The sequence below is a fragment of the Pristis pectinata genome, chromosome 29 (assembly GCF_009764475.1).
Source record: "Pristis pectinata isolate sPriPec2 chromosome 29, sPriPec2.1.pri, whole genome shotgun sequence".
Lineage (NCBI taxonomy): Eukaryota > Metazoa > Chordata > Chondrichthyes > Rhinopristiformes > Pristidae > Pristis > Pristis pectinata.
Genome location: NC_067433.1, coordinates 11,539,495 through 11,600,442, shown reverse-complemented (window position 1 = coordinate 11,600,442; position 60,948 = coordinate 11,539,495). Strand labels below are relative to the sequence as shown.

Genomic DNA, 60,948 nt, shown 5'->3' with positions numbered 1-60,948 from the left:
TGGTTTGATGTTTCCAATGAGTGAAGATTCACATTGCACCACTGCAAATGGTGTTGTGCACATTTCAATTGTTGAAAAAACATCCCAGTTGATGCTGCTTCTTGCCCCTTCCACAATTTTCAACTATGGTGGTGCCATCTGGTGGTCAAGCAAGACAGTGTAGCCAGTGGAGATGAGCATGACTGAGTGAAATCATTTTTGGACCATCATTTCATGACCACACAGGAAACACACCAAAACCAAGGTTATTTGGCTTCAAGAACCAAATTAGCTTTGATCAGACAATGCATTAAAACAGGACACAAGTTAAAAAGACATGGCATAAAATATCCATTAGCCAACAAGTTTTATTGTGAAAACAATACGAATTAAAAGACCCATTTGTAAAGGATTGAGAAACAATGGATATCATAACAGCAGAAAAGGAGAGACAAGGCTATCAAGAATGAATACGTAGCAGGATTCTAAGTGACACACTCTTACTCCTCTGCAATGTCAAGTATGTATTTTGATCAGGAGGAGCTTCACATTTAACTTCCCATCTACTCTGCTGCATTTCATAAAAATGTACAGTTTAAATGAATCCTGCTTCTCTCCAAAGTTTCATCAATTCAAAGCAATTGAGCGTCAAAACTGGTTATCCAGTACATTTCGTGCCAGACGTTGTACTGCGAGATCCATTGCGCTTTTCATCTCTTCTGCAGATTAATACATTGAACCACAGAAACTTGTAATGAAAACACACACGATATTGAACAGACTGTCTGATGGATTGTTCTCAGTCTACATGGCAACACTTTAGCAGTGCTATCTACCTGCTCGATACCCAAAAAGGACTTCATGATTTATCATGTGGTTTGTGTCCATCACTTGAGCATTAAGACTATCGTACATTTATAATTTACAGACTAGACTGCAATCAGGACAGCTATCTTGGGGAAACATCCAAGCTTCAGACACTTTAAATTATCTAGATACAAGTTACCTGGCTTGGAATCAAACATCAAATACTAGTAGTGCTCATGGTTTTGTCATGGATCAGACCTAAACGAATTTCTGTATCAAACCATTGACATTTTATCCAAGATGTTTAACAATATCAATCTGACAGCAAAAATGTTAGAAAGTTATTAGGAGAGATTCAGATATTTAAAGAATCATGCACTGTTTTTAAGCAGCATTTAGATTGGAGCCAGATTATCTGCTTGAGCCTCTGATGTGGCATTTCTATCTAGTTTCATGGGATTTTCTTTGATTACAAATAGCATGAGTGCAAATGGAAATTGCTGACAAGCTGAATGACTTAAAGTATCGACATTCAAACAGACACTAACAATTACTGAAATAAACTGTAATGGATCACGAGGATTTCCTTTGGCAGGAGTCTGAAGCAAAAAAAATGGTCTCAGGGCACTTATGAACTGTATGAACTGTTAGCATAAAAGGACACTGCGTGTTCAGCTCTTTTCACAGATCATTGCTCCAACAAACCCCCACCTTTCATTTTCTTTTGAAGTAGACCAGTTTTTCCCCCTAGTACCGCACTCGAGACTCTGCTGACATCATTACACTTTTTAAACTCAAACACACATTACTTCCTCTTGTACAAACATGGAAACTGAAAAGCAGACCTTTCATTTTGATACTGTAATGTTTACATTTCCAATACATATGCGCCAGAAAAGTTTTACCTAAGGTAGCAAGTTTATCCCATAGGCACTGAGAGCCATCGAGATTACATCTGAGAAAATGTAACAGTTACTTGTGTTATAGTGTCAATTGGGGGATTCTCAGCTGCAGTTAATTTAAAAACACAAGTACTGTAAAATGCCGTGTTCAACATTGTTGATGGCATCAGCACAAGCCCATTCTAGTATCTTGCTTGCCTGCCGAATTAAGAGCAATCCACAAACAAAATTTATGTCATGAAGGTAACAAAATGAGAATTTCACCCACCTCAAATCATGCCCTAGCAAACGTTCCCTCATCTTGAGGGAGATACAGGAATTTCTTTAGATACACACATGTGCACAGTGCCTATTCATTCACTGTTATCAATTACAAACTAGTACTCCAACACTTCCTGGTTAATGACAATGTTGCATCTTTAATTTGCAGTCTAGCCTTTGCCACTGTCTTCAAAGCAGTTAACCCTTGAGGGGCAACTGTGACAATAAACAAATCACGCTATAAGATCAGGCTCTTTCAAAGTTGCCAGTGATTAAAAACAGCAGTGGTGATTTTTTACCCATGAAGTTTGTGCAGCTCAGTGCTCATCATGAATGTCACATTGCTCTTTCTGGTGCTCATAAAGTGTCAAAATTAGACTGCACCATCTTCTTCTTTGACCCAGGTTTTGCTAGTTTTATCGCACCCTAGAAAGAGAGAATTTGATATTACTAAAGCAATCACACCCCTCTGCTTCAAGCTGCTGGTAATTAGGAAGCTTGCAAGAGGAAGCCTCCCTACATAATGCACAGAGGGAAGAATATGAACAGGTAAATGAGCTTTTAGAATAAAGTTCTTAGATGGCTTAACATTTGTCAGAGGGAAAATGTTAGAAGCTATTATTAAAGACAATGTAGCAGGATGCTTAGAACAATTTTGGGTAATTGAGTAAACTTTGGGCACAGTCAGCATAGCTTGTTAAAGGGAAATTCCATTTGACCAACATATTGGCATGTGCTGTGGATAAAGGGAAACTGGCATTTGATAAGATATTACATCAACAGTTACTATGAAAGACAAAAGCTCCTGATCAGGAAAGAAGCACATTGATGCTGATGGATTGGCTGACCAACAGGAGATAAAGTCTCGATAATGGACCTTTCCTGGCTGGAAAGATGTAGTGAGCACTGCACTACAGGGATCTGAGTTGGTGCCTCAACCTTTTACAGTTTACATAAAGTAATCATATGCTTCATCAGCAAATTTCATCCATTGATAGGAAACCAAACCTGAAGAGTGCACGAGAAACTACAAATGGATATAGATTGGGTAAATGAGGGGCAAAAAGCTGGCAAACAATGCATAACACGGAGAAATGTGAAATTGTCTGTTTTGGCAGGAAAAATAAGGGTATTATCTAAATGGTGAGAGATTGGAGAGCACTAAGATGCAAGTGATTTGGGTGTCTAATGCACGATTTTCAAAAAGCTAGCATACAGGTGCAAGTAATTAACAATATTACCATTACAGGGGCAACTGAATATAATGTTTCAGTTATATAGGGCACTGCTGAGACCAGAACTGGAGATCAAAATTGGTCTTTGTACAAGGAAAGATATTAATGCACGTCAGAGGAGGTTTACTAGACTAATATCAGAAATGGACAGATTGTTCTGTCAGGAAAGGTTGGATAGGGGTTAGCCTTGCATCTCCCAGAATTCAAAAGTTACACCATACTGTTTGAAACACAAGACCCAGAAGGTCTTGACTTGATGGATGTAGAGAGGATGTTTGTGGGTCAATCTAGAATTAAAATATAATATTTAAAAACAAGGTGCTTCCTACAAAGACAGTGAGGTGTCTTTCCTCCCCCAAAAAGAATTATAACCTTCTGGAATTCTTTCTCAAAGGCAGTGGAAAGCAGACCACACAAGGGTACTTTACAAGGGGATGAAAGATTACCCATGGGTAAATGGGAATAGAAGTTAAGGTTGCAATCAGATTAGCTATGACCTTATCGAATGGCAGAGCCCACTTGAGGTGCTCACTGACTTCCTCCTGCTCCTGACATATTCCTGTGGCAGTTACAGATGACAATTGACTGATGACCCAGGTTCTGGATTCCACACTCCAGGGCAGAGATATTTTGCCCAGAGCTCATCGCATTGAAGACTTTTGTCAAGAACAGCCATAATTTTGTTGCTTTACAGCGTCTCCTTCTGGCAAGCAAATACGGAACATTGGACAAAGCTATTCTTAGTATTTATTAGGATTCTCCCTAGCAAGTCTTGATAGCCATTTCACCATTTGGTTCTTGAAAAGGATTGTTGACAGGGAAACAGAGTCCACACGAGTAAGGAAGGGGGGGGGGAGAAAAAAATTATTGGGCAAGAAATAATTTGAGAAGCAATTCTGTGTTGAATACATAGCCTCTCAAAGTAATCCCATCCTTTTTGCAATACTTTTGAAGTCATATGGCATGCAGGCCCATTTTCAGCCACTAGAGGCCCTCAAAGCATCATATAAAGCAACCTACTGGAACTGCAGCAGTGCAATTTCACCAGGTCCACACTTTTTGGATGTTTAGAAACTAACACTTCAATGAAATTAAGCAACAAGGTACAATAGCTTAATATTTGAAAACTATTGAGGAAAGCAGCATTGAATGACAACATAACTGAATCAGAACTAGTGATACCTGGTAATTCAAGGCATAGCTACAGTCACAACAGGGAAGTGTCTACAGATTGCAAATTTGAGAGCAATGTCAGTGAGACTTTATATTTAAATGAAATTAAGACAGGCATAGCTGGTGTATCACAGCTGCAGTAAGCAGAAGCCAACAGAAATCCTCCAAAACCTCAGCAATCACATTTGTAGCAAGCATCTACAGAGGAACTTTGGCTCAGTGTTGATGAGCTGGAGTCTGAAATTCAGGCACTGTGATGCATCTGGGATTGGGAAAAGTTACTTATGCACTTTGTTCCAAGGCGGTCACACCCCTTAGGTTAGTACTACAGACTTGTTTGGTCAAGAGGGACTAGAAGGGTATAAATGCAAATGAGGCACTGCAGAGATCCAGAAGTGTTGCTGGTCCAACCTGTGTGTTTACGAGCAGGGAATGCAGGGAGGATGTGCAAACTGATCACAACATTGTAAAACAGTGAGCCATTCAAGTTGCAGAGTCAAAGGTGATCCTTGCTAGGCACTGTCTAGCAAGCGTGATATATGCAATCTCTGATGTTGTGCAAACATTCCAAAAGCTGTGTTGTTAGGAGCATCTTCTCAGGGCTGGATAAGAACATGGAGAGGGAGGGGAAAGATCCAGTTTTTAAATGGTCCATATGGGAAACAACAACATTCATGAGACAAGGAGGTGGTTCTGCTGAAGCATGGGCAGCTTGGGCCCAGATTATAAAGCAGGATCACAGATAATTGCTCGATTACCATTGGAACCAAGTTATCCCTATGCCAGTTTGGATAAGATCAGAGAACTAAATGCTTTTGCACAAATATTGTTCTGGGAGGAATAGGTTTCAATTCATAGAACACTAGAACCAAGAGAAGGAATTATGCTGGGACTTTAAGCCTTGCCTCCAGCCTTAGTTATTCAAACTAAATAGTTGTCAGGGAGGTGGGTGCAAAGAAGTGTTGGTGAGGGCAAGTTTAAAGTGTTAAAAGGGCAGGATAGTAACAGTTGCAAAATGGGTAATGGTCGTCTGAGTATTTCAGGAAGGGACAGAGCACAAACATATGGACTTACCTTCAGAGCAGAAAAAGGTAAACAGAGGCAAAATGGAAAAGATACGAGTGATAATAAAAGATGGAAGAAGAGGCAGTAGAGACAACGGATCTTAGCTTAAAGACTCGAGTAGTAGAATTAGTTTGGGTGAAGCCAAGAAACCACAAGGAAAGAAAACACTGGTGGGCATTCCTTATAGTCCCTATGCAGTAATAATATAGAAATCAGGGGCACACATAGCAAAGATCATACAATAATCATGGGGAACTTCAATCTTAGAGCTCAGGCAAACTAAAATCAGCAGTAATGGTGTGGAAGGGCAAATTCACGTAGCGTATAAGAGATGGTTTCCTTGATGTGTCATGCATGCATCTATTGCTGTTTTAATTTAAAACTTTGGCTTCAGATTGAATTGAATCACTTTCCATCTTGGTACAAAATGTTTTCATCACAATAAGATCACTCTCACTAAAGGCCCCTTACCATCAGATTAATAATTTCCACTTGCAATACTATATCTAAAGTAGCCTGCTCCCTTGTTGATTCAATGGTTAACATTTAAGTTATTGCAATTTACAACAAATATACAATAAAGACCCAAAAGGAAGCAAGGTTCAGCTGTGGTTAACAAGAGAAATAAAAGATGTTATTATGTCTGAGAAAAGGCTTAATGTTGCAGTGAGCCAGAGAATGAGGAAATTTCAGACTTCAGTATAATAGGATTAAGAAATTGATAAAGGGAAATTAAATTGGGAGAGTAACCTAAGAAATAAAAACAGACTGAGATTTGACATATGTTAAAAAGGAAAATTAGCAAAAATTAGAGGGTCCCTTACAGATTGACACAGGAGAAATTTTGCTGGATGACAGGGAACTGGTAGAGAATTCAAACAAATATTTTGTGTCGGTCCTCAAAGCTTTAAGGAGTTGAAAAGTATTAGTATTACTAAAAACAAAAAAATGAATGGCACTGAAAGCCAATAAATCCCTGATATCTGATAACCTGTACAAGGTTTTCAAAGAGGTAGATATGGAAATAGTGGAACACAGTGGTTGTCATCTTCTGAAATTCCACATAACCACACAGATGGAAGAGTAGCTAAATATCACCCCACTATCTAAAGGAGGAGAGAAAACAGAATTATAGCCAGTTATCCAACATCAGCGGTGGAGAAAATGCTGGAATCTATTGTCAGGGTGATAATAGGATATTTTGAAAATAATAGGATTGAGCAGAGCAAATATCAATTTGTCCAAAGGAAATCATGCTAGTCAAACCTGTTCAGAGTTTGATCTTGTTACAAGGAGGAAAAGCAGTGGATGCAGTGTTTGAACTTGCAGAAAGCCTTCATTAAAGTGCCACACAAGAGGTTATCAAATAAAATTGGAGCACATGGCTTGAGAACAACATATATGTGTGAAGAGATTGGTAAAACAGTAGGAATAAATGCACCATTTTTAGGTTGGAAAGCTGTGACTAAGTGGTGGTCACAAGGAGCTGATGCCCCAGCTCTTTACAATCTACTTGGATAAAGACACCAAGTACATTATATCCTAGTTTGCTGATGATGCAAGGCTTGGGGGGGGGGGGGGGGCACTGTGGGCTATGCAGGTGGATTCAGAGACTTCAGCAAAATATAGACTGGAAGAATGGGAGAGGACATGACAAAAGAAATACAAATGTGGAAAAATAAAGTCAGCCCATTTGGTAGAAAAAAGTTAGAAAAGTTGAATTTCCCCCCTTCCTCCAATTGTGTTAGCAGAAGTTCAAAGAACCTGGCTGTCCTTGTACATGAAGTAACTCACAGTTAACATGTACAGCAGGCAATGAGAAACAATGGTATTTTGTTCTTTATTGCAAGCAGATTTGACTACAATAGTAAAGATCCTCCCTGTCACTACATAGAGCTTTGGTGAGTCTACTCCTGGAACAGTGCTCACAGGTGTCTGGTTTCGTGACCTAAGGATTGCACTCCTTTTATAATTGCAATAAAGGAAGTGCAACAAGGTACACCAGATTGATTCCCAGAAAGGATTAAGTAGACTGGAACATCAGACTTGGGCATCTTTGCATATCTGTCTTGTTAACCAAATAACATTGAAGTGCAAGATTGCAGCTGCCTAGTTCTCTGGAGAGATCAGGAGGTGATGTCATTGAAACATACAAAATTCTTACAGGGCTTTAGGTGCAGGAATGATGGTACCCTGGGATCAGAGGCTCAAACTGAAGGGCTGACCATTCAGGGCTGAAATGAAGAAAATGTCGTCACCTAGCAGCTAGTGAAACTTTAGAATTCTCTGTCCAAGGAAGCTCAGGAGGTTCACTTGGCTAGTAAATTCAAGACACAGACAATTGATTTTTGGACATTAATACAATAAGGGATATGGCATTAGTGCAGGAAAGTGGTATTGGGGTAAAAGATTAACTCGGATTTTAATGAATGGTACAACAGGTATAATGGGCCAGATGGTTCACTCTCGTTTCTATCATTTGACCCACCAGAACACACCCATCCAGAAAATTACAAGTCCTTGAATGTTCTGTTGCTTGAATGCTTGTGCCCAGAGTCTCTTACCCCTTTGCCCTGTCCTCTCTTTCTTGCTATTTGCCCTCGTCTGATTAATCTGGAACTCTGCGTTTCACGGCGTAATGAACTCCTTCGGCTTTCTGCCTCCCCGTCAGACTTGCACTCATCCTGAGAGTCACTTTCTGCATATTGATAGTTTAGTGCAGTGTCTGGAAGTCTTTGGGCTGTGGAGAAAGCAGCAATGTTTAAAATGGTAAGAGTACACTCTAAATAGAAGCACCGATTTCAACTTTAAAAGAATTCTTCTTTTAATTACTATTTCCTTTGTTCCTCTCATGTAGCCACTCTAGACATTACTGGAATACATATGCTGTCTATCCTTCAGTATCTCACCAGCCATTCCCCCGATGAGATTAGTGCAACTTAATCTAATAGGCTCCTCTCAGTACAAACATGAACAGTCAGGTGGGAACCACTGTATTAGATATCAGGTTTGTGCATCTCTGCCTTGTTAACTAAATAACACTAAAGTCTAAGACTGCAGCTGCCTCATTCAGCTAATTGACTGAAGATAGAATCAAATTTTCTAAATACGTATAGCACTTGTAACTCGTTCATAATTTTGCAATTGAAAATGCAGATTTGCAAAATCGTGGTTGAATTTTCCTTTGCATTCAGCTTCTTTCAATATGTTGGGTATGGATTGGACAATGAACTGGTTGTCTGTAATTGCAATGCAGCATCTGTGCTTTACTGAAGTGTTCAGCCATTACACTTCAAAATGTAGCACCTGGGTTCAGTACTTGTCTTGCTTGGTGAAAGGATCCAGGAGATATACCAAATCCAAAAATAGTCAAAAAACTCCAAGTCACCATTACTCAGAAAACATCTTTTTCTATCAACACAAATTCAGCCTCTTACTTCAATTCCCCAGAAAGTAGCAAAATAACCAGACTGAATATACAAGGACATTGAGAAGGCACTGAACATTCACCCAGATGTTATATGCAGAATACTAAATGCCACACTTCTTAGAAAAAAAGTTAAAATGTTTATCTTGACCCAAAAGTCACCTCTGCTAAACTGAAGAATCTCTCAACACTGCATTTATAGAGTACTGTACTGCAGTCTCTTCCATTATTAGATCACAAGATTCAATTCCTGTTTAACCTTCAGACTGGGAATAGAGCCAACTTCATCTTCAAACTGATCTTGCTGTATTGTTCATTTCCTCAACAATAATTCCACAAAATAAAAAGAAACTCACAATACTCTCCTCTTGCTGCAGAGATGGGATCTCTTGCTATTTGCTCTTCCTCAGGATAAAGAGGATCTCTGTAATGTGTCGGCTCATCGACCCGAATGTTTGTCAAATCCTGCATACTGAAACTGCTCAGGCGGCCAGCAAGAGCTCCCTGACTCTACAATACAGGGGAAGCAAGAAAGGCATTTTATACCTACAGTGAAATGTAGTAGAACTGTCACTCTGATATTACAGAAAAATTAAAACAGATACTGATGACAATGAACAATTGGCCAACATTTCAAAAAGACATATCTTATGAGTGACTCAACAGTAATTGAAAATTGTAAGCTGATAAATTAGCACAGTGACATGTTGTCAGGCCTGTTATGCATCCACGGTGCTGTTTATCTTCTTTCCTCCTTCACTTCGTTTAACAACGTAGTTTGAAACTTGGACAACAAAGCAACTTGCGAGCTGCCAAACCACAACATCACATGGACTTTAGTACACGAACACCAAAAATTCATCTGCCACACTATATTTATGCTTAATTTTCAAATGCAAATCCCATTTCATGGGAAAAGCAGCATTTCTTAGGAAATTAAAATCCAAATGCAAAGTAAAGCAAATGGTGGATATCCAAAGTAAAAATAGAAAGTGCTGGAAACAGGTCAGTTGCTCGGGCAGCATCTGTGGAGAGAGAAACAGGAGTTATTTCAGATCAATAACCTTTCATCAGAACTCGAAGATGGAAATGGAGGTTTCAAGTTGCAGAGAAGTAGGGAAGAGGAGAGAACAAAAACAGGATACCTGTAACAGGGTAGAGCCTGGGGGAAGAGCAAATGATACAAAGAGGGTGGCAGCAGCTAATGAACAACAAAACGAACATATGGAAGGTGTAAAGTGAGATGACAAATGGAATCCAAGTCAAAAAGGAGGAGCAGAGCTTCAAGTGGAAGTAAATTCAAAGGGCAGATTTCATTTGCCTCTTTTCCTACAACTGTAAGAAGTTGTTTTACTTCCAACTTTTCCTAGTTCTGATGAAAGGTCATTGATCTGAAACTTCAACTCCCTTTCTCTCCCCCATAGATGCTGCTGGGCCTGTTGAGTATTTCCAGCATTCCCTCCTTTTATCCCCATGAAAATCTATCAGCAAACATTGAATTTATAAGCCATAATTGAAATTGTATAAACATAACATACATGCTACTTGTAGAATTAAGCACTTTAAAAAAATGTGTACAAACATGGTGGTCATGGCACCAGTGATTACATAACTAAATTGCAACGGGGAAACCTCAAGGTACAGAATAATCATATATTACAATGAACAGTGATCCATTTTAAACTTGCCCTGCTGGGAAGGGAACCTGACCTACATGCAAACTCCTGTCACACAATAATTGAGCTTCTTTTAAACATCTTCCTAATGCCCCAAAAGGCAATTCAATTGTGCAAAGCTGCAACAAATAAATGTAGCTGTACCAATATCATATCAATCATGAGTGATACAATCTGCAACATCATAGTGTACAAGTAGAGAATGGGACAATGCAAACAAATGTTTAATGATCTGTAAATATCCTGGTGATTTCCCACAAATGCCCTAGATCCCATCTTGTAGATAAGCTACACAAAAAATTGCAGAGGGCTCAAATAGAGTTGGTAAACAATTTCTGCTTTCAATGAAGCCATCACATTGGGCAGAACACTACAAAAATCAGATTTGGGCAAAAATAGAATTTTGCTTAACATTGAGATGAGATCTTTCTCCTGTCACAGCTCTAGACTGCCCAAGTGGAAATCAGAAGCAGCTCAGTCCATGGGTACCCATTAGGCAAGTTAAACTCTCATCTTCAATGGCTTGTATTGAATTAACTATAGGCAACATTTAAAGAAAACATCCTTATATCAATTAAAGATTTAAAAACTCTTAGCTTGTTGAAGGCAGTAACATAAATAGAGCATCAATTTAATACAGCTGTTTGTGCCAGTAAAAGACAACAGCATGCATTTAAATAGTATCTTTAACATAATAAAATGTCCGAGTGTGCTTTAGGAATACTACTAGCAAATGTGCTTGGTTCTCAGAGAACTCAGATGGTTAATTAATCTTCCAAGATTGATAATGGGACCAAACAATCCTGCTGGTCCAATCTGACAACTCAAGGGATTTATTTCTAAACTTGACATGCTTTCTTTCTATATTAGGTTTAATGGTTTATTTTAATTTAAAACAGTAGAACTGTTCTAAAACTTACCTTTGCAGCAGCACTGACAGCAGCAGTTGCAGCCATGTTTAGCCCTTTCCTGCCAAAATTTACCACCGTTTCATAGCTACGCTCTTTGGCTTGAATGATGTAGCAATCTATTTCCTAAAGGGAGGGAAATGAAAATGAAAAGACACAGATATACTTTCAGGAATGCACCTTCAAATGAAAACTACTTAGTCTTTCTGTCTCCCCATGACAACAGACCTATTGTGCATCTCAGCATTGTGGATTTACAGCACCACACTTAACATAAAGCACTTATCCTGCACAGCAATTAGACAGGTTGCATGCAATGAAACCATTTAAGCCGCTCAGTGTCAGAAAAACTGAAGGCCAACACTTAAAGGACGATAAATTAAGTTGTTCATTGTACATGGAAGATGACTGCACGAGTTGATAAATTAAAAAGGGCACTAGTCACAGTCAGCAACGACACTTGGTCAGATGCATTGGAAGAGATGACAGGAACACAAAAGAACAGGCTTCATCACCCTTCAAAGTGGTTTTCAATTAATTTGTAAATGCCATGCACATTCCAAATGACAACTGGCCACTTCACTTTCCTTAAAATATCTTCTTCCACTTGTTTCAGACCCTTATCCAGTACGAATGAATCAGGTTCAAGCAAAGCAATTTAGCCGATGTTTCCAAGTTCAGCTGGTGTAACACTACCAGAGCCTGGACTAAAGATCCATATTGTGACTTGAAACATCAATTCAGGATGGTACTGAGGGAGGACTGCAGAATCAATTGACACTTTGCAGACCAGGCTTTGGTGAAGAGAGCCCACCAGTTTTCTCAGGTGGATTTAAGATATCAAGAGTCCATCCAAAGAATAAGCAGCACTTCCAGTACCCCATTCTTCCCCTATCAAAATTGTTCAATCATTTGCTATCAATGGCACTTGCTGTGCAGAGATTTGCTGCTGCGTTGGCCTACATAAAAATGATCGCTCTTCAAAAAGTCAACTGTTGCCTTGAGACTTCAAGCGTATAATAAAGTAGCCAAATATTTCCTGCTATGGCATTCCAAATGTGGAAAGCATTAGGGGTCAGATCGCAAAATCAGCTGTAGGGACTTCATGCTCTGGGGCAATTAATTACACACAAAATTTCACACTTTACCATTGTAATATTATTGATTTTAAAACAAGGGTCCAATTCCATTTTCTATCCTTTAGTCACATTGAGTTGATGTGCTTGGGTGCCTGCTGATAAACATTGCATGAACAGCAGGTAAGGTCAGGATTGTGCTTAGTTCAGTGCCTGCAGTTGAGGAGCTTGGGACACGCTGATGGGATTGTAACTGAGTGGAGCACATGCAGATGGAAAAATATTCCAACAAGGGAACAAAGAAAATGAAATTCAGCCAAAAATTGTCCAAGCTTAAATGTCCAACTAAAACTGAACATTTTAAATCAGTGAGATGTATTCCATGGTGAGAAAAAAAGCAATGACTTTTTAGGGAAGTATTTCAACACATCTTGTTAGTTATAGTTTCCACCTCATCATGCAAAAAGGTCAGTTTCAAAACTGGCCAGCTTGTTTTATGGCCATTCATAAAAAGTCACATTTGAGTGGCATTTTTAAAAAATATTTTACTTAAATAGCAAATAGAACTCATCAATATTGACGGTCATAATCTGCTTTCCTTATCAACGCAAAGACAATACATTCACAGATAGACAAGTTCAGCACCAAAATATACAATACTTTTATTAAAAGATATTCACACAAGCTCTTCCTCAAATTCAATAGCATTAAATAGCCAAAGAAAATAGGAGTTTCATCTGCTGTGATCACATGGCTGGGCTGATCAAATTGATGCAGTTTTGATCATCTAAACAAAGGAGTGATATTGCCTTGAGATTTCAAGCATCTATAGAATAGGCATTAATCACTTCAAAGGCCAAAAGCTTTCACACTTAATATTCTAACAGCATACTACTGTTTTACTTTTTGTTGAATGGATTTTAGAACAAGGGCTGCATCTTAAGACGAAATGATTAATGTGCAAAATGAATAGAAAGCAGTGAAAATAAAAAAAAATGGAAATCTGAAATAAAAACAAAATGCTGCTAACACTCAGCAGATCAGACAGCATCTGTGGAAAGAGAAAATCAATGTTCCAGTTCCGATGAAAGGTCTGGTGACCTCAAATGTTAACGTTTCTCTTTCCATGAATGCTGCCCGACCTGCTCAGTGTTTCCAGCATTTCTATTTTTATTAGTAGAGAAAGGAGTTTTGATTGCACCTAGCATGTGGTCATTGTTCTAGACAGATCAATCAGGTAATAGGTAAAGAGCTAATGAGTAGGGCTAAGAATCATCTTGGAATGGCTTAAAAAAATATTTCTGCTCGTAGATAGCTCTACGACGGGGAAGGATGGTAGTTTTGACATCTAAAATGGTCAAAGGAAATCCAATATGGAAACTGCAAATTGACTTCACAGCTGTGGCCAATCCAAATGAGATATGCCAACTGTTATGTTGAAAGTAACCATAGAACATGCAAGGGTACATTTCAACCAGCTCCAAATTAAATGCAAGGGAAATTTCTTACTTCATCAAGTGAAACTAAAGCACAAAGCTTTTAAAAAGAATCCAATTATAGTTCTGTCCAGTTATAACTGAACTAGCAAACATCTAAAATACATTGTTGCATAAACAAATCTAAAACTTTTCAGAAGGTTTAAAGAATCACTGTAGCTTATTGAATACCTCCACCAAATACAATCCAGAAGGTACAACTGAGTTTTTTTTACCTTCTCTTTTGAAGAAAGGGTGGGATGAACAAACTTCTTGTAAATCATACTGGCACCCTTTGTGTATGGGGACAATAGCCAGACCACAAATGCAACCTTTATTTCATAATAGAATGGAAACCTACAGGTAGAAAAGGAGTCATCAATCCGCAAACAAACAACTAATACTGAGTACATATGCTACATTTCTTACAAGTGGCATTAATTGAAAAGATCTGATCAGGAGTCATCCAGAAGTTCAAAAAAATGGATTTCTCTAGAATCTAATAACCAACTTTGGATCAACATGTACAATGTCAAATCCAAAGTTCATCCTATTTACTGATAGCCACATCACAAACCACCATCCAGAGAAAAGCTACAATAATCTGCTGTCCTATGTTTGGAAATCAATTGGTTTGGCATTTGCCTCACCTGTTTCCCCATGCTCCCTTTATACTAAGGAGTCCTGTTCCCACACTCCCTTTAAACATACCAGGGACCCTTTATCCCACATTCCCTTTAAATTCAACTAGTTCATTGGAAAAAATACTATTAGTGTACCATCTTAAAAGTGAATATATCCAATAGTCTGAAAAAGTCCAAAGGCCCTGAGAGATAAGAGTTTTACTAATAACAGATTTTGAACATGTGCAAGTGCTGAAACGTCAGAAGGGAAGAAAGAAAAAGTGAGAGTCTGCATAGGTCAGTTTATCAAAATGCACCAGCCATCCATCAGAAAGAGTATCAACACTGATCATTTTAGAAGCAACAGATCCATGCCCCTAAAAAGGTAGGAATCAATCTCACTTGAAGCAGGCAACATTAATTTGCACGGCACCTGTCCATTTAGTCTGGAATGAATCCACGTGCAGAATGACTGCAACTCCCAGATTGTTATTGTCACAAGCTTGATCTGTTACCCACAAGTACAAAATAAAAGTAAACAGAGCCAAGATTAGTTTTTTTCCTCTCCAAAGTTTGGACAGCTTTCTCTACTATCACAACATACAGATATACTTTCCCTCACTGTTGTCATCTTCTCACCAAATGGAACCCCCACTTATCCTGCCCATGCATTATTTTTTTTCTTCAGCAAATCACTATAAAAGGTATAGTCATCTCTTAAATCAGTCTTCAATATGCTGGGGATATTTTACAACTTACCAAGAAATAAATATGTCTGTGAAAGTTTCTACTGTTGTGAAGATTGCAAACACAATCCAATACATCATCCATCGGACCTAGGGAGAAATCAAATGGCTATCGATTTATCAGAGAACTCAATGAGACAAGAAGCGTACATACAATGTCCAATTTACTGAAACATGCTACTTCCCTGAAGGAGAAAAACAACTGAGGTGGAGGGGAAAAGGAAAAAAGAAAAATATTGTCCATCTCCAAGTGAAGTACAAATTCTAATTTGCTACAGCAAAATCAATGGTACCAACCTCAAATGCAGGTAAAATCTTTCTCCAAGTGGGCTTCAGCCAAATATCACACTTCCAGGGTTTGTTAAGTGGGACAGGGGGATGGGTGGTGTAGAATTGGTGGTGGAAAAGTGAGAGATAACCTTGAAAAATTGCCAATCGTGAGAAGCCATGACTGTACTTTTCATCGTCTTCCCCCATTTTTGAAATATCCCTGTATTCTTAAAGCATCACATATCATACATATCTACTGTTATACCATTTGTGTCAAAATTGATAACATCTTTAACTGACCAATTCCATTATCCAAAAGGATGCAAATTGATGATGCATTTGTAACAATGCACAATGAATAATAGTGCCCTAGGGGCATTAAGGAAAAGAGAATCTTGATGTACAAGTCTAAAAATCCAAAAAGGTGACAGCAAAGCAGGATAAGTTGGTTAGGAAGGCATACAAATTACCTGCATTCTATGCCGTGGCTAATGAAGATGAGAGCAGGGAGGTCATGGTACAACTTTGTAAGAGTTGGAATACTGTGTGTAGTTCTAGTCACCAGACTTCAGAAAGGATATGATTGCAATACAGGTGGTGTACAGGTCATTCACCAGCTTGTTGTCTGTGATGGAATATTTCAGTTATAAGGGGAGACTGGGTTTCCCTTGGAGTGCAGGAAACAGAGTTGGGGTTGTGGGCAGTGGGTGGGGGAGGAGAAGGAGGGATGAACCTGATTGAGATGTACAAGATTGAGAGACAGAGATAGGGTAGAATGCAAGACACCTTTTCCTACAGAATAGATGTATAATCTCAGAGGGATGAAAGGAAGGATATTTAGAGATCAGAGAAAGTGTTTCTTTACCTTGAGGGTGTCTGGAAACCACAACACACTGCCCAACTGGCTAAGGGGTTGTGGGGGCAAGTGATTCTTACAACACTTAACTATCTAGACAAGCACTTGAATTGCCAAGGCATAAAGGGCCAAGTGCTGGAAAAAGTGATTGATATAGATGAGTACACAATGGTTAACAAGAAAATGGTGGGCTGACGTGCCTGTTTCTGAACTGTATGACTGACTAAACTTTTATAAACACCTCAAATATTTAATAAAATAGGTCGTTGTAAAAGGAGAACATGGATATTCAGTGACAATTGCAGGGCAGCATTGTACAATATTAGACTATGTTGAGATGCCTTTAAATGAAGCAACTGACACCAACTATGTAATTTGGAAGGAAGTGTGGTGAGCACTGCTTAAACTCACTGATCATTGTTCACATTGCAAATGTAACAGGTTCCAAAGGTAACACAAATGACCATCTACAGGTCAGCAACACAAATGTTTTGTATAATGAGGCAGGCTACTTTGTTTTTAAACCCTGTACATAGTGCTAGGTCACACCTCCTTGACTGCTCAGAAGCAGGCCAAAAATGGTAATCACTAACATCCTACTCCAACTTTTGCTGCCAGGAAAGTACTATTGGAAGCAGCTTAGTCATCTAAGTTATCTGTAGCCACTTCAGTCCAGAGACTCCAGAAAGAAAGCAGGTTGTGAAAGAGTTTATTAATGACTGAGAAACAAGATTCTTAAGCCTATAGACCGAAAAACAAGTCCGATTATATTTTACAAAGCTTTTGTTTTCATGTGTTGTTAGTAAGGTTTGCCAAGCAGACAGAATAGCAATTCAATGACTCCTTTACATTTCCGATTCAGCTAGCTTGGGTGTTCAAGGTCATGTCGCCCACAGCCACATCTGGCTTGATGAAATGCTCCATTATGATAAAATGTTAACAAAAGTTATATGGTGCACTCAAGATGGAGGAGGTGTAGGAGAAATGTGAAAGGCTGTACACGGTGTCAACAGGGGAGCATGATTGGGTAATTCAGTCATCAATAAGCCTGGTGACCACACTGCTGTGTGACAATAATTGAAGTGGCACACATTGCTTGTGTGCAACTTATCCACTCACTGCATTTCTGGGAAAAACTATGCTAAGATAAGGAGACTGCTGCAGATTTAGTCCATAGATGGAGGAATTCAATAAGTAAAGATGCACAATACTGGAAGTTGGAATGCAGCCTACATTTTCTGGGAAGGCAACACATTTCAGATATTCAAACTACCTTGTTTGAATGAATAACATGCTGCAAACCTAGTTTCCACCCACCCCCCCCAGGTCAGATACTGGTGGATCAGCCAGAAATAAAAGCTCCCAAAGTCAGAGCCACTGGTGGACTTGGATTCTTTCCAAATCACTGAAGAGAGGAGATGCTGAATGCACGTAATCTCCACTCATTTTAGCTTATAACTTCAGGAAATATTTTAGTATATTATTCATACACAAATATACATTTCCTTCAAGCTACTTAAGTAATGATGCAGAAGATTCAGAAAAACATTCTTCAGCTATTAACAAAGGAGCAGCAAAGAAACAGGATTCCTGCTGCACCTTATGCTAAGCCTCATTGTAAACTGGGCAAACAGCACACAGAACATCACTGGCAATTATTATTTTTCGTTTCACTGTACTATTCCCTGCAGACATCATGACACCAACAAATGTCAGGTGAAGTACACAGTAAATAACGATGGGGTAAAAACAATACAGTTGGCAATACACACAACCATTTTAAATTGGACACTAAATATGATGAATTATAGTACAATGCGTTACAATTCAGGATTAAGTTGAAAGCTCAAACCTTCAGATATGAATCCATTACATACAGCTGTGTTCAAAGGTGTAACTTCTGCATGTAAATAATGATGCTCACTAATTTGACAGTAATTTTTTGGGCCAATGTTGGAAGCATTGATAACGCCAGAAGTTTTTTCACTGTTTCATGTGAATTTTGTGCTAATAGTCACAATCATTTATTTTAAGCATCACTGAAGTTACAAAGTTAGAGTCACATTGCTTTACTTTGGGTTGGATAGAGCAAATGGGTATGTTGTGGGGGGGGGGGGGGGAGAGGGGGTGGAAGGAGAGAAAAAGGAGGAAAAGGAATGGATTAGATGGCCAACTGATGCATTTTATGAAGGGGATGCATTTTTACCAAGGGGAATAGCTTCAACCTTCAGTTGATTATCGATTGAGAGTAGCACACATACAAATGGAATCACAAAAGGACTGAACAACTTGGGGGAAACTTGAGATTTATGGTAAAAAGGCACATGGGGGGGGGTGATAGAATTAAAAAGATTAATTAGGCTGAAAACATCAGGCCCCCTTTACATATTCTTCCAATATAAGCTATCCAAATCTTGGCTCAGTTTCACTGAACTAATTAATAGACACACCATATGCTCCAATGAATTCCATACCATGGCTTAAAATGGCTGCTTTAAATAGTGCATTTTAACCAGACTGGCAACAGCAATGATATCCTGTACTGGAGTTATGTGACTGATTGGAAGGATTTAAAAGATGAACCTTTATTTCTCATTATGGGCTCCCATGGAGCATGAACACTCACATGGAATCTGGTTATAGTCAACCTATGGGCATTGAGGCACATCAGTGTATCAAGTAACGTATGCTAAATAAGCCAAGATTGTTGCATAATTTTAGTCAAGGGACATTAAGCAAGAGTTTGAATGGCAGGGTAGCTTTTAGCAATTGGCAATGCTGTAGTATTTAGATTTACCAGGATGTTGCCTGGATTTGGGAGCCTGAGTTATAAGGAGAGGTCGCGTAGATTGTGATGTTAGTGTAACTTTATTCCCTGGACTTTTCCCAGGGACTTTATTCCCTGGAATGTATGAAGTTGACATGTGACTCGATAGAGGTGTACAAGATCATGAGGAGCATAGACAAGCTGAAAGCACATAGCCTTTCCCCCCCAGGGAGGTGGTGCTAAAAACAAGGGCATAAGTTTAAGAGGTGAGAGATTTAAAAAGGGACATCAGGGCAACTTCTTCACAAAGGGTGGTGCATATTTGTAACGAGCTGCCAGAAACAGTGGTTGAGGCAGGCACATGAGCAACATTTAAAAGCCATCTAGATAAGTACATGGATAGGAGAGGTTTAGAGGGCTATGGGCCAAATGCAGGCAGATGGGACTAGCTCACTGGGCAACATAGTCAGGATAGACAAGTTGGGCCAAAGGGCCTGTTTCTGTGCTAAGTCTCTCTGACGTCTGGCCATCTGCAACTATGAGGGCTTAAGCAGTAAGGTTAGAGAGCAATTACCACTGTACTTACATATTCCTTCACATTTTTTGTCTTGACAGCTTTATACGATGTGTATGCGGGATACAAAGTACCAAATGCAAGCCTGTTTCCAATAAAAAAAACAGTAAAGTTTAGATAGTGCTATTTAAGAAGTGAGTGAGAATAAAAAAAGGAAATTATCAACCCATTACACTAACAGAGGTAGGGAAAGTGTTGGAATCTATAACAATGTACTCACAGCACATGTTGAAAAGAATAGAATTGAGCATGGTCAATGTGAATTTAAGGGAAATTCATGTCTGACTAACAGGAGTTCTTTGGGAATGCAACTAGTTGAACAGATAAAGTGGGAACCACTGAATGCAAGTGCATTTGGGGTTCTAGAAGGTTTGGATGAGGTGCTGCACAGGAGGTTGGTTAACAAGGTTAGACCTATGGAATTGGGGGGGGGGGGGGGGTGCAAATATATTGACATGAATTGCAAAATGTGGAATAAGTGGACCCCACTCAGTTTGGCACGATGGATCTGTGGGGCATACTTAGGCCTCAGCCATTCATGCTCTATGGCAATCTTGCTGAGGGAATCAGATGTCATACGTCCAAGTTTGCAAATAAAACTAAATTAGATGGGATTGAGTGTACAAGTAGGCTTTAACTTGGGCAAGCTGATTGAGGTGAGAATATGGCAAATGGAATATGGAAAAATGTGAAGTCATCCATTTAGATGCATATAACAGGAAGGCAGACTATTTTGTTAAGCAGAGACACATTGTATAATTTCCAAAAGGGACTTAAATGTGTTTGTACCTGCAGATGCAGCAAGCAATTAGGAGGGCAAATGATATAGTATCCTTTATTAGGATGGTATCCAATTACAAAAGCAAGCCTTATAATCACATGGAGCCTTGGTGAGATCACACATGGAGCTGTGTGTACAATTTCAGTCTCCTTGTGCAAGAAAAAAAACAGTTGACATAACGAGTGCAGTGAAGGTTCACTTGGTTGGATTGTGAATGAGGAGAAATCGAGAACACTGGGGCTGCATTCTTTTGAAGAATATAGGGGATCTCATCAAAACTGAAAATTCCCAAGGGCTTGACAAGGTAGATGCAGGGAGGATTTCTCCTGATGGGAGGATTCCAGGACCAGGGCACAGTTTAAAAATAAAGGGCAGACCATTTAGGACTGAGACAAGGAGAGAGAGTGGTAAATCCTTGGAATTTTTCTCCAACCACGACTGCTATGGAAAACACTGTGTTCATTCGAAACAGATCAAGAGATTTCTGAGCAATAAAGGGAATCAATGGATATGACAGTACTGGAAATGGCAGAGGTAGAAAATCAGTTATGATTTTGATGAATAGAAAAGCAAGCACAAAAGGTTAGGTGGACTAATCCTCAGAGCAGAGCACCAATGTGGATGGTTCCTACCAAAATAAAGTGAAGCTTGGCAAGCTCCAATTGTTGAAGACACATTGATTGCATTTCAGATGGAAACAAATCACACATTTACCTGTAGAAAGTAAATACATGCAAACTGAACTCTGCTCCAGAAAAAAAAAGTATAATTTTGATACAATTACAATCTGGACATTTAAAAAAAAATCACTAACAAAAACCATTTTGACCACACCTGTTATAGCAAATCAGCAACATTCCACAAGATTAACTTTTAACTTATTAGAAAATAAACTCAAAAGGCTTTGTCAATAGGAGTGGTTACAGATGAGAAAATTTGGTGCAAGACATTTAAGTTTTCTGTTATTGAATAGGTTTGAGTATATTTAAAGGACACTCAGAATGCTGCACTTGTGACAGAATGCCAAACATAATGACAAATAGTTCACTGTAATGCAAGGATGCAAAAAATATTAGTATGCTCAAAACTGACAGCATTTGGAAACAAATATGGCCAAACAACTGCTTAGCTTGGCTTGTGTACTGGTTTGCTTTCTTTGTGGTTAGCTGGCAGAGATTTCATTTCCCTATTTTGGGAAGATTCATCTTTCAACTAAAAAGAAATTTTTACCTAAAACAAAAAACTCATGCAAGAAACTTTCCAAGGTCAGGAAAGTTCTTTTGATCCAACTTGTCTCTTAAAAAAAAGACAACCTCCACTTCATACCAGCTCGCCAATTCCAACAAGGGTCAGGGTTTCATTTTTGAAAATAACACAACAGTTGCAATTCCTCATTTTCAGAGCCTCTCAGGTTTCTTCATACAGTAAAACCCACAAGTATACAACAGCCAGCAAGATATGCCGTTGGCATGTCCATTTCACTTTGACAGCTGCCTGAAGGAAGCCTAGGAAACTAATTATGGATCAACTAAACTGTGCTGATAGGAGAGCTCAAGATTGTTAAAGAGCATAATATCAGGTCTGCAAGCTCCAGTTTTTGCTTTACTTGCTATTTCTATCAAAGCAATTTAAGAATGCAGCAACAAGGAAGCAAAAGTGGACCTCCCACTGTCTTGATGAGCTCTCGTTTCAATCTCACCACAATGAGCTGGCCCCAGGTATTTTCCTACAGGCAGACAACTGAAAACTAAGATACATGTAATCTACTGTTTTACATCAAAGAGTCCTTTTTAAACAATCTCCTTGGCTTTGTAAATTGAGACGACCAATTCAGGTGCGTCAGTCGCTTCCCTACCTCCCACTAACCCACAAAACAATCTTCTCCACACCTAAACGTGACTCTCTCTAGTTTCTCCATTTGCACCCCCCACCCACCCCAGGGTCTGGCAGTTCAGCTTGTCCAGTTGACCTACTTCCCAGAGTTCCAACCTGATTCCCCACAAACCAAATTGCTTTGCACTTCTAGCAAAAAATATCGTCTCCTCAGGTATTGTCCCTTCCTTTTCAATCAGTTATCACAAATAAAGGCAAAAACCCTCAACTCCTGCAACTTTGCAAGGACCCACCCCAATTCCTTCTCTTCAAACCCCTTGAATGAATAGTTGCACTGTAACTTTGCCATAATTCCATATTCAAAGCCCTCCAGTTAGGTTTGCTTCACATCAGTGCAATTACATGTTAAACTACCCATCTTGAAAGAATGAAAGTTCATGGCCATAAGCTACAACTATGTTTTGTATTTTAATTTGCACTTTGGTAAGCTACCCATTTTACAATGCACGGCTTTCAAATCAAATAGAAGGGAATGATACATTCAGGTATTGTCTTAGGCAGTCACTCAGTATCGTGGATGACTTGCTTCTACTACTGTGAAGAGTAGAAGATAGCTGAGATGACAATGATTGAAAGTACCATCTCTTCATTTCCAATTAAGATATCCAAAAAAGGGTACTTTTGTACACATCCTGCCACACATCTTGATAGGGTATAAACCTGGCCTATTGGAAACAAGATCCAAAACAAGTGAAACTGGCTCTTTAAAAAAACACACACTTAAGTACACACCCCTTTCATAGGTCCCACCCCTCAAATCCCTCCTTAGTCTCCTCTCCTGCAACCCCTTTACTCCCAAGTATTAATGCATTTAGCACTTGGAAAATTTACAGTAGGGGCAGCATCTGTGAAAAGAGAAACAGTTAACATTACAGGTCAAAGACCCTTCAGGAGACCCAAACATTTTAGCATTTTCCCTTTATTTAGCAACAAAAACTGCACCATTCAGGCCCAAGACCACTGCAGAAATGGATGACAGATGTTGGCTGAATAGCCATCAATACACTTTCCATGTGTAAAAATCACTCAAGTTTTAATCATTGCATCATGAATCACAGCTCAAGAAACTATTCTTTCCACTTCAACAATCAAACTCAGTTTGTGGTAATTGCAAAACTAGTTTTTTTTAAAAAAAGCACCTCTTATCTGAGGCAGACAATATAACCAGAACTTTATGCACGTCAACATTTCTAACCATTTCCCATTATCTTAATTAAGTAACCTTATTCTAATATTCTATTTATTCAAAACAAAACCTCATTTTAGTAAGAGAAAAAAAAACAACTCAACCTACAAACATCAAGGTACAGACTGAATGCTATCAGTAAATTAAGCTAGATGGCGCTAACATCTTCAGGCAATAAGGTTCTTAAATTATTGAACAGAAGCAATTTGATCAGTGGGGTACAGAAGTAGGGTACTGTCCAGATGTTACAGACAATTGTTCATAGAAATAACCTTTAAATATCGTTTGCTAACATAATAAAAGTCATCATTGCAGCTGGTAATAACATATGGAAATGGATTCTTGAATCACACATTTAGTTTTTGTTTGAAGCAGAGAATGGTCAACTTGGCTGTAGAGGGGAATGCCTTGAATTAGTCCATTAGTCAATGTAACTGAACAGCAAGTGATCTATGACACATCTAATGTATGGCAACTTTAAACACAAACTAGCAAAATGTTTAAGATTACCACAGTAGAGTAATATTCAAGAGAAAATGACATTGTATTAATTATTTCTCCCCACTCCATCACCACAAAAATCTGTAATGTAATCCAGTTACATTATTGCAGATTGGCAATAACATTTCCTCCTCACTGACCATCAACACAGGCGCATCTCAAGGATGTGCGCTTAGCTCACTGCTCTACTCACTCCACACTCATGACTGTGGCTAAGCACAGCTCAAACACCATCTATAAATTCGCTGATGACACCACGGTTGTTGGAAGAATCTCAGATGGTGATGAGGTGGCGTACAGGAGTGAGGTAGATCAGCTGGTTGAGTGGTGTCACAACAACCACCTTGCACTCAACATCAGCAAGACCAAGGAACTGATTGTGGACTTAAGGGGAAGTTGGGAGAACACACACTAGTCCTCATTAAGGGGTCAGCAGTGGAAAGAGTGAGCAGCTTCAAGTTCCTGGGCGTCAACATCTCAGAGGATCTATTCTAGGCCCAACACATTGATGTAATCAAGGCAGCAGCACGCCAGTGGCTTTATTTTGTTAGGAGTTTGAGGAGATTTGGTATGTCACCAAACACACTTACAAATTTCTATAGAAGTACAGTGGAGCGCATTCTGACTGGTTGCATCATAGCCTGGCACAAAGGCTCTAATGCACAGGATCACAGGAGGCTGCAGAGGGTTGCAGACTCAGCCAGCTCTATCACAGACACAACCCTCCCCACTATTGAGGGCATCTTCAAGAGGTAGTGCCTTAAGGCAGCAACATCCATGATTAAGGATCCTCACCATCCAGGACATGCCCTTTTCATGTTACTACCATCAGGGAGGTGGTACGGGAGCCTGAAGACCCACACTTAACAGTTCAGGAACAGCTTCTTCCCCTTCAGATTTCTGAGTGATCCATGAACACTACCTCATTATTCCTTTTTGTTTTGCACTATTTCTGTAATTTATAGATTTTTATGTCTGCAGTGTACAGCTGCTGCAAAATAACAAATGTCATGTCATATGTCAGTGGTAATAAATCTTATTCTGATTTCTCTCTTCTGGAAGAGTTCAGAATTAAGAAATGGTCCCATAGCCACTCTCTAACTTTTCAACCAAGTGAATCACGTACAGCTTACCTGACTGTACAGGCCATCACAGCCAAGTTTGGTTTTGTTCTTAACTGATATTCATGTGTCATCTAACAAAGTATCAAAGCATGCTAACGTATACTTTGCATAGGCAATTAATATTTCTCAGGCACAGCTCAAAAGGCAGTCTATACATTCAGAGAGATTACATTGTGTTGAATTAAAACCTTTTGAAATCCTAGTTCCAGCTACAGTATAGAAAATGCTGGAAACACTCAGCAAGTTAGGAAGCATCTGTGAAGCTGAGCTAATGTTTCAGGCCTGAAACCTGTCACTCTTCAGGATCTTGCTTCTTAAATTTAAATAAAATCACTGAGCTGAATTTTCTCCTCTAACAGAGTTTGAATGATGTACCAAGTAGAGCACAGGTCAGGCTAGAACTGAACGCTAATCACACAAAAATTTTCAACTCTACTGAGAAAATCTAATTATCAATAACACAGACTTTGATTTCTTCCCCCCCGCCCAGTAAGATATTCAACAAACTGACCTAAATAAAAATGGGGGGAGGCCAATTTAAGAAACAGATTGCCAGAATGAATTTAATGTGCCTATCCCATCCCTGAAGGAAAAACAGTTGGCCAGATATCAAACCAATGGAAACTTGCAGCTACTGCGCTTTTTAAATCCATTTGAACTGAAATCTCAGTTGTATACAAGCAACTGGAATAACTCAAACAGCAGAACAACACTCAATCCTGAAATGAGCTATTGGAGTTCAGTGCAACCAGGTGACAAACTGCACACTAATACTATTGCCAGAAACATGGAAATAAGTAGGAACAACAGAAAAGCAGAGTATATTTAAATAGAGACTATTATATACTAAATGTTCAGGAAGATCTGGGTGTCCATGCAGTTGACAAAGTGATCACGCACATAATTCAAGGGAAATGGAACTTGGGCCTGTATTGCAAGACTGGACAAGACCAAGGAAGTCTTGTCTCTTTGTAGGGCTTTGAGGCCAGATTTGGGTATGGCACAGTCTTTGCCTCCTTACTGAATACTGTGATGAGTTCTCCAGTTACTTGTAATGGTGTGAGGTGCAGATATAATTTCTTGCTTATTTTAATTATGCAAACAAAACAATGCAACTTTTCCCTCATCCTTAAACAGTCAACACCTTACCCTGAAGCGTGCCGAGCTCTAGACTGCTCCCTCACTGGAGGGACAGCCTCACATCTAACCTAACAAACCCCACAGAACAATGTTTCAATAATAATCACTTCTCATTTCTTCCAAACTCCAGGGAATATGTGCTCAACCTTTCCTCAAAACAGTCCCTTCATTCCTGGAATCAATGCAGTAATGCACTGCATTCAAGACAAGCAAATCCTTCCTTAAATAACAACTGCATACAGTCTTGGTCTTTTTAATTACCTGCCACACATACATGCCAATTTTGTTTCATGCACGTGCACACTGACATCCTTCAGAATATAAATACATAGAAGTATCAGCATTTAAGTAACACCTTGCTTTTCTATTCTTTCTACTGCAGTAATCAGTGAGTTAAGTTCTCCAAGAATGTTCAGAAACGAAAGACTGACAGCAACTTAATCCAAGTAGTGAATCTCCAGTATTGATTTGTCGCAGGATTCTGAATCAGAAATTGTTTTGAGAAGCCATTGGTCGTAATTAAGGCTTTATGAAATAAGTACATTTATAAGCCAGAACTGCAAGGGACAACATGTAACATTTGCCCAGCTTTACTACACGTCAGAATACATTGGGCAGTTAGCTCTTTACTAAGATCCAAGGCCTAATAAGTTGAGAGTTACAATTCAGTGGTGGTTAGCTGGTTGCAGTGAGATCAGAAATGGGATCATTCCAAAGACATCTCCAATGGTATCCAGAACCTCAAAGAGCTGATTGCTACTATGGTAATGAGAGATAACTAGAGGCCTAGGTTGAAATAGAGAAATGCCAAAGTGATAAGGATTGGTCATGATGAGAGCAATTTAAGAAACAGATTATCAGAATGAATTTAATATGCCTATCCCATCCCTGATGATGTTTACTCAGTACCAATAACTAAGATGCTACACAAATGCTGAAGTGCAAAATGGAGGTGATGTTGTGGCAACTAATCGTCCAGCTGCAATGGGATGAAACAGGTCAAATTGGACTGGGCAACTGATGTGCTACCATTTCATTGGGAGAACTGAAGGAACAAGAGGGACATGGGTTTTGGAAACAGGACTCAACTCTTAACCCTGGAATAGCACAAGAATCCAAGTTTCCAGTGACACCCCAAGACCATCTTGCAAAGAGAGACCAAGTCTGGGACTGAGCGAAGAAAGAAAAAAAAAATAAGATTGACGAACACTGATTACTTTGTGTCTTGGCCAGTATTAAGTATATTGTGTAAAGTGTTGGTGCTTGAGCATTGTCTTTGCAATTAAGACTTTGAATATAGGCAAGTATGCCTTGCATCAGTTGTCAGTAGCGTGACTCCAATAAAAATTCAGTTCACCATATAAATCCTATATGTGATAGATGTAATTTGGAGGTGGCTTCCCTGACACATACATTTTGGTCCTGTCCTCTTTTGGGAAAAATATTGGAAAGACATTTTTAACATTATTTCAACTGTACTGGATATTGATTTACAACCTCACCCAATCACTGCAATTTTTGGGCTACCAATGATGGAATCTGGCCACTTATCTGCTGCTGCTTGTCGCATGATTGCCTTTGTTACATTAATGGCCAAGCGATCCATTTTGTTTAAATGGAAGGATCCAATGCCTCCCACTACTTTTCAATGGTTTTCTCAAACTATATCATGTTTAAACTTAGAAAAAATTAGGAGTGGCACTGTTGATTCTTTGCTCAAATTTGAGGAAGTTTGGAGCCCATTCATTCAGTATTTTCATATGATAATAGATCACTTTTCAATAATCTTTGAACTTAGGGGAGCAGAGTTGACAACATAATAATGCTCTTTGTTCATCGAGAAATATCAGTCCAGTTGTTTTTCTTTTGAATTTTTTTTTAAAGTTTGTTTTGTTTTATTACTTAATTTTTCAATTTGGGTTTTTTTTATATAATAAATCTTTTTCTCTGATTTTTTTTGTAATATATTCATTTACCAAGAAACCATAGGGCCTAGAATATATTTTTTATTCTTTATGACTACATGTCATGATTGTCCTCCCGATCTTTATATCACGTGTATAATTACTGATGTTATATGTAATAATCTGTATTAATTTGAAAATTAATAAAGATTAAAAAGAAAAATCCAGCACAGAGTGGATAACATTGCCCTCATTATACTCCATCTGCCATTTTATTGCCCACTCAATTAACCTATCATGGTCCTTTTACAGCCACTGAGACCTCCTTACAATTCACTCTTTTTACTTATCTTTGTATCATCAACAAACTTCACAACCACATTGGTCACAAAGTGTTTCAGAGTGTAGCATTATTGCTACCAGAATCAGAAAGATTGTGTTGAGCATCTTCAGCATCTGAGCATTGCCAGGAACATACTTGTACAAACTGGTGGAATCAAAGTTACTTTCTATTCAGCTTTCCCCTTAAATTGCCTTTCTACTTTTGATTTCCCTCTTTAACCACTTCTCAAACTTCTGTTTTCCCCAATTCCAAAGCCTCAATTTGTCCTGCAAAAAACTGCTGGTACAGAATGAGAGAAGATGTTTGCCCAAGAGTCCTAATCTTTACACAATGAATGCAAAGACGTTTGCTAATGTCACATGATCTGTCAGCAGTGCCTGGGAGCCTTATTGATTTAAACAGATAAAGGAAGATCTACCTTCCAGTAAAGGGAAGGGTTTGGTCACAAGTCCAACACTTAAATTTGTAATTTCACACTTCAGAAACTGAACTACATTACTCAAGATGCACAAGGAAAAGTGAAATTCCATTTTCTTTTGCAATTAGGGCAATAATTACCTCCAATAAAAGGAAATCAACTTGCAGTTATATACCACAGTTTACATAAATAGTATGTCACACGTGTCAGCTCTCACCCTCTGTTGGTAGCACTCTAAGCCACTTCAAGGTATGAGTTCAAGTCCGACCATGGAAATCAGCACAAAAGCTCAAGCTAATATTCAGTTCAACTGCTGAGGGACTGCTATGCTGTTGGAGGACCTCTTTCAAGTGAGACCAACAATCTCAGCTCAGGACAATGGATAGGCCACATGACACTATTTCAAAGAGCAGAGGAATTATCCTTGGTGTCCTGGCCAATATATGGCCCTCAAGCAACAATACTGAAACAACAGTTTTCTCCTTCTGGTAAGTACATCAGTGTTCGTGGAAGGATTCCCCATATTATCGTGACAACACCTCTGAAGTATGTCACCGTTAGTAAAGTACTATGGGATAATCCAAAATCACAAGGAGGACAACACAAACATGCTTACCCTTTCCTAAGGCACCATCAAGACTGAACTACATTACTTGCCATAAAGAATGGAGTATTCATTTATGGACGAGTTTGTAGAGTTATCAGAATTTGACACAATTACACATTGGATATATTAGGCTTAAAAAGACAAGTTTAATGAATTTCTCAGAGGTGGGAAGAGGTCAGAGGGAACTGTATAACAGACTACTCATCTGAAAGTGAAGCCACCATTCGTGAGGGATGAAATTTAAAGTCTAAATGGCAAGGCCCAATGATTCATAAAGAGTGTCAAGAACCCTAGGAAGTAGGAAGATCAAGAACTTTTGAAGACTGAAAACCAAGAATGTTTAAAGGCTTTGCCAGACCAAGAGCCAATTTAAGTCAACAGACAAGTAGGAAAACAGAATTTAGTTTTAATCAGCATACAAGCACTTTTGGACAAGCTCACACTTTTGGAAAGTTCAAAGTGGGAAGCAGCAAGAATGTAATAGAATGGTAGAGTCCAGAGGTAATAAAGGGTTGGGGGGGGGGGGGGGGGGGGGTTTCAGCACCTGAATAAAGGCATGTCGTTGATATAGAGGTACAAGCCAGTCATGGTGCTGAGAGACAGAGTCAAACCAGCCATTGTGATTGTGAACTATGCTGCTTGCCATAGAGAAGAATAGAGAATGGACTTATGCAGGAGTTTGTGAAACAGAAATCAGAGCAGTGTGAAAAAGTGTCAGAGATCACCTGGAGTTAGGCACTTAACTTTCAGATTTATAATACATACAAAAAACACTGTCATTTGAAGTACGGGGGCTGAACTATGCAGTGGCCCAGAATGCAGCGTAAGCTTCTTTTGAATACAATCAAAGGCAACACTGTCAGGCATTTTAATGGGTCAGTTGCTAACAATTAAAAATCAAATAGGAGTTGGCTAACCTTAGTTGGCTACATCCTGTTAACAAACTTGGCTTTTTAAATTAATTTATTCAAATTCCACACTGGCTGGTTAAAGACTGTGGAACAGTAATAAATAATTAAAATCAATTCCATTTGCAAAGATCTATACAGCAGCCCTGCAAACTCAAAACTTGTTCAAGGGAATTATAAAATGTATTAAGTTCTTACAGGTCTTGACAGGGTAAATGGCCAGAGACTGATTCCTTTGACTGGAGAGTCTAGAATAGGGTTAGCCATTGACTTGAGAATGCAGGAGACATTTCTACACTCCGGGAGTTTGGAATCTTTGGTTCTCTGCAGTGGAGAATTCCAAAGACACAACGAAGTCTATATATGACTAAGTCACTAGATTTTTGGATACACAGAAAATCGAGGAATATGCAGACAGGGCAAGGAAACAGCTTTGAGGTCACTAACAAGGGGTCTGGCTGGCTTGAAATAGATGACCATGAGTACTTTAACTACCAAATATAGACAATTGATCAATGAGTTTTTTTTTGCCAAAGATGGAATAAAAAAATAAAAAGTGCTGGAATGACTCAGTGGGTCAGACAGATCTTGCACTGCATCTTTTGTTAAGGCAATTATCAATCTCAAGTCTGCTTTCTTGCCCTATTTTCATACTCCGTGATTCTCTAAGCATCCAAAACTCTAGTGACTTAGTCTTATGTAGACAATTGTGTCTTTGGCCCTCTGCAGTAAAGGCATCCAGATTCCCAGCCTTCACAGCTTGCATCTTCCAGCACTTGATTTTCATTTCTAGCTTCTGCAATTTTTTTTTATTTTTCCAGCAAAATACTGAATAAACCCAAGCTAAAGTCATATAGCTATGCTTCATTGGGTATTGGGCAGAGGCGCTGTTAGAACATTTCAAATGCGTGAACATTGAGGCAACTGGAGTTTATAACCCATATCCTTTATCACCCACTGTCAATCGGCAGAACACATCTGCTCCAGTAGGCTGCAAATGGCAGAAAATTGTGCGCCTGATTCTGGTGCCCCCAAAGAGATGGCTGCCCCAGGCAGCAAAATTACAGTTGACCACAATTATAAAATAAAATTTGCTTGTAGATTTCATATACAAATGAACGTATTCAAATCCAGAATACTGAATGCAAAATAAGGGCAATTTTACAATAATTAAATCCAAAGGGGATCCCTTTGATGTGACAACCCAACTTTAAAATCTTAAAAAGAACAGCTCTTGTTGAAAGGTGGAGCTGCCTCAAGGGGCCCAACAGAATACTTTTTAATATTCTTAATTTTGCTTTAGTTATTCACTCAAATAAATGCAAACACTCAGCAGGTCAGGCAGCATCAGTGGAATGAGAAACAGTTAATGTCTCAGGTCCAAGAGCCTTTACATCTGTTTCTTTTCCCACAGATGCTACCTAAACTGCAGAGTATTTCCAGCACTTTGTTTTTATTTCAGATTGCCAGCATGTCAATTTTTATTTTGATCATTTTTCCACTCTAAACTCTTTTCTGTGGCTTGTGTGGCTCTTTAATTATTGTTTGTTCAAGCAACGTGGCCTTCGCAGTCTGATCAAGCATTTAATTGCCCATCCCCAATTGCCTTCGAGAAGGTGGTGGTGAGCTGACTTCTTGAACTGCTGCAGTCCACTCTAAAGTTAACCATTTAATTACAAAGCTGGCATGAAACCCATAACTGCAATAAAAATAGCTAGCAGAAACTTAATACAAAAAGTTAGTTTCCAAATTTGTTTCTTTTTTGCATTTATTTGGATGAATAAATGAAGCAAAATTAAGAATATTAAAAAGTATTCCATTGGGCCCCTTGAGACAGCTCCACCTTTCAAGAGCTGGCTGATCTCCCACTTCATTATCCAACCCCATCTTCGTACTTTGTGATATTGCTAATATCCAAACACTCGTTAGTCATTTATTTTGCTCAAAACTCAGCTCAATTCTTCACAGCCCTTTGATACAATTCCAAAGCTCCACCCACACAGACACGATGACCGCTTTGCAGAACACTCCATTCAGTCTGCAAGGAATGACTGAGCTTTCAATAGTTTATCACTTCAATTCTCCGACCCACTCCCATTTTCACCGTTACCTTTGGCCTCTTACGCCGCTCCAGAAATGCCCAACACAAGCTTAACAAACAGCACCTCATTTTTGATCAGAGCACATCGACACTGTTGGGATTCCTTGAGGAATCCAAAATGATTATGGTAACAAGACACCCTCCCTCACCAACCCCAAAGATATTGCTGTATTTCTCAGTTTCAGTTTGTACTTTTGTTTCTCTTCTCCAAGTCTCTACCAGAATTGAAAGAAATTATTATAGTGCCAACTTCATACATCCCGTCACAGACATTCTCCATCCTTACCACCCCTCTGATAGGAAACACTTTCTCTCTCCACAAGATGCTGCCCGACTTGCTGAGCTTTCCCAGCAATGGTTTTTATTCCTCCTGTGTTCTCGGTGAACCAACTCTCAATCTATTTGAGCCCAGATGTTTCCACCCAAAACGCCAACAACTCCTTTCCCTCCACAGATGCTGCTTAACTTGCTGAGGTTTTTTTTGCTTCAGATTCTAGCATCTACAGTCTCCATCCAATGTCACCCCCAATTCCATGTGCCCCAATCTCATTGACCATCATCTGTATCAAAGCACCTTCTGAAGATCAAAATTAGCCACTTTCACTGGCTCCCTCTCTGCCAACCTGCTTTAAACTTCCCAAAAAAAAACTCCAGCAGGTTACTCAAACATCACTCCCCTTCATAAATCCATATCACCCCTACCCAATCACTTTAAAGCTCGTTTCTATGCTTCCAGACGACGCAGGAGACCATTCAGCCCATCCAGTTTATTCTAGCCCACAGAGCCCACCCCATTGCCTCACCCACGCAACAGGGGCAGTTTACAACGGCCAATTAACCTACGAATTTACCACAAATGCAAAAGATAAAATGAAGAAGAGGTTGCTTTGACTGCCCCAGCACTAGAAGGAGGGATTGCACGGCGAGGGTTGTTGGAAGGGAGCGGCATACTCACACCACCAGCCTGGAGATGAGCCACGACACCATCGCTGCGCCGACCGTTGGGATTCAAACCGGTGGCGCGCGGAGTCCTGGGACCTCTCCCTACCCGGTCCGCATCCACTTGGGCGGGCGGCTTCGCCGCGGTCCGCCTCTGCCGGGGTGGGGCTAAAGAAGCCCCTCGGACAGCTGCTTCTATTGGGTCCGCTTTGCCCAGTACCCTTTCAGTGGATGGTGGGGTGGAAAGCAAGACGGCGCCCCTGTGCCGCTGGCTTCCACCCAACCCCCTTTTTCGTGAGTGGTGGATGCCAGTCAGTCAGTTGCCAACGCGGTCCACTTCACCTCGGCGAGGCTGGGGAGGGGGGAAGGTGGTTGCCCCTTCAGGGTCCGCTTTGCTGGGCGGAAAGTCGCCTCCAGCCGGTCCGCCTTCCCGCTCGAGCAACTCGCTCTCAGTGGGTTGACTCTACTCGGTCCGCTTTGCCGGGACCGGCGCTTGCTCTGCGGGTTAACGCTACCCAGTCCACTATTCTGGGGAAAACGCCAGTTTTACTCGCCTCTCCCACGTTATTGCCTTGTGGGGACGACGGGATCACCAACCCCTGCTTGTCTGCATTGCTCGATTAAAAGCACCTGCTCTCCCGCCCCCCACCCGTTAATTGCTTTCACTTGGTCCACCGTCTCCAGCTCGGAGGACTAGGGAGTCCTCCTAGTTGTCCCTCGCCGGTCCGCTTCGCCCGGCTGAGGGAACGCGCAGGCGCTCTCCAGCTCTCGACTCGCAACACACCGTCACCTGCCTCCCCCAGGTCCGCGTGGCCTCTGACCGGTTAAAACATGCAGAGGGCGCATGCGCGTTGGTGGCCACGTGACCCGGGCTTTTGTTTGTTGCGCCTCAGATGTGATCGGTGACGTGTTGCAAAAGTTTACTTTTTCTGTGTGAGTTTTGAAATGAAAACTCTGATATCTGCAACGGCCAGTAAACTGTAGCTGCGAAGTTCCTCTTTAATTATCTCTCTCACTTCTTGGTTCTCTTTCGATATTATCTTTATGATTCAGTTTCTCTGGTTTGCCAGCCTTTTTCTCTCAGTCTGATTTTTCTCTGCTCAGTTCTCCACCCTCAACTTTTTCCTGTTGCAATGGAGCTGCATTCTGCATATACAGAGAGCTCAAATGTTAATGTGTTTGCTGCCAATTTCACGAGGGCCATTTTTGATTCTTCCTGATGAACACATCACAGTACGGGCCCTTCAGCCCACTGTTGTGCCAGCCTATATAAACCTACTCCATGATCAATCTAACCCTTTCTTCCTACACAGCCCATAACCCTCCATTTTTCTTACAGCAATGTCTAAGAGTCCTTTAACTGTCTCTATTGTATCAGCCTCTATGACCACCCCTGGCAGTGTGTTCCATGCACCCACCACTCTCTGTGTTTAAAAAAAATACCTCTGACATCTCCCCTAAACTTTCCTCCTCTCACCTTAAATGGATGTCCTCTGGTATTGGCCATTGCTGCCCTGGGAAAAAGGTGTTGGCTGCCCACTCTATCTATGTCCCTCAAAATCTAATACACCTCTATCAAGTCTCCTCTCATCCTCTGTCGCTCTGAAGAGAAAAACGCTAGCCTGCTCAACCATCCCCCATAAGACATGTTCTCTAATCTGGGCAGCATCCTGGTAAATCTCCTATGTACCCTTTCTAAAGCTTTCACATCCTTCCTATAATGAGGTGACCAGAACTGAACACAATACTCTGTGTGGTCTAACCAGAGTTTTATAGAGCTGCAACATGACCTCGTGGCTCTTGAACTCAATCCCCCAACTAATGAAGGCCAGAACACCGTACGCCTTCTTAAGCACCCTATCAACTTGCACGGCAACTTTGAGGGATCTATGGACTTGGACTGCAAGATCCCTCTGTTTCTACACACTGTTAAGAATCCTGCCATTAACCTTGTACTCTGCCTTCAAGTTTGATCTTCCAATGCTCTGTCTCAATCCCAGGGGAAACAATCTGGTGGAGGAACTCAGCAGGTTGAGCAGCATCTGTGGATGCTGATGCAGGGTTTTGACCTGAACCGTCGACAACTCCCATCCTCCCACAGATGCTGCTCAACCCACTGAGTTCCCACATCAGATTGTTTGTTCCAGATTCCAGCATCTGCAGTCTCTTGTGTCTCCTTCCCAGGCGATCGATATCTATAACAAGTACAAAGTCCCCCACAGCTGTTTCAACTACCTCCCTCTCTGCTTTCTGTATGGACACTTTTCCATTCTCCCAGTTCCTTCATCTCTGTCATATTAGATCTGATGTTTAAACTTTCCATATAGGTGTCTCTGAGCTGTCTTTTCCCTTAAGCATGCCTTGCACTCCACCATAGTTGACAGAAGCCTTGACTGTCATCTGTTTCCTGTGCTTCCACTGTCCTCTGGTCCTTACCTACCACCTGCCAACCTCACATTCAAAGGGTCCTTTGCGATTTGCACCACTCTCAGCAAGATTCACCATCCCCTCCTCGCCCCTTTCAACATTCTCAGTGGACTCTTCCCTTCAGGACTCCTTGGCCTTCTCTTCCGTTCATTAACCACTCCCCTTCTCATTGCACTTACCCCTGCAACTCCAGTAGATCCAACAACCCCTCTCTTTACTCATCCCTTCCCACCGTCTAGACACCCAACAAGTGGAACGGCAATTCACTTGCACTTCTTCCAATAGCGTTCGGTACGCATGATGTGGTCTCCTTCACACTGAAGAAACCAAATGTGACCACTCTGCAGTACAAGGGAAGGGGCAGTAGGGAATGTGGCTGGGCAAGTGGCTGGAGTATCAGTGGGTGAGCATTTTGGAGATAGTAATCATGACTAAGTTTAGAAGGTAGTTATGGAAAAGGATAAGGATAAAATGGAAATTAAAACTCTGGATTGAGGTATGGCAGATTTTAATACCATAAGACAGCACTTGGTAAAAGTAGACCAGGAGCAGCTACTTGCAGGTAAGTCTAAATAGTGGAGCTCAGGGCTAACAGGTTCTCATAAAGGTGAAAGGGAAGCCTGGATGACAACGGATATTGAGGGTTGGAATATGACATAAAAAAAGAAGCAAATAATAGGTATAGAGAACTGAAAACAGTGGGAGGGGGGCTTTAGAAGGAAGTTGGGAGGGGAAAGAAGGACAAGGAATATCACTGACAGGCAAAATTTAAGAAAATCCCTGAAAAAGAATCAACACCAAAGGGACAATCCCTACATGGAGACAGAGGATGTGGGTGAGGTCTTAAATAAATACATTTTATCTTTATTCACTAAGGAGAAGGCCATTATAATTGGAGAACTTGCAGAGGGTGGTGGTGAAATTCTAGAACAAGTTACTGTTGAAAGTGAGGATGTATTCAATGTCTTAGTGGGCTTAAAGGTGGATAAAGTCCCAAGGCATGATGAGGTATATCCTAGGCTACTATGGGAGGTAAGGGAGGAGATTGCTGAGGCCCCGGATTACTGGAGGACAGCAAATGTGGTACCTTTATTCATGAAAGGAAGCAGGGAAAAGCCAGGTAATTAGAGGTCAGTGAGTCTAATGTCAGTGTTAAGGAAGTTATTGGAAAAAAATTCTGAGGGACAGGATTAATCCATGTTTGCAAAAGGCAAGGATAAATCAAGGATAAGCAGCAAGGCATTGTTAGAGGGAGATCCTGTCTGACCAATTTGTTTTAATTTTTTGAAGAAGTAACATGGTGTATTGATGAGGGCAGTGTGGTTGATGTGGTTTATCTGGACTTTAGTAAGGCCTTTGACAAAGCCCAACATTCCAACATGGGAGACTGGTCCAAAACGTTAGAGCTCATAATACCCAAGGCAAGTTGGTGTACTACAGGGATTGGTACCGGGGCCCCTACTGTTTGTTATACACTAACGATATTCAAATGAATATAGGAGGTATGATTAGTAAATTTGCAGATGACATGAAATTTGGTGGTGTTGTTGATCAACACATACAAAATGGTGGAGGACCTCAGCAAGTCAGGCAGCATCTATGGAGGAAATAAACAGTCGACGTTTCGGGTTGAGACTTTTCATCATGAAGGGTCTCGACCCGAAATGTCGACTGTTTATTTCCCTCCATGGATGCTGCCTGACCTGCTGAGTTCCTCCAGCACTTTGTGTGTGTTGCTCCAGATTCCAGCATCTGCAGAGTCTCTTGTGTCTCTGTTGGTGTTGTTGAGAGTGAGGATGGAAGTCTTAAGCTATAGGATGATATTGGTGAGTTGGTAAAATGAGTAGAGCAATTGCAGATTGAGGGTAATCCTGAAAAGTGTGAGGTGATGCATTTTGGGAGGGCTGGTAAAAATAGGACATACACAATGAATGGTAGGACCCAAAAAGTATTGAGGAACAGGGGACCTTGGTGTGCAGGTCCAAGGATCCTGAAGGTGGCAGCAGAGGTTTTTAGAATGGTAAAGAAATCGTGTGGATACTTGCCTTCATAAACTGGGGCATAGAGCAAGGATGTTATGGTACAACGAGGTTTCGAGGGGATCTGAGGAAGAATGTTTTCACCCAGAGAATGGTCAGAATCTGGAAGGATTGGTTGAGGGGCTGGTGGAGGAGGAGGAGATTGGAAGCTGGAAATCTGAAATAAAAACAGAAAATGCTGGAAATACTCAGCAGCTCTCCACATTTAAGTAGCAACATGAGCACTTGAATCATCAAGGCATAGAAGGATACAGGCTGAGTGGAATTAGTGTCACTTAGTGGCAATAGGTGACACAAGAGACTGCAGATGCTGGAACCTGGAGCAAGACACAGGGCTTTGGAGGAACTCAGCGGGTCAGGGAGCATCTGTGGGGGAAATGGACAGTTGATGTTTCGGGTTGAGACCCTTCATCTGGACTGAAAGTTAGAAGGAAGGTAGCCAGTATAAAAAGATGGAGGTCCATTTCCCTCCATAGATGCTGCCTGACCCCCTGAGTTCCTCCAGCGCTTTGTCTTGTGTCGATAGGTACCTAATGGCCTGCATTGATGTAATGGGTTGCAGGGCCTATCTCTGTGCGGTTTGGCTCCACAACTTCCATTGACTGATCCTGAGCTACCAGCGGCCAGTCACTTTAATTCTCCATCCTACATCCTCTCTGACCGATCTATTTGTTGCCTTCTACACTGTTCCAACGAAGTTCAATGCGAATTTGAGGAACAGCACCTTATCTCTGTCTCGGCATATTGCAGTCTTCTGGACTTCATATAGAATTCAACCACTTCAGTTTACCAGTTTTTCCTGTTTGTACTGAAACTCGTCAGTTGTGGCTGCAAGATATTTATCTGTAACAGAGCTTTCCTCTTATCAAAGGTACTGCTTGATCTGGTAGGTATTTACAGCACTCTCCTTTTGGCGTGGGTTTCTGCAACTGAATATCACAGCTTAAAATGTCCCTTAGGCTGTTTTCTCTCTCTTTAAACTGCCCTCATTAATCTATTAACCAGATGGTTCTGTAAACCTAGCAACCCTGACCTCGCCCTGACAAAGGCATTCCCTTTGTCCTATCCACCCCTCCCCCCACACTCCCTGCAATTTTAAACTATCTTGCTTCCCCCTCCCCCATCCCAGCTCTGATGTGTTAACCTGAAATGTTAACTTTCTCTTTCCACAGGTGCTGCCTCACCAGCTGAGTGCTTCCAACATTTTGTTTTTATTCCTGTTTTTCTCTTAATTTTCCTTTGAACACTGGATAGGAGTTACATGATCATACAGGCTTAGCTGGGGTAAATAGGGAGACTGTTCCCATCAGCTTATGGTTTGAGGCCAGGGGTTATAACTCACAGAAAAGTTGCAGCTGGGAAGTAGGCCATTAAGCCCATTGTCCATGGTGAGTCTTTCCATGCAATGCAACTAATGAAAATAAAAACCTGCAGAAGCTGGAAATCTGAAATAAAAACAGAAAATACTGGAAATACTCAGCAGGTCAGGCAGCATCTACGGAGGGAAATGGACAGTCGACTTTTTGGGTTGAGACCCTTCATCTGGACTTTCATCTGGTCTTTTAGTAATGTTGGCTGAGAGGTGAAGCACATTTAAAGAGTATTTTACCATAAGAAACATTTAATCAAATTATGTAGAGCTGCTGAGGGTGGAAGAAACCTTTTCCAGCAAGGATAAAGAGCATCGTATGTGGTCAGAGTTACTTTGTGGTGGCAGTGAACCAGATTTCGTGAGTTCCACATGCGCTGTGGCAGGTTGTGGAAACAATGAATCCGGTCAGTTGCAGGCCGGTACTGGAAAACGACTGCGGAATCCACCCAGCTTCATGGCTGAAGGAGACACAAGAGATTGCAGACGCTGGAATCCGGAGCAACACACAGACCGCTGGAGGAACTCAGCGGATCAGGCAGCCTCTGTGGAGGGAAATGGACAGGTTGAGACTGATAGAAAGAGGGAAGATAGCTAGTATAAAAAGGTGGAGGGAAAGGGTGGAACAAGAGCTGGCAGGCCCCCACTACTCCCCTCTGCCCTCCCCACCTCCCTCCCTTTATTCCACGCTCCACCGTCCTCTTCAGATTCCATCATCTTCAGCCTTTTGTCACTTCCACCTATCACCTCCCAGCTTCTGAGACCATTCCCAGTCTCCCCTCCCCCACCTGCCTATCACCCTCCCCCTCACCTGGATCCACCTGCCAGATTTTGCTTCACCCCTTCCCTCCACCTCTTTATACCGGCTATCTCCCCTCTCAGTCCAGATGAAGGGTCTCGCCCCAAAACATCGACTCTCCGCTTCCCTCCATAGATGCTGCCTGAGCTGCTGAGTTTCTCCAGCGTTTTGTGTGTTGCTACATGGCATGAAGGCCCAGCCAACTTGCTAATGGCAACAACGTGCATTTGTATAGCATTGCTAACATATCAAAACATTCCAAGGTTCTTTGAAAGACTTTTAGAGAGTCTGCCAACATCACCCAATTGTTTTATTGCCCTCAGGCCAGCTAGGTTTGGACTGCCTCACCATTGACACTTACTTCCCAAAGACAAATGATTAATAAAAGAACAGCTGGCTTGTGCAGTATTATTACTGTAGGGATGTAAACTGGAGTCCAGGATCTCCTGCCTCTATTGCCACTAAATTGCAGATAAAGTTCATTGTGTGGTTTATATAGAAATTACAAATGCATATCATCTGTGGCACTCCCTGTACACCACCTGGTATTTACACATCAACGGATGAGATCATCATTAGCTTCCAGATGGTTGGGTGCGACATCAAAAATGCATCAAGACTTTACTTTTCCCCAGATCACCTCAGTGTCTATTACACTTTCCCTTTGCAGCTGCTGAAGCCTGCCGAGGCCTCCAGCCCACCAGAGAAAGGGGTCATATTTTTGTGGCTGGGTGGTGCTGCAGTTAGGAGACTGCATTGCAATATTGGGAAAGGAATCAGGAATGTCTTTGGGAGGTATTGAGTCTGAGTGTGATTGGGTTGGATTTTTGTCTTGGAAAGGTGCCCAGGAATGTTCAAGGCTTTTATTTTTGCCCAGATTGCTTTTCCTTATAATAATTCTCTTGAACCTCTTCCTGGCTTGGTGCGCTTGTAAAGTAATTCAACGTCACTCAAGAAATTCTTATAGTTGGACTGGCAGGCTGTAGCTATCAGGGTGGGACCGACATTCCCAAAATAAAGGGAAGATTGGGTAGGTTATGTTACAATGTAACATTACGATGGCATTTGACACGACAGATGAAATGCTTCAATGCAGTGAGGTCCATTCACGTGAAACAACAAACAATCTGCTGGACAAACTCAGTGGGTCGAGCAGCATCGGTGGGGGGAAAGAATTGTTGCTGTTTTGGGTCGAGGCCCTGCATCAGGACTAGTTCCTCCAGCAGATTGTTTGTTGCTCCGGATTCCACATCTGCAGTCTCTTATGTCTCCAGCAATATGAGATATGACATCTATATAGTCACTAAAAACCCAATAAAGAATTAGTGTGAAGCCGTTTCACTCAGAGACTGACTATAATTTGGAATTTACTACCTAGTGGTAAAGCTGAGCCAACTTGTATACATTTATTTTAGGGCAGTTGGGTAGGTACATCAGGGAGAAAGGAAGAGGTGGATTTACAGGTTGGGATGGATGTGAATGGATGGAAGCTTGTATGGAGCTTTAACTTCACTGTGGATTAGTTAGGCCTAATGACCTGTTTCCATCATTATAAATCTCTGATGATGATTAGAAATTATAAATACCATTATGAATGGTCGGCCTGGGTATTTGCACTGCTGTCTCTGGAGAAGGACTTGAACTCAAAACCTTCAGAATCAGTGTGGTTGCCAAATTTGCTGATGATACAAAGACAGATAAGAAAGTAAGTTGTGAAGAGAATACAAAGTGGCCACATAGGGGGATATAGATAGATGAAGTGAGTGGGCAAAGATCTGGGCAATGAGGTGTTATATGGGAGAATGTGAAATTGTTCATTTTAGCAGGAAAAAGCTTTTAAGAAAGCATACTATCTAGATGTTAGAAATTGTAGGACTCAGATGCAGAGAGATTTGGGTATCCTAGTGCATGACTTGTAGAAGGCTACTATGCAACTACTGTGAATAATTAGGGAAACTAATACAATGTCATCATGTATTCAGTGGGGCATTGAATACAAAAGTATGCTTCAGTTCATATAGGGCATTGAGGAGATCATATCCAGAATATTATGTTCTGTATTCTCCTTATTTAAGGAGTTCAGAGAAGGGTCACTAGACTGATATCTGGAATGGGCAGGGTACATTCTGAGGAAAGGTTGTACAGGACAGTTAAGAAGAATAAGAGGCGACTTAATTGAAACATATAAGATCCTGAGTGGTCTTAACAGAGAGATGTGAGGCATCAGCTCCACCAGCTTCACCACCCTGCCGGTCCTCCTGGCCTTTGTCTCCGCAAGTGTTCTCACTTGGGAATTATAGTCCCACAAACAGGGAAAGGCTTGTGTTGCTCAGCCCCTGCGTACAGTCATTTCCCTTGGAATGTGATGCATTGTATTCTATCGGTGATGAGTGTGGACAGCCAGCCACCCTCCTGCTTCTGGTCGTGCAGACTCCACAGAGACAGCACCAGAGGTCAGAGCAAAGCTGGGCTGCTGGAGCTGGGAGGCAGTAACTCTACTAACTGCACTACTCTGCCACCCGTAAGCAAGTTGGGGAGCTTTGTGACCCACTGCTGCTTCTAATTCATATGTTTATAGGAAAGGATCAGAGAGTCATACAGCACAGAAATGGGCACTCCATCCATGCCAACCAAGATGCCCATCTAAGCTTTGCTTGTGTTTGGCCCATATCCCTTCAAACCTTTCCTCTCCATGTAGCTACTCAAATGCCTTTTAAATGTTGTTATTGTACCTGCCTCAACCATTTTCTATGGCAGCTCATTCCATATATGCACCACCCTCTATGTGAAGATGTTGCCCCTCAGGTCACTTTTAAATCTTACCCCTCTCACAAACCTATGCCCTCTAGCTTTTGGAGACACAAGAGACAAAGAGCCGGAGAGCAGCAGAGATCACAGAGGGATGATCCAGTCCTGATGAAGGGTCTCGGCCCGGAATGTCGACTCTTCATTTCCCTCCATAGAAGCTGCCTGACCCGCTGAGTTCCTCCAGCATTTTGAGTGTGTTACCCCTCTAGTTTTGGATTCCCTTCCCCTGGGAGAAAGATATGTCTGAAGAATGCTGGTGTGTCATCCCGTAAGCCCAGATGATGAATGACAGTAGGAGATTTGAGACTGTGAGCACACAGTACTCAGTTCTGAACAAACCTTCACACCTCATCCAGACATGCAGCACAGTGCACGATCAGCAGATGGTGCTACAGTGCAAAACATTCACCTGGCTGCAGTTTTGCAGCCAAACTGCACAGGGTTTATTGGATATTGAAGTGTTTTCCTAGTCCCACCTGCTGGTGGTACAAGGAATGTCCCACTGTCCTGACTGGAGCGAACATGGAGACTGCAGCCCTGAAACAAGTGACATCACCCTACACAGGTGCTTGTGCTCCACGCGAATGGTTCCCAGTCTGGAGTGCGTGAGGCCGAGCAAAGGGCACCGAAAGCTATGGGGGGCTCTGAGAGGCTTTCATTATGTTGGGGTAATTTAGTTAGAAAGCTCACAAACAAGGTAAAAAAAAAATAAAAATACCTTCAGGACACCAGTTATCCCCACGGAAAGGCTGCTAACCAGAATCCCCAGATGGCCTCAACTCTTACGTAGAACATAGGACAATACAGCACAGGAACAGGCCCTTCAGCCCACCATGTCTGTGCCGACTATGATGCCAATTGAAACTTCACATCGGCCTCCATTTGGTCTCTATCCCTCCATTCTCTGCCTGTTCAGGTGCCTGTCTTAATGCCTCTTAAATATTGCTGTTGTATCTGCTTCCACCACTTCCCCAGCAGCCTATTCCAGGCACCTACCACTCTCTGTGTAAAAGATATAAGATATTTATTTATTAGTCACATGTACATCAAAACACACAGTGAAGTGCATCTTTTTGCGTTACTGAGAACGTGCTGGGGGGCAGCCCGCAAGTGTCGCCATGCTTCCGGCGCCAACATAGCATGCCCACGGCTCCTAACCTATACATCTCTGGAATGTGGGAGGAAACCGGAGGACCCGGATGAAACCCATGTAGACATGGGGAGAACATACAAACTCCTTACAGACAGCGGTGGAATTGAACTCAGGTTGCTGATGCTGTAATAGCGTTACGCTAACTGCTACACTAAACTTGCCCTGCACATCTCCTTTAAACTTTCCCCCTCTCACCTTACTTCACAGTAATGCCCTCTAGTATTTGACATTTCCACCATGGGAAAAAAATTCTGACCATCTACCCTCTCTATACCTCTCATAATTTTATGTACCTGAAAGAAATGGCCTATGACCTAAAAGGGTAGGGGGTATTTTACCAAGCGTGAATTAAAGGGGCTTTCATTCCAAACATTTAGGAGCTTCTGCTCCACACAAACCTCCTTCCAATTGGCCATCTCATGCCACCCATTTAACCTTCCATTTCTTTCTTCCTAATGCACTTTATTATTAAATGCACCTCAGCTACACCCTGTGGGAGTGAAGTCCACCTTCTCACTGCACTCTGCGTGGAAAGTTTTCTCCTGAATTCCCAGCTGGATTCTTCACTCACCCTCTTGTATTTATGGATTTCACCAGAAATGCAAAGATTTTCTCAAGGCTGACTGTGAAGCAATAACAGTTTTCTTTAACACAGATGAAATTTCCCAGATGCTTGCTGGAGGCTTAATTAGGAAAGGGAGACAGGTGGCCAAATTCTTGGTGAAAGAGAGAGGGTTTTGAGGAGGGCGGGGGTGGGTGAGAGCTACAAAAAGTGTGGAGCTCAGGTACAAAAGAATGGCTGCCAATGGTGAAGTGGAAGGAAAGAGAGATGCACAAACAACTGGAGTCAAAGGAACATTTTATTTAAATATCAACCTCTTCTGCTGGCATCTTCACTTATTGGTGCTAAGGTGCAGAGGTGAGAAACCAGACATAATCAAGGCTTAGCATAGGAAAATGGCACTGAGTTAAATGCCTTGAATGATAGAATGGGCACAATGGGCCGAATGGCCTACTCCACCTTCTATTTCTTGTGTTTTTATGTTCAGAAGAGCCTCGGCTCATTGAAGGTGCTCATGATGTTCCATCAGCCCAACCTTATGCGCTGACAATAGTGATTTGAACCTGACGGTGTGTCAGAAAGCTCATCCACCGCAGGGGAAGCCTCCACGGCCTGGCATCTATACACAGGGAGTGTGGAGATGCCTCACCATTGGCTAAAAGAGAACAAGAAAGATTGTGAATGTTTTTTTTAATTGGCCTGGAAATCACAAGGAAGATGTTTTGGTTGGTTTACCTTGCACTCAGATACTTGCTCTCTAAGTACTACACTCAATGCTGCAGAACCACTTTTGTGTGACACACATTAGTTAGCTATTGACAGCACAAAATATATCCATCCATCTGTTTAAATGTATTACAGCTAATGTTTCCATCACACTTAGATGTCACACTTTAGGCACTGTGCTCCAGATGCAGATGCCATGCTGCAGGTATCAGTCTCCTGATGTCATGCTCCACCTGTCAATCTCCAGATGTCGGGATCCAGACCCCATGCCTCAGAGGTCAATTTACAGATGTCAGTCTCCAGATGTTACTTTGGGACACCACTCTACATACGCCACTCTCCGTATGCCACTCTCTATACACCAACCTCCATACATCACTCTCCAGGCACCACTCTTCAGACATCACTCTCCAGATGTCTCTCTCAAGATATTCCTCTCCAGACGTCCATCTCCAGATGTCCATCTCCAGACGTCCATCTCCAGACATCAATCTCCAGATGCCACTCTCCAGATGTCAACCTCCAGACATCCCTCCCTAGCCATCACATTCCACATTAATTTCCAGACGACACACTCAGGTAATGTAGCTGTCATTCTCCAGACCCCACGCTCCAAAGGTCAACCTCTAGTTGCCACTGGCTACCGTAATGGTACAGAAGTTAAATTATTGGACTAACAAGTGCAGGCAGAAGAGACCTAGTTTAATTTAGCACCATGTTTGGCACAGACATCGTGGGCTGAAGGGCTCAGTCCTGATGAAGGGTCTCGACCCAAAAGTCAAAGTCGAGTTTACTGTCATATGCACAGGTACATGTGTGCACAGGTGCAATGAAAAACTTACTTGCAGCAGCATCACAGGCACATAGCATCATATAAGCAGCATTCAGAAGAAAAACATAAATTAAACATAAATTATATACAATTTTTTCAAGAAAGAACAAATTAAAACCAAAATAAGTCCATTTTAGTGCAAAGTTATCAGAGTGGGCATAGTGTTGCTAAACTGTAGTAGTGATTGGGGTTTTGCCGGTTGGTTCAAGCACTGAATGATTGAAGGAAAGTAGCTGTTCTTTATCCTGGTGATATGAGGCTTCGGGCTTCTGTACCTCCTGCCCAATGGTATCTGCAAGAAGATGGCATGGCCCGGATGGTGGGGATCTTTGATGATGGATGTTGCCTTCTTGAGGCAGTGCCTCATGTAGATACTACCAATGGTGGGGAGGGATATGCCCGTGATGTATTGGGCAGAGTCCGCTACTCTCTGCAGCTTCTTATGTTCTTGTGCATTCGAATAGCCGTTACCAGGCCATGATGCGACCAGTCAGGATACTTTCAACAGTACATCTGTAGAAGTTTGTTAGAGTGTTCGGTGACAAGCCGAACCTCCTTAACCTCCTGAGAAAGTAAAGACGCTGGCGTGCTTTCCTTGTGATTGCATCTATGTGCTGGGCCCAGGACAGGTCATCCGATATATTAACGCCCAGGAATTTAAAGCTGCTGACTCTCTCCACCGCCGATCCCCCAATGTAGACTGGTGCATGTTCGCCCTCCTTCCCCTTCCTGAAGTCAACAATCAGCTCTTTAGTTTTGCTGATGCTGAACGAGAGGTTGTTGTTGCGGCGCCACTCAACAAGGTGTCCTATCTTGCTCCTGTGGTTCATCCAACAGTAGTGTCGTCGGCGAATTTGAAGATGGTATTGGAGGTGTGCTTAGCCACACAGTCATGTGTGTACAGACAGTAGAGTGAAATGTCGACTGTCCATTTCCGTCCTGACCTGCTGAGTGTTTCCAGCTTTTTTGTGTGTTGCTCTACTCCTGCACTGTGCTGTCCTATGTCCTAAGTTCAAATCCAACCCTGTCAGCCATGACATTTAAATTCAGTTAATAATCTGGAACTTTAAAAAATGTAATTTCCAATGATGACATTAGACTGCCGGATTTGTCATAAAATCCCATGCGCTTCACTGATGTGTTTCAGGACGTGCTTCACCCACCATTTCTGTCCTATATGTGATTCCAGACTCACCTATGTGGTTGACTCTTAAACCCCTTTGAAATGGCATGGGAAGCCACTCAGTTCAGAGGGAATAAGTGCTGGCCTTGCCAGTAAGACCTGGATCCCAATAGATAAAGATCCAGATGTTACTTTCCAGTTGTTACATTCCAGATGCTTTATTGCAGATGTCAATTTCTAGACGTCACGCTGCCAGTGCAATACTTCAGATGTTAGGCTCCAGGCAAATAATATACTCGTCATGATCCCATTGGCACTCCAGATGTCCACACAGTATTCATAATAGTACCAGAAGAAACAACAGAATGCAGACAGGGGGTACTAATTACTGTCTGGTGCTTTTCTTCCGACTTTGAGTTCACACTTTCTCTCCCAAATGAGAAAGAAAAATGTAGCAGCTGCCTTGAAGAAACTTTCCATAGCAACGGAGACAATCCTCCAATGGGTCGTAGATAGGTCTTTCACTGACCTTAGGAGAAAATCACCAACAGAGCTCAGAGAAAAGGTTCTGACTGAACTCAGAGTGAAGGCTCCAATTCTGGTCGTCAAAACAGTTCTGATGAAAGGCCATTGACCTGATGCATTCACTCTGTTTCTCTCTCCACAGGCGCTTCCTGACCTGCTGAGTGCTTCCAGCATTCCCTGTCTACGTTTAGGCTTTCCAGCATCTGCAGCTTTTTGCTCCAAATCCTCTAGTTACGCAACTGGGAATCAAAAATTGCTGGAAGCACTTGGCAGGCTTGGGTTTGGAGAGAGAAACAGAACCAATCTTTCTGGGCGATAACTCTTTCACCAGTTGTGGACCTTATCTCTCTTTATCTCTCTCCCTCTCTCTCTGCCTCTCTCTCTCTCTCTCTCTCCTTCCCTCCCCCCTCTCTCTCTATCTCTCTCTCTCTCTGTGCTTCTCTCTCCACCTCTCTCTCTCCCCCCCTCTCTCTCTCTCTCTCTGTATCTATCTCTCTCTCTGCCTCTCTCTCTGCCTCTCTCTCACTCTCTCTCTCTCTCTCTCTCTCTCTCTCTCTCTCTCTCTATCCCTCCCTCACCCGAAAGATGACAGATGGCAGCATTTGCCAATTTTACTTCAAAAGAATGTAAAGGACTTGTGCAAAGGTGGGACAGTTAGAGAGAGCACCAGGAAGATGTCAATAGAAGCTTATAGATTGGGTTTGATATGGGAAACAGGAAAGAAACAAAAAGGAAAAGGACACAAAGGAGACACAAGAGACTGGAATCTGGAGCAACAAACAATCTGCTGGAGGGACTCAGCGGGTCGAGCCGCATCTGTGGGAGGACAGGAACTGTCGACATTTCGGGTGAAACCTTGCTTTTTCTGGATGGAGGAGAGGTGAGAGCAGAAGTATGAGAGACAGAGGAGATGCGAGAGCGGGCTCCATCAACCATGGCAGTAGGGAAGCCACGCAGTCCTGATGCAGGGTTTCCACCTGAAACGTTGACAATTCCTTTCCTCCCACAGATGCTACTCGACCTGCCGAGTTCCTCCAGCAGGTTGTTCGTTGCAGGCCAGAACAAAGCTCGTCAGCAGCTTGGGCCTAAACTTAACCATCAACACAGAGTGCTGGCATGGACTCTCCAGCGGAGTGTCTAAAGACATTGAGCAGCTTAAAGCATCTTGTAGAGCCCTCACATTATAAGCACTAACAGGCCCATAGACCACCTGTAAGGTGCCCCAAAGATAGGTTTGATAATTTGATTAGTTTTCTCAGCACGATATAGGGACCACAGGGCCAGTGTGATGGCCTGGGATTGTATTGTGGAGAAGTTGCTGCTGCAGCTGAGTATATTTTGGAAATCATCACAGATTAATAATGGTGGAAAATGGTCATTAAGCCTAACTGATCCACGGTGAGTTTTAAGCTCCATACAAACTTCCACCCCTTCTGATCTAACCCAACCAGTACATCCTCCCCTTCCTTTCTCCCTGATGTACTCACCCAACTGCCCTCAAATAAATATATGCAACTTAGTTCACCTGTACCGCTAGGTAGTAAATTCCAAATTCTACTCACTCTCTGGATGAAGCAGTTTCACTCTAACTTCCTACTGAGTTTTTAGTGACTACTCAACATGGATGTGCTTCTCATATCTCATATTAATGGACCCGACTGTATTGAAACATCTTCTCATCTACACCGTGAAATGGCATCGTAACGTTTCAGGTCTCTGCCTACCCAGTCTTCCCTGTATCAGCCACCCTGATAGCAACAACCTGCCAGTCCAACCATAAGAATTTCTTGAGTGGTGTTGAATTACTTTACAGGCACACAACGCCCGCAAGAGGTTTAAGTGAATTATTATAAGGAAAGGTGCTTTTTGTTATTACTTCATCACACATATTTCAGTTCCAGAGGCACGTTTGCAACTCCTGGACTCATTATATATATGAATATAAAAAGATCTTATAATGACTACAATTCTATTGGTCCTCAGTGAGAGTACACTTGGAATACAGTGTACAATTTTGTTCTCTACCTGAGAAAGGATATATATCCATGGAGGGAGTGTAGTGTAGATTCACTGGACTGATTCTTGAGATGGCAGGAGGAGAAATTGAGCAGGCTAAGCCTGTATTTTCTAGGATTTAGAAGAGTAAAAGTTGATCTCTTCAAAACATATATAATTCTTAGAGGACCTGACAAATCACAGAGAGAACTTGCAAACTCCATGCAGAGAGCACTGGAGGTCAGGATTGAACCCAGGTCACTGGAGCTGTGTGGCAGCATCAGTACCAGATGCACTGCTGTACTGCCCTGGAGCATGCCATAGAACAAGCCCTTCAGCCCACAGGGTCCTCAGTGATCTTCAAGCACCCACTTACACTAATCCCATTTTATTCTCCTAATGTTTCATCAGCTCCCCCCTTCCCAGGTTCTACCCTACACCTTCATACTAGGGGCAGTTTACAGCGGCCAATTAACCTACCAACCTGCACGTCTTTGGGATGTGGGAGGGAACTGGAGCACACAAAGGAAACCTGTACTTTGACACAGCAAATCTATCAGCTATGTCAAGTTCCTAAGGAGTAAACATCACCAATAGCTTGTCCTGGTCCAACTACATAGATGCTATGGCCAAGAAAGCACACCAGCACCTCTACTTCCTCAGAAGGCTAAGGAAATTCAGCATGTCTCCATTGACCATCACCAATTTTTATAGATGCACCATTCTATCTCATTGCATCACAGCTTGGTTATAGCAGCTGCTCTGCCCAAGACCTCAAGAAATTGCAGAGAGTTGTGGACACAGCTCAGTCCATCACGAAAACCAGCTTCCCCTCCATGGACTCTGTCTACATTTCTTGCTGCCTCAGAAAAGCAGCCAGCATAAACAAAGGCCCCATGCACCCCAGTCATTCTCTCTTCTCTCCCCTCCCATCGGACAGAAGATACAAAAGCTTGAAAACACGCACCACCAGGTTCAAGGGCAGCTTCTATCCCACTCTCATAAGACTCTTGAATGGACCTCTTGTATGTTAATGATCAAATCTTGACCTCACAATCTACCTCGTCAGTCCTTATTGTCTACCTGCACTTCACTTTCTCTGGAACTGTAGCACAGTATTTTGCATTCTGTTATTGCTTTTCCCTTATACTACTTCAATGTACTTGTGTTTTTGAAATTATCTGTAAGGGTGACTTGCAAAATTAATTTCTTCACTGTATCTCAGTACATGTGACAATAATAAACAAATAGCAATTCCAATTCTAAGAACATTAATGCTCTAATATACATATAGTACTATGGCAAGAGTGGGCATTCACAGGCATAAGGTACTGAAAGAGAAACATGCCTTCCACATCTACTTCAGGATGATTCACACACTTCACAGTCGGTGAACTACTGAATGTTAGCTCCTGTCGTAATGTAAGAAATGGAGCATCCAGTTGGTGGCCATCAAGCTCCCACCAGTGACATTATTAGAAAGATTAATATTGGCCAGTAGATAAGGAATAACTCCTCAGTTCTTCTTCAAAGTAGTACCACAGGATGCTTGAGGCCTACCTGCGAGACTAGAATGGGTCTTGGTTTAACATCTTGTCCTGGAAGACGGCATTTCCTCAGAACTGCACAGGAATCACCCTAGACTATTTTTTCAGGTCCTTGTGAGGGATTTGAACCTGCAACTGTTTTTTAACCAAGGGTGAGGTTGCAATGGGTGAGAGCCCGAGAAATCAGGTGCTGGGGCTTGCAGCAACCAAGGTCTCTGAAGGGGCCTGGTGATGTGTTTAAGGAACTGAGTAGAGTTTCAGGATCAGGACAACTGTCACCAGAACTATAGATGAAGTCCCACAACAATGGGTTAGTTGAATAAGGAGACGTCCTGCTAACCTGGTCAATATAGATATTGCCCCAAAGTGAGCCTAGGATCAACCTCTGCAGCCTCTTTCCTGCTTGCGCTCATCAATCTGCTTCTCAGCAGTAGCAATGGCAGTTTACGTTTCCATTGTATCTTTAATACATCCCAATGTACTTCAAAGCAGCATTATCAAACTAAATTTTACATAGAGCCACATATTAGTACAGCTACAAAAGGAAAATCAAGGAGGTAGGTTTCAGTGCACGTCTTGAAGGAGAAGAGAGAAGTCGTGAAAGCTATGGAAGGAATTCTGGAACTGAAGGCTTCGAAGTGACAGCTGCCAATCAGTTACATTCAGAAGAAGCAGCAATACCGATACCTCTGGTTTTAGGGTTGGTGGTAACAAGGGATGGGCTTGGAGGGTTTTGAAAACAATAGTGAGAATTTCAAGATGACCTTGTTGGTGGGCCAAGGGCCAGTGTGGGGCAGCTAGCACTGAGGTGATGGGTGATCAGAACCTGCTGCAACCTAGGATACAGGCAACAGAGTTTCAGATGAACTTGGATGCCAGCTTCTGGCAAACATCTACTCTCGAAGGCAGTACATTAAAGTAAGTTGGTTGCTTTCTGAGCTTTAGAGCACTGTAATGATAATCTTTACAAACTGGGGAGTCTCCACAGCAACAGATTAATAGGCCCAGGAGGGGTGGGTGCATTAAACACTGAACTCCGAGTAGACCACAATATTTATATTGCTTTCTGCCCAATAAATATTTGCTTGGAATGAATACTCCACTGAGAAGAAACACAATGGGATGTGCTTCAGCTTAACAGGCTTACAAATGTCGTGCAATAAATCTTCATAATTCACTGTAAAGCACTCAGAAGGGAATCCCCGGTGCCTCGGTTGGTTAATGGATCACCCATAATGAGGCAAACCGGCCACAAATATACATATAGCAGAGGGAGGGCAAGTTTTCAGCCCAGCATTTTATGGATGCCCTCTGGTCTCACTGTCACAGCACCTCATGAAGGACTGAGGATGCTGCTGTAACAGGGGTGGAGGGGATGGGGCACGGGTGGGGGTGTAGTTCGTGGCTCTTTTTTACATGTTAAATCCAAGAAATCTTTTCTATGAAATTCACTTCTTGATTTCCTAACTTGGATGAGGTCAGTTTGTGCTGCTGAACATTATCATCAACCAATGTTGCCCAGAAAGATGGATCATGGGATACCAGGACTCCCCTCCATGGCTTATTTTCCAACCACAGTAGCTGAGTGAAGATACCGTGAGATCCAGTTACATATCAGAATGGCAGTGGAAAACACCATTGATTTCCTGAAGAGATTTTATTGCCTTTATTCGTTTGGCTCAACCTGCAGTACAAGTCAAAGACACTATAGTGTCAAATTGGAAGTCAAACCAAGGTAGAACATTCACAGTGAACGTTAGGGCCCTGGGGTGTGTTGCAGATCAGAGGGATCTGGGAGTACAAGAACATAGTTTCCTGAAAGTGGCATCACAGGTAGACAGGCTAGTGAAGAAGGCATTTGGCATTCTGGCCTTCATCAGCCAGGGCACTGAGTACAGGAGTTGGAATGTTATGTTGCAGTTGTACAGGGTGTTGGTGAGACTGTACGAGTTGGAATGTTATGTTGCAGTTGTACAGGGTGTTGGTGAGACTGTACCTGGAGTATTGTGTACAGTTTTGGTCATCCTGCTATAGGAAAGACATCATGAGGCTGGAAAGAGTGCAAAGAAGATTTACGAGAATGTTGCCAGGACTTGAGGGCCTGAGTTATAGGGAGAGGTTGGGCCAGGACTTCATTCCTTGGAGCATTGGAGACTGACAGTGACCTTATAGAGGTGTATAAAATCATGAGGGGCATAGATAGGGTGAATGCGCACAGTCTTCTTCCCAGGCAAAGGGAATCAAAAACTAGAGGGCTTAGGTTTAAGGTGAGAGGGGAAAGATTTAAAAAGGATCTGAGGGGCAATTTCTTCACCCAGATGGGGGTGGGTATATGGAACCAGCTGCCAGAGGAAGCGGTTGAGGGAGTTACAATAATAGCACTTAAAAAACATCTGGACAGGTTGGTATTGGTTTATTATTGTCACTTGTACTGAGGTACAGTGAAAAACTTGTCTTGCATACCGATCGTACAGGTCAATTCATTACACAGTGCAGTTACATTGAGTTAGTACAGAGTGCATCGATGTACTACAGGTAAAAACAATAACAGTACAGAGTAAAGTGTCACAGCTACAGAGAAAGTGCAGTGTAATAAGGTGCAAGGTCACAACAAGGTAGATTGTGAGGTCAGAGTCCATCTCATTGTATAAGGGAACCGTTCAATAGTCTTATCACAGTGGGGTAGAAGCTGTCCTTAAGTCTGGTGGTACGTGCCCTCAGGCTCCTGTATCTTCTACCCAATGGAAGAGGAGAGAAGACAGAATGTCCCGGGTGGGTGGGGTCTTTGATTATGCTGGCTGCTTCACCAAGACAACGAGAGGTAAAGGCAGAGTCCAAGGAGGGGAGGCTGGTGTCTGTGATGCGCTGGGCTGTGTCCACAACTCTCTGCAGTTTCTTGTGGTCCTGGGCAGCGCAGTTGCCGTACCAAGCCACGATACATCCAGATAGGATGCTTTCTGTGGTGCATCGGTAAAAGTTGGTGAGAGTCAAAGGGGACAAACCGAGTTTCTTTAGCCTCCTGAGGAAGTAGAGGCACTGGTGAGCTTTCTTGGCTGTGGCATCTACGTGATTTCATCGATAAGAAAGGTTTAGAGGGATATGGACCAAATGTAGGCAAATGGGACTAGCTTAGATGGTTGGCATGGATGAGCTGGGTTGAGGGGCCTGCTTCTGTGCTGTTTATATGACTTGATGTATACTATCATCACCTGCACAGTCTGCAAATCGTAAACGGCACCTGATACCGGAGGAAGCGGAGCAAGGAGACTTGGAGCCTGAGGGCCATGGAGCGGAGGCTGGAGACCAGTAACAGGAAGAGGAGCAGAGGGAAGCAGAAGGTTTACCAGGGCTCAGCATCCACAGCCTCATGTCCCAGAGGAAGTGGCAAGCGTTGTCCACACAGGACATAAAGGACTCACACATATCGAGAGATGAGATTTAAAAAGATAACATTCCTCAGTGTAGACCTCCACACAATAGTCCTTAACACCAATAGTCCACTGGGAGAGGTTAGTTGATGTAAAACCTCTCACATCCTGCCGTGCAGGTCCACCCTACACTGGATGTAACATGAATGAAAGAACGAATCCCTGCTCACATTACTTTAATGGCTTGCTGCAATATCTCTGAATTTCTCATGAGTGACTTCCTCAGAGGACTCCGCTCAGCAGCTGTAAATTATAGTATGCAGGTCACCATGAATCATTTCATTTGGACACGAAACATCTTTCAGCATTACTCCATTTTGCAGAGATTCTCAGTCCTGGAGGTAACCGTTGTCTTCCACTAGACTCTTCTGCTGGTGGCTGTGACAGGTACACTGCCCCCTCCCAATCCACACGACCTTCCTCTTGGTATGCGTCTCAATGGACCAGGACTTGCACTGTGAACGTGGGAGTTAGTTCCCTCTCTCCTGCACCCTCTGTCTCCTCCGTGACAGCCACATTCCTGCCACTGCTGTCCGGCTGCCATGTAGTTAATGCTATTAAGGGCAGAAATCTTTCGTTGTTTGCTGAGCAGCAATGTGTTAGGGAATCTGCAAAATTGGGGGAGGTCCCCTCTGAAATCTTGCAGGTCTCACCTCTGTGTAAACCAACCAAATGCCATTTCAAGCTGGATTTTGGCCAATTTTGCAATTGTTCTTGCCAAGTTTCCCAAATGGCTGATAAGGCTAAAGGCAGCTGTGTTTTCGCACACCAAAGTACAAACTAACCTCGAACATAGAACATAGAACACAGAATAGTACAGTGGCATGGTAGCGTAGTGGTTAGCGTGACGCCATTACAGTGCCAGCGATCGGGGTTCGATTCCCACTGCTGTCTGTAAGGAGTTTGTACATTCTCCCCATATCTGGGTGGGTTTCCTCTGGATGCTCCGGTGTCCCCCCGCATTCCAAAGATGTACGTGTAGGTTAACATGGGGTTAAATGTCAGGTGCGGACTTGTTGGGCCGGAAGGGCCTGTTACCGTGCTGTAAATAACGTTTTTTTTAGCACAATAACAGGCCCTTCAGCCCATGATGTCTGTGCTGAACATGATGCCAAACTAAACTAAATCTCTTCTGCCTGCACATGATCCACATCCCTCCATTCTCTGCATGTTCATGTGAATATCTAAAAGCTTCTTAAACACTAACTTCTCTGTAGCTTCATCTTAAGCGGAATCAGAAATCCTTTTTCAACTTACCCTAATGGCTTGACACTGTGATACATTCCAACACAGCTTATGCTTTGCAACATCATCTTAAAAAAGCAGACAGAACTGAAAAAGACTTGACAAACATTCATGAAATTGGTTTGCCTTTAAGTATAATAACAAGCAGAATATTTTATGCTTTGCTTTTAAATATTTGATGGTTCAGCGATGATTTACACAAAGTAATACATTGAAACACTGGAGTCATTTTAATATTTAAAGACTCTCTCAAAGTTTTGTAAATTAATTTCTGGCTTTTATTACCTCTTGCTCAAGTCTGCATTAAATAGTGTGTCAGCAGTTGTATGTGATTGAATAAGATGCATGAATTTGGGTAAAGGGTGAGGAGTCTAGGAAATCATGCCAGGAGCAGCATCAAGCATAATTCAAAATGATGTGCCAACTTGGTGAAGCTACAAGCAAAGTAAGTGAAAAAAAACCTTGCAGATGCTGAAAATCTGAAATAAAAACAGAAAATGCTGGAAGAACTCAGCAGGTTGGTGGAAAGGGTGACAGTAACATTTTGCATCTGTGACCCTTTCTCAGAATAAGAGAAATACAAATAGAAGAGTTGGTGTGGTGGGGCTGGGTGGGGGGTGGTGGGAGAACAGAATATGTAGAACAAAGGTAATGTCTGTGATAGGATGAGTTGAAATGGCAGTTACCAGCACATTCAACCTCTTGGTCAGTGAAATATGTTGTTACCCTGATGGGTAACTTCTTCATGTAGAGGGTGGTGGATATATGGCAGAGGAAGCAGTTGATTCAGGTACAATAACAACATTTAAAAGATAGTTCACCAGGTACGTGGATAGGAAAGGTTTATAGGGACTGTTTCTGTGATGTAATACTCTATGACTCCATAATTCTGATGGTAAGGTGGTGAGACCTACGTAGGAGGCTTGACTTATACGAGCAGAATAAGAAAACACAGCACATGCTAAACAGCAGAAGGGCCCCTGCAATGGACAGAGCCATGCAATTCCACATTCAATGTAGACCTAAGCCCTACTGTCCTCTGAATGGTGGTGGACAATTAAACAGCTACCATGAGGAGGGGTTTCCAGGATCAAGCATGGTGATGGCAGAATCCCAGCTCAAAGGAAAAGGCCACAGCACCCAAAATCTCCAGAGTAGATATTCCATCTCAGGCTCCTCCCAAAGTTCCCACCATAAGTTTGCCTCTTTGATTCAATGCCCACACCGTTTGAGAAAATAAATAACAGCAAGTGGTAAAATAACGGCCAAGATTTTCCCATATCTTTTGTGCACAATTGATTTGTCCCAGCATTGTTGGGAATATCAATGGAGCTTTACCCTGATTTGAGCCTCCAGAGAGTGACAGGGTCACACTTAGTAACTCTTTTCTCCCTCCTACTGGGCTCCTGGGCTCCAGGCATTGGGGAGGAGATTGAGCCATTGGTTCTGAAGATTTGGGGGGGCTTCTCTGATTTACGATGACAATCAGTTTTCATAATTCTCTGCCGACATACAAATTGCATTTCTTAAGTGCCTTTAGTGAAATATCCTGAGGAAACTGACAGAACTATTATCAGACCAAAAACAGAACACTGGAAGAACTCTGTGGGTCAAACAGCATCTGTGGAGGCATAAGGTGTAGGTCGATGTTCTGGGCCGAAACCTTCAGTCCTGATGCAGGGTCTTGAGCTGAAATGTTGACTTACATCTTTTGCCTTCACAGGTACTGATTGATCTGCTGAGGTCTTCCAACATTTGGTTTGTGTTATACCCTTATAGTACATGGGCATGTGCTATAAGGAGAGGTTGGACAAACTTGAGTTGTTTTCCCTGGAGCAGCAGAGGCTGAGGGGAGACCTGATGGAAGTTTATAAAATTATGAGAGGCAGAGACAGAGTAGACAGATGGTATCTTTTGCCCAGGGTCGAAATGTCTAATACTAGAGGGCATGCATTGAAGGTGAGAGGGAGTAAGCTCAAAGGAGATGTGCAGGGCAAGTTTTTTTACTCAGAGTGGTGAGTGCCTGGAATGCACTGTCAAGGGTGGCGGTGGAGGCAAATATGATAGAGATGTATAAGAGGCTCTTAGATAGGCACATGAATGTGCAGAGAATGGAGGGATGTGGACATTGTGTAGGCAGAAAGGATTAGTTTAGTTGGGTATTTAATTATTAGTTTAATTAGTTCAGCACAAAATCATGGACCAAAATGCCTGTTCCTGAGCTGTACTGTTCTAGATCTATATTTGTTCTAGATTCCAGCATCTGCAGTCTATTCTGTCTTCTCTGTTATCAGACCAACCCTGACTCCAGCTCATATACTGTATTAGGACAAGGAATGGAAGAACTTAGTCCAAGAGGTAGTCTTACGAAGAGGCAGGTAGAAAGGTGGAGAGGTTTAGGGAGGATATTCCAGACCATAGATTTTCAGCAGCCCAAGGCACGGTTACCAGTGGTGGAGTGCTTAAAATCAGGGATGGGCAAGAGACTAGAATTGGTGGAGTCCAGACATTTCAGAGGAGATTACAGAGACAAAGAGGGCTGAGGCCATGCAAGGATTTGGAAATAATTGCAAAATTAGTCCATTCCCAGAGCAGGAGCCAGTGAGCACTGGTGGGGGCGGGGGGGTGGTGACGGATAGGGGGAGTTGCAATAGGTGAGGGGATCTGCCGTAATCTTCAATATGGCAACAGTTTTTAGAACATCCTCCAGTTTACACAACTTGCCATTCCCACCACTGAAGCAACTTTACTTCTTGCTACATCACCGAGTATTGATTTATAAAGTCGCATGGAAACAGGCCCTTCAGCCCAACTTGTCCACGCTGACCAAGATTCCCATCTAAGTGAGTCCCATTTGCCCACCTTTGGCCTATATCCCTCTGAACCTTTTTTATTTATGTACTTGCCCAAATGTCTTTCAAATATTGTTATTGTACCTGCCTCAACCACTTCCTCTGGAAGCTCATTCCATATACCCACCACCCTCTTCATGAAGAAGTTGCCCCCAGGTCCCTTTTAAATCTTTCCCTTCTCAATTACAGCGCCAGCGATCGGGGTTCGATTCCCGTCGCTGTCTGTAAGGAGTTTGTACGTTCTCCCGTGTCTGCGTGGGTTTCCTCCGGGTGCTCCGGTTTCCTTCCATATTCCAAAGACATACGGGTAGGTTAATTTGGGTTTAAAACGGGCGGCGCAGACTCGTTGGGCCAGAAGGGCCTGTTACCATGCTGTAAATAAAATTTTAAAAAAATTTAATCCTATGCCACCTAATTTTTGATTCCCTTTCCCTGGGGACAAAAAAACTGTGTACATTCACCATATGCATGCCCCTCATGATTTTATACACCACTATAAGGTTAACCTCAGTCTCCTATACTCCAAGGAATAAAGTTTGATTCCCATTTCATTAGTTGGGAAACTTGGGAGGTGTCATTGTTTTGAGGGTGGAGCAGCTCTGGAAGTGGGTCAGTATTTTCAGGGTGAAAGCATTATGTTTACAATGGGGGAAGGGGAAATATCTCATGAGTGCGGAGCATTGATGATGATCACAGAACCAGCAAAATCACCTTCCACCCTTCAAGTACAACAGCAGAGATCGAAGCTCCTCTGGCTTTGTGTATATCCGGGTTTACCACCTGCCATGTCTTCACACGCTATGCCCAGGAATTTGGGGGTGGGGGGTAGCTCGTAGAGCCATGATAATGTGACAGGTTTTGGATGACAGCGTGAAGCAACAGGTGCCAATAGCACTTACACCAGCTCTGATCATTTGCTTTCCATGGGGACCTCTACATGGTTTGCTCAGCAGCAATATTTGATTGTGCGATGAGGTACAAATCGCTAGTGACTCAAATGATTTATAAAGAAGCTCGGAACTGTACAGAACTGAAATTGGGTCGGCTCCAATGGGACACAAAACAATCACAAGCACATTGTCCAAAGAGGATAGATGAGCAGGGATTCTTGACTCTGAATGGGGACGTTCAAAAATTGGTTCTGTAATGATGCATGCAGTCTCAAAGCCCAGGCATCATTCACATAACCTACTGATAAATGAAGACATCAGCTTCCTTCAATCTTCTGCCATGCTCTCCTGAACACTGACGAAATTCACTTTCACATGTAACTTGCCCAAGAGGCCATTCTTCTTGTACATGCTTAGTTGGTGACTGCCACCCTACTATTCAACTAGTCAAACCCTCTGGCTAGGCCTGATCTTCAACATTTACTTCTGCATTTTAATTGGGAATTCTGTGTGAATGTAACTGATACCAGATGGACAAAAGTCAGACTAAAAAGCCAAGCCTTTCAGAAGGAAGGAGCAAAGAAATAACCTTCTCGGAAAGGTTAAGGAGGTTCTTTAAGACAAGAAAATGCTGGAAAAACTCAGCAGGTCAGGCAGCATCTGTGGAAAGAGAAACAGGGTTTAAGTTTTAGATCTGAAACCCTTTATCACAACTGGAAAACAGAGTGAGTTTCATTTGCAGAGAAGTGGATAGAACAAAGGGAATATCTCTGATAGGGTGAGACCAAATGGTTAAATCTAGCAGAAGAGACAGATTATTTTTTTTGTGTGTTTTGTGTTGTTAATAGCAGAGCTATGAGACATGTCCAGCAGGTCAGTCTGTACCAGTAGAAAGAGAGAAACTGGGCCAAAATCACAGATGGATGACTGGCAGAAATGGTCAGTTCTGATACAGACAGAAAG

The 60,948-nt window shown here is 42.0% G+C and overlaps 1 protein-coding gene across 2 annotated transcripts; it reads right to left on the bottom strand.

Annotated features, from left to right (window-relative positions):
• Nucleotides 1–312: 312 nt before the first annotated feature.
• On the bottom strand, nt 313–34,466 carry LOC127584226 (receptor expression-enhancing protein 1-like). 2 transcript variants are annotated; one of them, XM_052040850.1, is made up of 8 exons: nt 33,682–34,466; nt 19,833–19,905; nt 15,367–15,443; nt 14,221–14,341; nt 11,446–11,559; nt 9,206–9,359; nt 7,987–8,162; nt 313–2,375 (listed from the first exon to the last, which is right to left on the bottom strand). In XM_052040850.1, the coding sequence occupies exons 1-8, from the start codon at nt 33,711–33,713 to the stop codon at nt 2,307–2,309; spliced, it is 816 nt and encodes a 271-aa protein (XP_051896810.1). In that variant the 5' UTR covers nt 33,714–34,466; the 3' UTR covers nt 313–2,306. The 2 variants fall into 2 exon arrangements, with proteins under 2 accessions (XP_051896810.1, XP_051896811.1); XM_052040851.1 differs by having other exon boundaries at nt 34,450–34,465.
• Nucleotides 34,467–60,948: the final 26,482 nt, after the last annotated feature.

Bases quoted from the DNA above. Each gene is read 5' to 3' on its own strand.
- LOC127584226 (XM_052040850.1), bottom strand. From the start codon at position 33,713: ATGGTGTCGTGGCTCATCTCCAGGCTGGTGGT. The intron at 9,360-11,445 runs GTAAGTTTTAGA...CCTGTATTGTAG, and splicing joins CTGTCAGTGCTGCTGCAAAG to AGTCAGGGAGCTCTTGCTGG. The intron at 2,376-7,986 runs GTAAGAGACTCT...CTCTCTTTCTAG, and splicing joins AGAGAGGACAGGGCAAAGGG to GGTGCGATAAAACTAGCAAA.